This window comes from Protomyctophum parallelum (genome assembly GCF_964188405.1).
Source record: "Protomyctophum parallelum genome assembly, chromosome: 15".
Classification (NCBI taxonomy): domain Eukaryota; kingdom Metazoa; phylum Chordata; class Actinopteri; order Myctophiformes; family Myctophidae; genus Protomyctophum; species Protomyctophum parallelum.
Genome location: NC_139710.1, coordinates 16,519,819 through 16,591,907, shown reverse-complemented (window position 1 = coordinate 16,591,907; position 72,089 = coordinate 16,519,819). Strand labels below are relative to the sequence as shown.

Sequence of the window (72,089 nt, the reverse complement as noted above, 5' to 3'; positions counted from 1 at the left end):
GAAAGTTATATAAATGTGATAAACAAGAAAAAACTAAAAACTGTTAACAGTGACAAATATAATCTTTTCTCTTAAGTTCTATTTATTCAATCAGTGATGCTGTGGGCTTCTAGGCGTATTTATCTTGTATCTACTTGTATCTAGGTGTTTGTGTTTTGTTTGCTGTCTCTGTTTCAGAAAAAGAAAATAAAAATGGCATGTTGACACTGCCACACTTTTCTAATACAATTATAAATCACAAAGAAAGTAGTATTTTACTGTGTGTTTATGTCTGCATCTTAGCCAAATCATCCACCCTAGCTTCTCGGCTTCCCCTTATATCCCCAGGTGACTCTGCAGTATGTATGGGAGAAGGATTACCAGGTGTTGGTGTTCTACCACAACCCCATGGCTCTGGAGGTGCCCTTCCTGTGGCCGGGTCAGATGATGCCTTCTCCCTGGGCCAACACCACTGACCCAGAGAAGCTGGTGCAGTTTCTCCAGGCATCCCTCACTGACCGCAGGTCAGCGCCAACATTTTACTCTGTGAAATTATGTACAGTATGTTAGCATGCCAAACAGTGTTGGTAAGTAGCGAGTAACACGTTAAAAGTAAACCGTCGCTATAATATTATCACAGCGTTTTGAGTAATAACATTACAGGAATGTGTTCAAGGGTAGTCAGGTCATTGTATCAGATAAAGCACTGCAGTATGATAATAACATTCCTTAAAAAAAGCTTGTACCTGAAGTGCATTCACATGAAATCACATTTGTTTTTCGGTTAATGTTCCCCAAATATTTCCCAGAAAAAATGGCTAATCTAGAATTTAACTGATGTTTCCAGGACATTTGTTAGAATAACATTTCTTCATTTTATTTTTCCTTTTGTTTTGTTCTTACTTTACCTCTTGGGAATACAATTGTAACTGAGATCATGACAAAATATAAATGTTGAATATATCTCCTGCAGGAGGAAGGGGAACTTCTTTGTCTCTCAAGTGGTCCTAACACCCAAAGCCAGCACTGTGATGAAAGGAGTGGCAAGTGGACTGAGAGAAACCATCACAGAAAGGTAATGTAACACTTTGTTGACCCTTCGTCTCTCTAGGTCGTCCTCAGACAAGCCCTCCATCATCGCCTCCAGTCATCCCGGCTCTCCATACAGCTTGGCCAGTTCGTTGGTACTTTGCGCTCCTGCATCTTTCTTAAGTACATCCACTTATGTTGGTATGGGACGCTCTCGTGACCGATGCCTGTGTGTTGGTTCCCACAGCATCAATTTGTTGGCTGGCAGCTCTTGATGTATTTGGCAGTGTCTCAGTGGCCTGAAAATTAACTTTAAAGTTGTCTCCACGTTTTTGGTGTCCTGCAGTGGGTGGACATCAACCCATACTGTACTGTATGTTCAGGCCGCAACTCAGGCCTAACTTTATATATTAGGTGTTTGATGCCCACCGTCCACCCAATTTTAATTTACTATATATACACGTATCAGCGATGATATGATGATGATAAACACATTTGGAATTGTTTCGATTTTATAACAATATTTGGGTCCTGTTGGGTTGCACAACGTTTCCAGGTGTTTGATCCAGACGTCTTTTGAACAGCTAGCTGCTAGACTTCAAGGGGACTCCTATTATCGTCCTTCTCTTTCTCTCCATATCCCTCATTTTGAATTGAGCCAACAGCAGAGCCATCCATTTTATGTCCTTGTGAGGGCTGTGATCCCAGCCCCACAGTGAGATAAGACTCCTCTAACCCACACTCACATTTGCATTCTATTCTAACCTCTAGTATTGACATTTGCAATGATTATATTATAGTATAATGCATAATACACAATCAGTATTTGAAAATGGCAACATATGGGGCAGGGGGTGGAGTCAGCTGTGATGCAAAGGGCCAGACCAACATACTTGATTGAGAAGGGGGAAATTGGGAATTGTTTAGGGATTCCAGTTGGCTCTAATTGCTGTCCACCCCTTTGTGTATTTATTGGTTTGGTCCATCACTATATAAGTCTCCCTCATGTGTCATTTGAACAAGTCTGTTCATGAGTTCATTTCCTGTTTGGTTCAACATTATTTTCATTTAAGTTATGTTATGTTGACCTCAAGGGCCCTACCACTTAGTTGTTGAAACTTTTGTTAATTATTTGTTACTTTTGACATTAAAACAAACTTTGAGTTTGAAAACCTGTGTCCTCTTTAAGCTTTGACTGCTCGGTCCCTCACAGTCCTTCAAACATCACCATTCAGGCTATCTTGCTACGAATGATGGCAATCCAAACATGAAGACACATTCTTTGTGCTCAAAGTGTTTTTTTGGTCACGTGTAAATGGTAAATGTGCGGTTGCATGCCCGAATGTGTGTGCTGCTGTATTTGGTGTGTGTATATGGTGGGTGCTGTATATGGTGTGTCTGCGTTCATGTTGTACACATGCGCAAGTGTGCTTGTGTGTATTCACGCATGCATGTGACCCATAACAATTTCACAGTGATGTGTGTGAGTGTGCGCAGATTTTTAATATATCTACTTCAGCTATTTGAAAATAGCTAATCTGCAAGCTCACAACGCAATGTTGTGAATTTATGAATTGGACAAATTTAGAAATGTCTTCAAAATGTGTCTATGAGTAATTTGTACTTCATTTTGATGTGAATACTTTTGTACTTTTACTGAAGTAAAATATTTAATACAGGCCTTTTACATGTAACAGAGTATTTCTGCAATGTGATATTGCAACCTTAGTACTTCTTCCACCACTTTTCGTATCCTCCCAGGGCCTTGCCAGGCATGATGCAATGGATCAGAGCCCAGAGGCCTGGCGAGAGTGGCATCAACATCATCACGGCTGACTTTGTGGAGCTGGGAGAGTTCATCAGTGCAGTCATCACCCTCAACTACCACCTGGAGGATGATGATGATGCCACCTGAGGGGAGACGGGAGTGGGCGACTGAGAGCACAGTCAAACCCTGCGCCAGAGGCTGGGCCTGTGCTTTCATTCTTACAATTTGGTGTTCATTTCTGGAAGGGGGGAGTAGAGCCTCTCCTCTCTCTTTATTTAGGGCTATTGAGGAAAGACGAGAAAGAATGAGTGATTGAAGGAAAGTTGCGTTGGGGTAGAGAAGGAGGGGCAATGATGAAGATAAGCAGGAGGATTTGTGTTTCGTCCCGTTTGGGATCAAAAGGGCAATTAAGGTTTTTCAGTGACATTTCTTCCCCCTTTTCCTTGACCTTGCATTGGCTGTAAATAGAACAGCTTCACGATCAGTCAAATGCACTGTTTCTGGGCTTTACTGCTTCGGTATAGGGAAAGTTCCTTCGGAGCACATCAGCATACTGATGTAAAATGTACAGGTAGAGGTAGATGTTCTTGGTATTCTAGTGACAGTGATGGTTCTTTCAGCGGTTATTCTGTTTCAGTGGCATCAGCCAGCTCTAAATTAGTGGTCAGTCTGTGTATCTTGTTACGGCTTACATAAATGCTGGTGTTAGTAGCTACAGTAGACGTTGTTTTGTCTTACTTGGAAAACTTACTTGAACATACAATTGTCTTTAATGCGTCTCTCCATCCCTGGTCAGATCACTGCATGGAGGCATGCATGGTGCGAAGGTGTGTGGATGTGGCCTCCTGAAGCTTGAATGCATAATGTATTTACAGTAAGATATATCCCCAATACATAGCTAGGCAGGGCGGTTTTCCATTGCATGGTATTCATGAGTGATAAGCTAGTTGAAGCAACCTATCCAAGGCAGTCTCTTAAGGGAGTTTCTGCCAATAACAGCCTCGTCTGTAGTCAGCATACGGTCTACACATTGATCACACATGTCTGCACAGTGGGGACCATTGATAAAATTCCCGCTTCCAAAGCCACCACAGAGAGAGAGGTACAAATGCAGAGGCAAGGCTAGATGCAGTAGTGTCTGTCCACTCCTATAACACTCCAAGTGGCACTCCTGCAGATTCTGACAGACAATGAAAAACACATCAGTGTTGTACAGAAAACACTATGTTCAATATACAGTATCTATGTAACATTATGTACGTAGTTGCGTAATATATCATACTGGGGGTACAACAATGTGCCCACCAGACACATTTTCTCAAATGAATGCCTTGACCTCTGTTAGTGTGTGTTGTAATTAATGTACCATTATTAATATACATAAATTATCACGATGAGGCATTATGAGATCTATTATGGTCTTATGTTTTTCACAATATCAGGTGATGAAGGCAAGCCTATTGCTGCTGTTAGATGTGAAAAGTTAGTTTATAGACAAACAAAAAAACAACTATAACCTAGTGGGTTTGGACATGAACAGAATAGGCTGTGCAGGACATGAGATGAAAATGCTGGTCCAGACTCAAATGTGCCCTTGCACATGATAGAGGACTGTCTATTCATTTCATTCAATGAACACCTCAATTTAGACATCAGGCATTCAACTACAACTTGAATATTGGTAATTTGGTATCTATCGTCATGCTAGTAATATTCTCTCTGTATTACCCCTTAAATCTCCTTTTCTCTCCTACTGCAATATAGTCTGGGTCATTGCCTAGAAGACAAACCTCAAACACCTTTAAACATTACAGAAACAATTTGAGAGACAGCAAGATCCATTCACGGCAGAGACGTATAGGTCCCAACGTATTATCTTCCGTCGTGGCTTATTATTCAATAGGTCGCGGTTTAAATATGAATTCGTCCCGACGGTTTAATAATTCGCCCCAACGGTCGGGGCTATTTATGAATCCGTCTGCGTTCGCGACGTATTTTATAATAGGTCGCGGCGGTTTGATAATAATTCGCCTCGACGGTTTATTTTTCGTCGGCGTATTACAACTCGTCGTGCCGTATTAATTAGTACGTCGAAAGGGTGCATGCCTTTCCCCATGGAGAACCTGCAGGGCAGCAGGCCTTTTTACGCGCGCATCGTGCCCGGGGATCGGCGCACCACCGCGTGCGCCTCGCCGGTCCGGTTCCGTGGAGGGATGGCCCGACCCTTGTCCGTGAACCCCTGGGGGGGTGGGGGGGTCCCCGTGGACCCTTGGGGGACGTGCACGTGCACTGTCAATCAGCGCAACGCGTTGTGAGCTTGCAGATCGGCTATCGCGGACTCACGCTGCATTTTGCGTTGTTTCAAAGTCTTTATAGTTTTGACCAGATTTTAGTGTGCTTGCCTTGTGGCTTGTGTGTGTGCGGACACTGCGGAGGGGTTATTGTCACGTCACTATGGAGCATGCTGCCGCGCTGCTGAAGCAAGTCCAGTCTGGGTGAAATTCACATCGGAAAATTTATATAACGGCGCCTGAGCCCGCCCGGCCCTGGGCCCGTTGGGCAGTGACAAAGTCGGCCCGGGCCCGGCCCGTTTTGGTGGGCCGGGCCGGGCCGGGCCCCGACGGGCTTGCAGGTCTCTAAGTCCACACACACACACACACATGCGGTCCACGGGGACCCCCCCGGGGTTGATCTGCTCTTTTCGGTGCGCAAAAGAGGTGAGAGCTCGGGAACGCAGGCTCGCCTGGAGACGGCGGAGAGCTTCACGGAACCGGGCCGACGAGGCGCACGCGGTGGTGCCGGGCCCGGGTGCGTGGGCCGATCGCCGGGCACGATGCGCGCGGAAAGGCATGCCTTTCAATACCACCAAATACCAAAGGCAACCTATTACGTCGCAAACGGGTAGATATAGCCCCGACGAGTGCCGCGAAGAGTCCTCACGCCACGACGGATTCTTAACGCTGCGACGAATTATTATTAAGTCGTGGCGAATTATTATTTAAGCTGCGACGTATTAATCAATAGTTGCGACGCAAAATGATTAAGCCCCGACTTACGTTGTACGCCGTGCCCGTTACGCCATACGCCGTGAATGGATTTCGCCCCACCTGGAGAATTTACCATGTAGAATATGGTTATTTTCTGAACTTGTCAGTTCTGGTACCTTACTCGCAAATCTTGAAATTATTCTATGATGTCAATGCATTCCAATTATTATTATTTATTTATTTAGCTTATTTATTATTTAGATTATAGCGTATTTATTTTATTTTAACAGCTTAAAAGGGGCTTAGAATGCATCTTCTCCAACAGATTAATGAGTAACTAATTTGCAACTGAATGATTGTTGTACGTTTTTGTCATTATCTATATTTGATTATTTTATCCTTGTTTTTATTCACTGTAAAGTTTATCCTTATTTAGTTTACAATTTTCCATAGGACAAACTGATTCGTTCCCCAAAATGTTAGGGGAGTTCTCATACAAGCTCCTTTGGGTATCTTAACTAAAAATGTTAGGGGAGTTCTCATACAAGCTCCTTTGGGTATCTTAACTCTCCTGCACATTTCCAGTCACTCTTCGTAGTTCCTGTTTAATTGTAAACCTGTGTGCAAATAACAAACAAAAACACTACTACTGTAGTTGTCACTCAAACACATACAATAAGTGTTTGGATCTCAATGTCAATGTCTGGCTTGTCAGATGTTTCAGATGTTTCATGTTTGAATACAGTATATTGGCTGATTTATGTTGTCTTGTTTCACATAATTAATATAATATAACATGATGCTGTACGGTGATTATTTACTAAATGTATTTATTTTTGATTGTTTTGTAAATGTTTTCCAATATACATGATTTATACAAAATACAAACGTTAAGAAGCACAGGGCAATCAATTTGAACTGACATTTTGCGAGAGTATACAGTAATAACATATTTACAAACACCTACTTTATGAATAGCAAGGAATCTCTGCAGATAATGTATACAGTGAGGAACTTTCCTCACTGTATACATTTGTCTAGTTTATTCTTTCTACTTTCATCTCATTGAGTGAGCAACAATTGAAATTATTGAATTAAACATCCAGCTAATACCCATTATTTCAGTGTTGATTCTTCTGTTATTATATTTTTCATATTTTGAAAAGCTTGTACATACTGTAATTGCTAATAGGTTGCTGTTGATGAATTGTAAATATTCTGAGTCATTGACAATAATTGTGTCTTAAGTGTTACTGCTAGTACATTTAGTTTTTCATTTTTATTTGGTATTTCAGTAAGCTTGTGCATGAACCTTGAAATTAATAGGTGTACTTTGTGCCATGCATCCAAAGGTATGCATCTCTAAGCTTAAATTATTTTCATAAAATGTCAAGAGGAATTGTCCTTTGTTTCACCCTTTAAGAAAAATCCAGAAATTCTTTTTTTAATTGTACTGTTATCCTGTAAAGATTAAGAATGAAAAGAATTTGGGTTTGTATAATGGGGTCATAAGTTCAGTGTGTCTTCCCCCATCCGAAATGATTTTGTTACCTTTCATGGATTCACATTTCTGGTGTGGAAAAATAGTAATTTGTTGTAAAACTCAAACCTTTGTATGTTCTACTGAAATTGACTGTTCTAAGTGGGAAATGACCAATCTAATAAAGCTTCTATGCCTATAATGGTTTTGCTTCCTTGCTAGCTTGATTGAAATATTTAAAGCTACAATCCAATCCAATCCATGTCCACTCCTGGCAGAGGGGGGTATTTGCCAGCCTGGTGAAACCACTCCCCCTGCTGGTCCTGGACAACATTTGCATTCTGCAGGAGGAGGGAATTGGAGGGATTGGTGAACTAACTCAATACTGCCGTAATCTGGTGAAGTCAGGTTAGGTATTTGCAACATTGGACAAGTCTTTCTTTCTTACTTTCAATTTGAAGATAAGATGTAAAGCTTAAGCATTTAACCATCAGACATGCTGAGGTTCTATGATGTGCAGGTGCAGTAGTAGGTGATTTTCTTACATGCAAGTGTTATTAAAGAGCAGGAGAGACATATAGCTCGAACGCATTAGAGCTATATGGACCAGTGCTAGAGAGACAGGTAGGCCCATATTTACTGAACAAACACGATCAGAATATAGAGCTTTAACCTTTAAGACGTTTTGTTTTAACTAAGAAATGACACTTAACTTAAAAGGGCCACAGATGTGAGTGCATTACGCAAACTGTATGATGACATTGAGATACAAGTAAGAAGCCTAGATTCAATGGGAGTTGTATGGAAACGTATTGTGCCCAATTCTCATGAAAATGATACCGGAGGGAGGAAATCACATTAGGGTTCACTCGTCACACTGGCGGTGATGAGGCGCACATGAATCCACATGAAAGAAAATAAATGCATTGTGAGAAGGAAGACATGGCAGTGTATCCCAAGCCGTGCATATCCACGGATGCCTATTCCCACTATAGGCTGAGGAAGAAATGCCACTTGACAGTTTTCAAATCAGCCTCATGGTGGCGCTACAACAGGCCAAGTTGCGTCTCACAACACACACACACACACCACACCACACACAAATTAAAATGGGTTACTAACAAAGAGCAGTCCAAAGTTAGTTAATTTGAAGGGACAGTCTTCTGAGTCTTGATCAGTTCTCCTCAACATCACCCTGGCCTGTATGTTCAGGCACAAAATCAGAACTAGCAAGTCAGGAGTGATAAACAAATCACATGGATTTCAAATTACTTTGTGATAGTTGTGCCACCTGGTGTAGAGAATCTTTTTTTTTCAAATTCAGACTAGTACACTGAGAGTATTTGATGTACGGTCCAGCCGTCCAGGGTACGCTGTATTTCAGGAGGTAGGCCTACTTGTCTCTCTTCTACTGATCTACCATTTTCTTGGTTGGCAGTTAAGCTTCAGTCTACTTCACACATTGCAACAGACTTTTTGTGAAACAGTTGCCTCATTTTCTTTTAGCTTTTTGTATTTATATATTTTCAGTTGTTTTTCGATGTAGGCCTACTCTATTCACATTGTTTACTTTATATTCACTTAATTTATTTCCTAATCATAATAATAAGGAAACTAAAAACCTGAGGTGTTACCAAAGGCTGTTTTACAATTTGTACAAGTTGGTTTCAAAGTCTATAAATTCAATAGAATTGATGAAATTAACAGTCACTCCCTCATTTCATTGCAGCTTTTTGTAGATGCTTTTGTGTGTAATATTAAAAGCTGTTTATTTTGAAGTGAAATATCTCTGTGCACCTAGTTAGTCATCTCATGTCACGTCACGTCACGTGACGTCACGTCATGGTCTCGTCATGGTCTCGTTATGGTCATGTTCTCGTCATGGTCTCGTCATGGTCATGTTCTCGTTATGGTCATGTTCTCGTCATGGTCTCGTCATGGTCATGTTCTCGTCATGGTCTCGTCATGGTCATGTTCTCGTCATGGTCTCGTCATGGTCTCGCCATGGTCTCGTACACTACTGAGCCATGAGTTATGCCTGTTCAAAGTTTTCATTTTGAAACGATTGCTATAGCGCCTCCCCAATTGGAGTAAGACTGGTTTAACGCTATTTGGCATGACCCCGTACCATACTTTAAAGTTTCATAAACATGTGACTCTGCATGTATGTATTAGGGGCAGAAGAAGACATTTTCATTGGCTCATATGTAAAACATATGTATGCTTCATTTGTAAACTTAAAAACTTTTCATATTTGTCCAAAGTTCACATGTAGCAAGTTTTGTGCATTTTGATCAAAGATCCCAGGAAGAGATAGATTTAAACTGTTTTTCATATAACTGTAATTCAAAATGGTGGGAGATCTAAAGGTCAGAGGTCAAAAGGTCAAAAGTTGTTCGGCATGGAGAGACGTATATGCGTATCTAAGTTTTATTGCCGACGGTCAAACGGTTCATGAACTATGCCTGTTCAAAGTTTACATTTTCAATTGAGTGCTATAGCGCCATCCTAGGGCGTGGGCTTCGCGTCTTCACCGTTTGGCATAGCCCTAGTCTACCATATTACCAATTTTCGCGAAAACCAACTGCACGGTTAAGCCAGAACTACTTTTCTTTGGCAGAAGAAGAAGAAGAAGAAAAATCATTACAATAAGGTGGCAGCCTATAGTCTTGGCCACCGAGTTCCATGATCCCCTGCCCCTCAAATTCCCTCTGCACTTCCCTGATCTGGGTTATATCATTAAAGGTATATTCAGTGATTTCACTTAATTCAAAAATCACATCTTTTTTTGTTTTCTTATGATAATCCTCCCTACTATAGAGTGTGCTGACCATATAAGGAGTTCCTCCCTGTCCCCAGTTAACCCCTGGGGGTCAAAAGTTTCGTTTTTGGCTAGGTGGCCAACATTTGTACTAGGGGCCTCTTGATACAGTCAAATGCTTTAGGTCGGACCTATAACCCCATTTTTCATGAAGTAAAATTTGATTATTGAGTAGGTTTCAATCCAGACTAGGGCTAAATCCCAGGATTAGCACACTGGATTTAAGGAGGCACCCATAGTTCAACTGGGGACCTATTGATTTGCAGTCCAATGCTCTATACCACTAAGCTATACCCCCTCTGGAAAAGACCATTTGGACCGGACGAGACGACATACAGTAGCATGTCATTTATTGAATGGTTTTTATTACATTGGACGACATCTGTCTTTTTATTATTATTATTTATTATTTTCTTAAAGGACAATATAGTGTAGCATTGTTTGATACACTTGATACACAGTATTGGCAGGCAGTTGGCAGTAGTTCAGGAGGTAGAGCAACCAGAAGGTCCCCGGTTTGATCGCCACTTTTCTTCCATTTGTGTTGAAGTGTCCTCAAACAGGACCCTCAAAGTGCAAGTGAATTTGCTTGCACAAAGGACTTTAATACCGGTGGTTCTCTCTACGATGTTTGTAAATGCAGATGAATGCAACAGTTGAAGAAATAGCTCATCTTAGCGATAGTACTAAGATACCTTTGAGCTGACTCGGGACTTTAAGACTACAGTATATAGCTATAGCTAAAGCAGCTGTCTGTCACACAATCAGGCAGGTAGTCAATACTCGTGCAGTAACAGCAGTAGGCTACATTTAGACATGGTGTGGATAATGATTGCATATCCTGAGCATTGACACAGTAAAATTAGATTGCATAATTTCTCGTTTGTTAATGTCATGGGTCAAGCAGCCCAGATATGGAGGGAGTTATTGCAAAGGAAAGTCAATAATATGTCTTAGCTGTCTGGTCTATATCCAACACACATATTTGTTTTTTAAGTGCATGCACCCTCACACACTGACACATTTGCACACTTCATCTGCTGCACACACATACACACATGTCTCTATAGTCCAGTTTCAGAGAAGAAAAACTTCCCGAAAGCAATCAATATCTGTGAAAGACTGGAACTGACGTAGGCTATACGCAAATAAAAAGCCTGCACCAAGCACACTGAGAGCCACATAACTGCTCATTTCTCACAATGCAGGTAAAGATTCACTCTCTGATTTCAACACGTTTTTTTTATTTTTAGTAATAATTTACACTGATGTACACTGATGTGTATGTGTTAATAAGAAGGGTTAATAATATCATTGTTAACATATTTATTGTTAGATTAGAAAACATTTGAGCTTTTACAAAACGTGCAAAATGGTATGCGTAATGCCAGCTTCTGGAAACCCTCAGAGCCTATCATGCACTTGTTGACAGTTCTATTTACACTTACCTGGTCTAAAGTGGGAACAATGCCTTATTAAGCTTTATCAATCCTTTATTATGCACACGATAACAGTTAATTATGCTTTTTTCATAGTATGCAGTAGGCAGTATAGTTCTCAAACTTTTTTGTGTCAAGGACCGCCATTTGAAAATGTTTTGTGCCATGGACCTCCCAGAAAAGAATAAATTCTCTTCAAATAAGAAAATATGTGCTGATAACAGTTAAACTAACTCTCCTATCTAAGTTTCTACCAGTAGGCCTATATCTAAAAGGGATGAATTGGCTGCTCCTCCTAATGATGACACCCACAGGGTAAAGATGTTTCTGTTTTTAATACATTTAACAAGCACAAAAAAAAAGTATTTAACTGTATTCCTTTATGTCTAAGGTTTTGTATTGACTGCCAATGGGCGACTTGGGGAGGGTGGTCTGAGTGTAATCCGTGCGCCAGATCACAGGTTAAGATAACTAAATTGTTCATTAAATAATGAATTAAATTGGTACCTTCTGAAGTTTTTACCCAGCCAGCACTCCAACGTGGGTCCCATGTGGTTTAGAGGTGGGCTACCTATGTGGGAGCCAGGTGGAATAACCATATGGGACCCATATAGAAATGTCAGCGGGCACCAGATGGTTCCCATTTGGGCTTGCCCGTGTGGGCTTTAAGTGGGTTCTACCTGGGCCCTAGGTGGGCCCCACCTAGGCAATTTTATGTGGGACCCTAGTGGGTCCTAACTGGGCTTTTCCATGTGGGTTGTCAGTGGGTTCTACATGGGCCCTAAGTGGGCCCCAACTAGGCAATTTTATGTGGGACCCTAGTGGGTCCTAACTGGGCTTGCCCATGTGGGCTTTCAGTGGTTTCTACCTGGACCTGAGGTGGGCCCACCTTGGCAATTATGTGGGACCTGCCTTTTTCCCATATGGGATAGATGTGGGATCCAAGTGGGCTTGCAAACCCACTTAGGCTTGAAGTTGGTTCTGACTGGGCACTGGTTCCTTTGAAAAAAATGAAAAATGTTAGAAAATATATATTTGACAATGTTTATTTAAAACATGACAAAAAACAAAATAATAAAAAATAACAGTGAAAATAATAGATAAGATAATAATAGAAATAAAGAAAATGCACAAGGTTACTCTTATGGAAGGTAATAGCAGAAGTGTCAGTGCATGAGAAAAAGGCACACACATATTCACCAAATATACATCTATACAGTATAATACATTAAAAATAATCACTTTAAATCCAAAGAAATATTCCAATAATGCTCCACAGGGACTAAAATATGGTAAAAACAAAAATCATGTAGACCACGTGGGATCCTGATAATTTGCCCAGTTCAAGCCCATTCCCACTTGGTACCCATGTATCCAACATTGAAACCACATGGGACCCACGTTGGCGTGCTGGCTGGGTATTGTCGTTTTGGTCTTGCAATGAAATAAAGGATGTGCACTAGTGCTGATGAACTGTTATATACTTTAAATTGCTTGTGTCTGCAGGGCAATTATATAATAACTATAATAATAATGTGTAAAATTATACTGTTGAAGCCAGTGGGGTTTCTTTTGTTTTAGATGCATTGTTGCTTGTGTGTAACACATTGCAGACTAGAAGCCGTGTCATGGAGGTCTATGCTCAGTTTCGGGGCCTCGGCTGCAGTGGTGCGCCCACCCAGAGCAGACTGTGTGAAACCACACAATACTGCCCTCTAGAGCAAGGATGTGGAGAAAGGTTCGCTTGCAGATCAGGTCAGAAATCAAGAATGCATAGTTTTCTCATTTCTACCATTTAATAACACCTGAATATCTTTGGTCTCCATCTCTGTTGTAGTGACTAATGACTCAGCCTCTCTCTCTCTCTCTCTCTCTCTCTCTCTCTCTGTGACATAAATAATGACCTACAGGGATGTGTATTGATAGTTCTCTGGTCTGTAACGGTGATCAAGACTGTGAGGAAGACAATCTGGATGAACATAACTGTCAAGATACACAACAATATAAATGTGGAAATGGAAAATTAGGCCTTCCACCCAACATTGAACTCACAGGAAAGGGGTAGGTTCTCACGTATACAGTATAATATAAATCAATCATCAACCAATCACAATGCATGGCACTGTGGTACCTGTTTATCTGTGGTAAATGCAAGCTCAGGTCTTCTCCCTATAACAACACATGCACTCACGCACGCACGCACACACACACACTCTCAGCTAAGAGGAAAACATTGAAGACTCCTGCTTTAGACCATTTACTGTACACTCAACATTTGACATGCACCTGGGATGAAGTTGTTTGTCTGTTTTGTCTAGGTATGACATTGTCTCAGGGAAGGCAATGCAGGTCGTAATTAACACTAAGAGTTTCGGTGGGCAATGTCGCATCACCTCCAACAACTACAGACTGCCCCTGAGTACTATCAACGTTAACTTCATGGTTGGTTTCCTTGAAACACTTGCTGATTCTGATTGCTGATTCTGGATATAGATGTTTTTATTTTATTGTTATCCTCATAGGATAGAGCAGTAGAACAGTAGTCTAAAGACAAAGCAGGAGTAACAGTAGTCTATAGACAAAGCAGGAGTAGGAAAATAATTTAAAACATGTCCAACCCAACACAGAATGCCATCAATTAAGGAACCAGAACAACAAATAGATAGCCAAGAGCAGCAAGCCTGGATTAATTTGTTAGGGATTTGAGATCAATATGTATTACCACAAAGACAGGCTTTGGAACTGCTGAAAATGACAAAGGGGTAATTATGCACCATTGTGACTATGCTTTTTAAATCTATCAATATTGGTATGGTATGGGTTTGTGAATTGCCGTTGAGTTGTCTGTTTCAAACCAGCAAGGGCCAACCATCCCCTTATCATGACGGTTGGCAGGGCTTGATTTCTATGAGACAAAACAGAGGGAACCCCATGCATCCATATTCTGGGGGGAACATTGGCCCAAAAATAGCAGATCCACAAAATGAGCTTGTAGATCTGCTATTTTTAATCTGTAATCTGTTCAACTCAGGTTGAAGTTAAGAATGGCTTCAGTGAGGATTCCTACGAAAGCAAATGGCATTATGCTAAGGACATTGAAAACAGAGAGACAGTGACAGGCACCACGGAAGGATTCACAAACTATGACTACCATGAGAAGTTGGACACGACTAAGGTACAATGTATCAAAATGCAGTAGCCTACTAAACAATTTACTAATTTGATTAATTAAATAAAACAAATGCATTTTCTATTGTTGACCAAAATTGTCATTGTCTGTGCAGGAAACAAAGCTGTTGGTTTTAGAGAATGATGTAGAGGTCGCCCAATTCAAAAATACTGATCCCAAGTACCTCCCAATATCGGAGGCGTTCTGGAAGATGCTGGCCAAGCTGCCAAATGTGTATGACTACGTTGCCTACCGAGAGGTCCTGAAGAGGTTTGGAACACACTACCTGTCTGAAGGCAGCCTCGGAGGCTCATTCAGGGCCATGCTCGGCATTGATAAGGAGAGCTATACACACAGTGGTGAGAAATTATCATTTATCAATTATCATTATCAGGCAGTTTCTTGGGAAGTGTAAAACTGAGCTTTGTTGGGTATTTCTGGCAGCAGTGACAAATCTGTTTCCTTTCTTTGTTGGCCCTTGTTTTTCAGTTGAGACAAGGAATCACTTTAAGGAATGTACAACAACAACCATATGGATTTTGTTCTTCCCCCGTAGAACAAAGACATGTGATGAGGGTGATAAGTCAACTGTTCAACCACAAAGTAAAGAGACAATCATTGATCATAATGTATGTGACTATGTATAATTAATTTGTACCATGGAAACAAGAACTCATGAAACAATTTGCTAGATTGGTCGAGGGATAACATCTACACGCCTCAAGTGGAAGTGAAGGGAGGGAGCGATTCACACATCGCAGCCTTACAGGCCATGACCCTCGATGATACTACCAGCAAGACCTGGCAACTGTACTCAGACTGGGCTGCGTCTATTCAGGACTTTCCACAGGTTATAAAGCATAAGGTGAGAGGAGAACAAAATGAGCTGATGCGAATGATTGGAGAAGACAAATATAATGATATTTGATCTCACTTTGGTCAGGTGCCAGGGTTATTAATTAGTTAACTAAAACTAACAAAATAACTAAAACTAGAATTAGTGTGTGTGTGTGTGTGTGTGTGTGTGTGTGTGTGTGTGTGTGTGTGTGTGGGGGGGGGGGGGGGGGGGGGGGGGGGGTGTTAGTTTGCAAAACTAACTAAAATCCTAGAGACATTTTATTTAGTTTTAGTCTTTGACAACATATGTTAAAAATCTATACTGAGCTTGTAGATGCTGCACCGCCCCTGACTAATCCATACAACAAAAAAACTAAAACTAACTCTGAAACAAATAAATAGTAAACAAAGAAATTTGAATTGAAAACACAAAGCCAAAACAAAATCACGAAAAATGCGAATAAGTATAATACCTTTCTTCGTTGTTGCTGCTGCCGTGCTTTAGCTACGGCCGCTGTTTGAGTTGGTGAAGGACGTGCAGTGTGCTGAGGTGAAGAAGTATTACCTGCGCAGGGCCGTGGAGCAGTACCAGGCTGAGTACGACTCCTGCCACTGTCTGCCCTGCAAGAACAACGGCCTGGCTGTCATGGACATAGATGTGTGTAAATGTGTCTGTACGAAAGGCAGGACAGGTGATGACTGTACGCAGGGGACTGACCTGCAGGGTCAGCACGGTGGGTATTCGTCTGTTCTTTCTTGATGGAACTGTCAACTGAAGCTATTTTCTTTGCAATTTGTTAAATATGTAAGGCTTGGCAGATCAATTCTCACATCGCCCAGCACCTCCACTGTAATGTGTGATGTAAGATAATTTGAAGTCTTTGGACAGTTAATACTCATATACTCATGTACTCCATAAAACATCCTTGTGAGTACTAAAGATGCATAACTGTAGACTAGTCGGAGAGGAACTGATGATGCAACTATCAGCCTGTTTAACACCCTGTCAAAGCATCTCCAAGTCCCCTCCCACTTTGCCAGGGTCCTTTTTATTGATTTTACCTCTGCTTTCAACAGCATGCAGAGACTCATTGACATAGGGGTAAATGGAGGTATTATCCATCTTGTCAGACCGTCCTCAACAGGTCCGTGTTAATGAATGATACTCTGTCCGACATCACTGTGCTTAAAATGAACACCGGTGCTCCGAAGGGGACTATCTTATCCCCCTTACTCTTATATACAAAATTAATTCCATAGTTAGACCAGGATTATGTTTCATTTGTTCAAATATGCGGATGATATGGCCCTGGTTGCCTTACTGAAGAAGGGGGACACAGCGGGGGAGGAAGCATACAGTACATGTGTCATCTCTTCAGAACTGGTGCGATAATAGCTCCTTAGGGATCAATGTGACAAAAACAAAAGAACTTGTCATTCATGAAAAGGAACCTGTGCAGTCCATTACAATTGGTGGACAAATAGTGGAGGTAGTAGACACTTTTAAATACTTCGGCACATATATTGACAGCAAATTCTCAATGAAAATACTGACCAGATCTTTCAAACTTTTTCAAACGCCTCCACCTACTATACGCAAGCTCAACTCCTTTAGAGTGAGCAAGCATATCATGGAAACAGTCTATAAGAACCTGATAGGGGGAATCTTGACTTTTAACATGGCAATGTGGTTTGGCAATCTTAAAGGTATATTCAGTGATTTCACTTAATTCAAATATCACTTATTTTTTTGTTTTGTTGTGATAATCCTCCCTACTATAGAGTGTGCTGGCCATATAAGGAGTTCCTCCCTGTCCCCAGTTAACCCCTGGGGGTCAAAAAACCTTAGGTTTCGTTTTTGACTCTCTATCCTGATTGGACGAAAGGCTGGGTCCCACAGCCAAAAACGAAACCTAAGGTTTTTTGAGTGAAATCACTGAATATACCTTTAATGTAAAAGGAAGAAGCAAGCTGCAGCGAATAATGAACCTAGCCTCAAAAATCATTGGGAAGACAATTAAGTTGTATCTACATTAAAGGAAGTACTTCGGAAAAAAGCTGTCAAGATAGCAAATGACCCTTCTCATCCACTCTGCAGGTCGTTCGAACTACTAGACGGTACAAAGTACCAAAAGCTAACTGTAACATTTTTTTAAATTCCTTCATCCCAAATGCCATTAATTAAAGGTATATTCAGTGATTTCACTCAAAAAACCTTAGGTTTCGTTTTTGGCTGTGGGACCCAGCCTTTCGTCCAATCAGGATAGAGAGTCAAAAACGAAACCTAAGGTTTTTTGACCCCCAGGGGTTAACTGGGGACAGGGAGGAACTCCTTATATGGCCAGCACACTCTATAGTAGGGAGGATTATCACAAGAAAACAAAAAAATAAGTGATATTTGAATTAAGTGAAATCACTGAATATACCTTTAAGGCACGAAATTATACCATGTCTCGCTAGATTTGTTGTTTTTCAATGTATTTGCCATTGTTTTTATTTTGCCATGGAAAACATAATTGTGTAAGTGTTGTTGCTGTTGTTGTAACCGTTTGTTTTTTACTGTTGTTGAGACCGAAGACAAATTTCCACACGTGGACAATAAATTAAACTACCGGTAACTAACTAACTAACTAACTGACTAGAGCAGGGGTCTTTTCAATGTTTTTCAGCCCAAGGACCCCTTAGCTGAGAGAGACAGATGAAGCAGGGACCCCCCCACTATACATTTTGATTTTGTATAAAATGGTGTTGCAAATTGTTTGATAGATCAGGATATAAGTGTTTACTGTAAAAGAAAAATCCTATCACACAATGATTTGTCGGTCCCCCTGTAGTAACTCTGAGGACCCCCTAGGGGTCTCGGACCCCCTGTTGAAGACCCCTGTTCTAGAGCATGTTTTGCGCATAACTGCTTTAATCACTGTTGGTGGAATTATTAATTATTCACTTTTATTGTGTGTCCTTAATATTCTTCCTCCCTGTACCTGTTTTTGCTCACACAGGCGTGATCGATGGTAGCTGGGCCTGTTGGTCGAGCTGGACCGCTTGTTCTGGGGGTCACAAGTCACGAACACGATCCTGCTCTAATCCAGCTCCCCAGACTGGAGGGCAACACTGTATCGGAGAACCCAGAGAGACATCTAACTGTGAAGATCAAGAGCATTTACAGTATTTAAAGTGAGAGTAAACTGTATGATTTACTTTGATTAACCACTTAAACCCTTGTACATGACTGTATATTACTGTATATTTGACTGGAGTCCCCCAGAGGTCTATACTCGGCCCCCTCATTTTTCTCCTCTAGACATAGGTATAGCATACATCTTAACCGAAAACAGCCAATCTACAAGATCACACCGCAATGTGTTGCAATCAGTGTTGATTTCATCAACTAATATACAAACAAATGTTTGTCGACTACCTTTTTTCACTGACGAAAACTAAATGGAACTAAATAAAAACCAATAGACTAAAACTAAGACTAAACATATTGACAATTTCGTCAACAAATAAAAACTAGACTGAAATGTTAGGAAGGGACTAGTGGACAAGAGATCCAGTATGTCATTTTACACTTGGTTGCATGCTGAAAATAGCAGATCTACAAGCTCACGCGTTGTGAGCTTGTAGATCTGCTATTTTCAGCAAGTGTAAAATCAATTACCACAGCATCAATTATTCAAGGCCCGCCAAAATACATTTTAGTCAACTAAATCAACTGTAGATTTAGTCAACTATTAAATCTTATGATATTTAGTCGACTAAAACTAGACTAACGCTATAACATTCCAGGTGACTAAAATGTGACTAAAGTTCAAGAGACTGTGACTAAAACTAAAATAAAAAGAATCTGCCAAAAATCAACACTGGTTGCAAACTTGCAATGCATTGTGAGCTTATAGATCTGTTATTTTCACTAATGTTGCATGTGATTAAACTGTATTAAACATAATGTATTTGGGTATTTGGCTATGTATTGCAACCAAATACTGAGAGTTCTTTTTTTCACTTTTTTATCTGTCTGTTTTGTGATGCGTACAGGATAATGGAGCCTCAGTGCTTTGACCTGTCTTTCGAAAAAGAAAGTTGCGGAGCGCCACCTGCTCTCATCAATGGATACATTCTGGTACGGTTTATTTTGGTCCTTTGTATTATCTGTTTTGTATGTGTCTATGGAGTTAACATTACTTATAATAGACCTCAGGTGTGATTATAATATTTAAAAAATCCCTGTGTGGGCACATAAAAACATAATTTTATCACTTTCTGTACACTTTCTTTTTTTAAATCTCCATATAAAAAAAAATAGCACTCCATATTTAACCATGCTTCATTGTATTGATAAGTGAAACCTATATGGTGTTTGTGTCTATCTCAGGATCCTAAGGATGTGTACCTGTTGGGCAATAGAGTTGAATACACTTGCAATGATCAGTACCACCTGACTGGCACCAGCATCTTAGAGTGCACAGCTGACCAAACATGGTCTGGGAGACCTGGGATTTGCACAAGTAGGTGCAGAATTCAGCTACAGAATTAAATAGCTATTTAATAATTTAACAACGAGCATTAATGAAGACACGAATGGGCTTGCATAGTTAAACTGATGCTTCATTTCCCCCAGTGTCAAAGTGCAGGATTGGGTCCATCAATGATGGTATCGCGGTCACTCCACAGATGTCGAGCTATGACATAGGGATGAGGATCACCCTGTCTTGCCCAGAAGGCAGACACATTCGAGGGGAGAGGGAGATGATCTGTGACCCCAGCCTGAACTTTTCGCCGGATCCAGCAAATACTGAATGTAGCGAGGGTACGTCTCATGTAGAGGTACACATATCCTTCCCTTGTCTGTTCACCATCACAAGAGGGAAAGACTACAACATCAGACTTCTGATTCTAATGCGTAATTCATAATTTAGCTGTCATATTGGATAGCAATAGTGTAATTTGATTATCGTGTATTCATATTTATTTTGTTTGTAAGGATGTACTGTGCCATAACACATTAATGAGACATAAGAAATTGATTTCAAAGGATTATAACCTTGATTTCTCTCTCTTCCTTAGTCATTGAACAAGATCAACAACACAGCAATACTACATTGCAATGTAAAGCATGGGAGAAATCCGTCAGGGGCAAATGTATTTGTAAGTTGCCTTATGAGTGTAGGTATGTTTATTGAACAGCTTACTTATCAATCTATATTATGTGTTTCTAACTTTCTAGTTATGTAGCTTTCACATGATTGATGATGATGATGATGATGATGATGATGATGATGATGACAGGTCATCCTTGGAGCTGTGTGCCAGGAGAGATTCTGAGAGAGGAGCTACAGCTGTACTGAGTGTGTGCAAGATGCATGCCCTGCAGTGTATTGGCAAGGCCTACCTGGTTGCAGAGAACAGCGCCTGTCAGTGGCGAGAGCGTGCCAGTGCACTGTGCACCAGTTGTTCCCTGTGGGAGACCTGTGATGGTATGATGAACACCAGAGGTTATATGAAGTGCTTAGGCCATTTTAGAGCATAACAGAAAATAATAAAATGAGCCAGAGCACTGAGAGCACTCAGCAAGCAACATGACCATACAAAGTATATTATTTAGCCAAAATACTACACAAACACAATGCATGACAATGCAACGAAGGAAATGTAACACAGCACAAGGCAACGCTAGATAAAAATAAAATAACTCTTCAGAAACTGCAGAATCTGAATAAACTTTAGGCTATTAACTCTGATGTAAAAGTGTAGCCTAAAACAAAAATGATTTTATTTCCCATAAAAATAGAAAGGGATGAAGATATCACCATACAGTTTTTAGTGTATGAACATTCTCATCTCTCATCTCTCCATCCCACCCTTACAGATCAAACCGGCCTCTGCCGCTGTAAGGACACTGCTGAGTGCTCTTTGTCCCCTGGGTTGAGTGTGTGCGTCCGTGTCGGGAATGAGGCGACCGTAGGCAACCAGACCATGAGCGAGTGTGAAGCAGGGCTGCAGAGATGCAAGGGAGAACAGGTGACCGTTGTGAGCATCCTGTCCTGTGAAGAATGAGAATGAAGATTACCCCCACCAACCCCTGCACCTCCACAACTACCACCCTCCTAATTCTAACCCCTTTGTTTTACATATTTAGCCATACAATAAATATTATCAGGAGTGCATGTTTCACTGTTGTTGACCACCCTATACTAACTGTGGCATAATAAATGGGTTGCCTATGTAAAAAGCATGTACAGTCAAAGCCTTGTCATATGAAACAGTATCAAACTGTATCAAAACTGCAGTGTTGTGTCAATTTCCTTTGTGGAACATTGTGTTTTGACTGTCTTTTTGAATGGAATTATTCAGAGGTGTTCCATAAAAAAACATTACTTTCACTGGTTGTACTACGGAGTGTGCATAAGTTTAAAGGTTCACTTTATTATTTTGTCATTTGTCATAAGCTGTTAATAAGGTTATGCACTGCAACACTGTAAGGTAGTGGAAGGTATAGGCCTATACTGTACTTTATGTATATGTCAGCAATGTAGGTGGGGAATGGTCAGGTCCGGGAGTTGAAAAAGGTATTTTTATTTATTTATTTGTAAATGTATATCTCCCATCCCATGTGATGAAGTTAGAAAGAATAAGAGGGTATATTTCAATGCATGCCCTTCACCTTGCAAACTAGACATGGCACCGTCTGCCAACAAAACTCCCCGCTGACATTCTATTCCTGCATCGTGTGCGGATACATGTGAGTGTGTGTATTTATTTAGCCTGTCTGTGAGTGTGTGTTACGCATTCACTCCTTGCATTGCTTTTTACACAACAGCAGATTATCCAAAAGGTGTGAATATTATATTTGATATTGGCATTCAGGCTCTGTTACATACTTCACATCACTTTCAGCTTAATGTCACAATTAGAAATGATCCATTTACTGTCTAGTATAAGAGCAGTGAGTTATATTCAGGGCTAATATAGCTAACTAAGACTGACTAACAAACAAAAAATGGAAAAGAGGCTTTACAAAAAGACAACTGAAACGGTATGCAGTGTGTGTTTACGAAACTACAGTAACTAAAACAAATTATAATAAACAAAATCCTAATAAAAAGGTGACAACCTTGGGGCAAAGAAACACATAACCTGCACTGATCTCATGTGTTTGCAATATTAGCATAGGGTGAGCTTAAATAAGCTGCCAAATTGGTCAGCTGCTTGAACACAGTAACCAACATAGTGTGAATAATTTATTTGTGACTTACAGCAGGAGGCCCACCTACCTACCTACCTACTTACCTACTTACCTACCTGTACCAATAACCTACCTACCAACCTACCTACCCCTACCTACCTAGCTTTAGGTCCTAGCTACATGTACCCGTCTCCTACTACAGACCACTTATTAACAAATATATATTTCAGGTAGACATAATAGCATAATGTATTCTCTAATTGCAAACAACGGTGGACTTTTTAATAAACATTCAGTCATGCAAATGTTGTAATTTGATTTTACAAATTGTAATTTCAGTTCAGGAGATCCTCTGTTCAACTTCATACCATATAGGGTATAGGCTATGTAGCCTACATACATTCTACTCCTACTGTACACATTTGATAGTTGATAGAAACATGTGTTGTGGAAAGCTTTGCAGCTTTGTTTGGACATACTTAACTGACAGGAATGCAGGCCTGCAGGGAGATAACCAGCAATACTCTCTGGGGACCTCTCTCTCACTCACGCACGCACGCACGCACGCAGACAGACAGACAGACAGACAGACAGACAGACAGACCCAGTGCACTTTTTCCACTTCTCTCTAAATCCCTGTCAGAGAGAAATGTTGCCTTAGCAAGGGGACAATGCACAGCTTAAATTGACAACGATGACGTTAAGCAAGCAGTGTTATAACAAAAAGTATTTATTTTGTTGTGTTTTTCGAGGGGGACAGCAGGTGTTTAAAAGCGTAGTAGTTTCCAGACATATTTGAGATGATTACTTATGGTATTATTTGTTACATATTGAAACCAGTAACCTTCTGTGGATCTAATCAGTTCAGCAATGCATTCTACTTCCACATTCCTGTACCCAAGTGAGAACAGTTTTCTTTCTTTTTTTAAACTTGCCATTATGAACCTTTGTCTCCATCTAGTGGATAAAGCGGTGGATTACCTGCAGTTTAAATGCATATTATCAATGATTAAAATAACAAAGAAAAACAGAAATTGCTTCAGAAAAGAGACTGGCCATACTTTTCAATAACAAAAGTATTTTATTAACAATGTAAAATGACTTATAGCTTTTATCAGCTTTGACTACAATATCTTCACCATGCCCTAAACATTAATCACAATCAGTAATAAGCAAGACCCATGCTGCCTACCGTCTGTCAGCACTGATTGCACCAGACAAAGGGAGGCTCTCCCTGCTTATATGGCAACTGAACAGATTCTTTGCCAACTAACCCAAAATCTGAAAGTAATTCATATAGCGCATTGCGTAAAGAGTATGTGTATATACAAGTTCTAACATCTCCATTTATATAGATAGATATCGTGTGCAAAGACGTTTTTTATTTATTTTTTGAGTATTGTATCGTATATTCCTCTTTGAAGCAGGAAAGTAAAAGTTGGGTACAGGTATTTGGTTCATGGAAGACTAAATTAATTTAAGTACATTAAGAAGAGAAACGGCAAGAAACGGAAAACATAGACATTAATACACAACAAACGTATTCTGCACAGTTCTGCCAACTCGTGTGGACAGACAAAGTTGTAACTCTGTCATTGCAAGTGCCACCCATAGTATTTGGATGGGGTCTATTAATAAGTTATTACACTTTTTCTGACACAAACAAACAATTATCTTTGCCTTGTTTTACATGAATCCTCAACTCATTCACTCAGCAATCATGTTTTGTGGAAGTAATCGAACATTGACAGTATTTCAAATGACCTCTCATTCCCGCTTTACATTGGACAAGCAAGGTATCTGACTTCATTTACCAAAAAGGGAAAAATCTGTTGCAAAATATTTTAAAATATATGTCCGTGACTATTTTTTTTCATTACATTGCAATTACAATTCTTCTTTGTATTACAAAATAAAATTATAAAATGGGCAGCTTTAAAAAATAAAAAAAAAAAAAAAAAAGAGAGAGAGAGAGAGAGAGAGAGAGAGAGAGAGAGAGAGAGAGAGAGACAATTCCTTTGAAAATGGCAGTAATCGATTGGTGGGAGACACAAGTGGTGAAGAACAGTGGGTAATGGTGTGTTGGTTTCCGCCTCCCACCGAAGGAAGGCGGGGCCCCTTAGCTGGTTACCAGGCAACAGAGCCCAAAGAACCGCCTCTTCCTCTGTCGGACCAGCGGGTAGGGGGTCAGGTTCAGTAAGCTGCTGTCATCTGGACAGGAGCACAGACAGGGTAGCCAAATCAGCCATTCCTGTTGCTTAACTACAGACACACTCTGAAATCCTTTGTGTTGATTTATCCATTTACGGGTCCATTTGGTTACATTTGTACACTCGCAGAGTTGAATTAACCCTCCAAACTTTACAGTGTATAGATAGAAGGCGTTCAAAAAGTGCCACGTGTACTGTATGGATTGCATCCAAAAGGAATGAATTCCATCATTCATTGGTTCAATATTTAGGTAAAACCCACAAACACTTCCACTTTCACTTAAAACAAGTTCAAATAATATTGCATAGCTGGCCGACCTACAGGCTTGTAGCTATGTTTGCTACTTTCGTTTCTGCCCGACAGCATCTAAATAGTCCTACAGGTATGGATCACATCAGAAATAACATCACATCTCAAAAACGTCCTACATGTAACATGCAAAAACGTCCTACCTTGGTTCTTCAGTGGTAAAGGCATCGTCTCCCTGAGTTTACTGAGAAGGTTCTTCATTTCTCTCATATCCCTGGTCAAAGACAGATCATATTTTTTCACTTTACTTAATTACCACACAACATCACACTCCCTCTCACGCACAAACAGTATGCAGTGTATCTGCACTACCAGAAAAGTTAAGCAAACAATAAACCAACCGTAAAATTAGCTTCAAACTAGTTACAAACTGTGGAATATCTAATCAATGTACAGAGCACTGCATGCATGCACAGTACCTGCACAGTCACTCAAACACCCTACACAAACACAGACATGCACACAAATGTGTACATGCATGCATGTGTTTGTAATTTATTTATTTGACAGGGACAATAGAGAAAAAACGGGGGGTACGTGTTAGTCCGACATCCCGTTAGTCCGACTATGTGGCCAGTTAATACTCACCCGTGGCTTCCGCGTGCGGTTAGGGTTTGGGGACAGGGTTCGTATGGGGCTCTATGGTCGGATTATTGGTAGTCGGATTTATGGGTGTCGGATTATTGGGACGTCGGACTAACGCTACACACCGTAAAGTCAACATGAGGGTTTGAAATTGAAGTCATGGCTAACTTGTGACCCCAGTCCCTGGACATCCCTGGCATACAGTACATGTGCATGGCATGAATTCATTTCACATGCATGCATGCAAATACTTATTATGCACATGCACACACATGTGCATGCTGTGTAAGTTCACCTCCCTACCCACCTTTCTATGTTGTCTATGTCAGTGGCCACCTGCCAGCAGAGCTGAGGACAGTCGGTGGGGGTAGAGGATGTGTCCTCCAGGATGGGGATCTCTGAGCTCTCTTCTGTCTTACTGTCAATCCTGGGAGGCCCGCACGATTCCTTACCTGGACCACAAATGAAAAACCACAATGGTTCAAACTCACAAATTATCCAAGTTTGTTGAGCGACAGGGTTGTGCTACGAAGTATAATGTCCGTAGGTAATCCACAGAGAGAATGGGTGAATGACATGCAGTAAATGGTCCAGCATGTTGAGAATCAAGCCTTATTCATGAAACATTATGAAACATTATTTATGAACAATTGAGACCTTTTGTAAAGTAATCACTTCTGGAAAATAACAGAAGACATATCACAGGTTGTTTTCTAATCACTTACTTTTCGATGTGCACAGAGTGCACAGTATATAATTTTATCTGAGGATCTAAACAGCAGCAGGTATCGTTTCTGCCTCCGAAGTATCGCGAGATTTGGCTGCCAGACAGGAAACCGTGGGAAGTCTCGCAAAACTTGGTGCGTTCAGAAAGGTACTTTGTGCTCTTTAGATACCATACCTCTATAAATATTACACAGTGTACACATCGAATAGCAACACAGCAAACAATAATGTGTTACATGTCTTCTGATATTTTCCAGAAGTGATTACTTTACAAACGGTCTCAATTGTTCATAAATAATGTTTGTTATGAGCTGGTCCAGCCGGCTCCATTCACTGCCATGTATTCATTGGACTTCCGGTGTGAGTTTGGCTCCCATGAAAGTGTCCATGAAAGTGTCATGGTGCAGCCCAGTCACGTGACCATTTCTGTTCCTTCTCAGAGCTTCCTTGGTGTCAGTATCCTGGTCAAACAGATTCTATATAAAGAGGCGACACTCCTCAAATACTTGGAGTCAATATTAGTATAATCACAATTTAGATTGTTCTAATATATAGGGTAATGTTATTGTATTTTATCAGTTTCACATTATGGCTTTTATGTGCTATTATGTAGGCCTGCAGTATAATAGGCCTGGCTTGTGTAGGCTATTATGTAGGCCTATACAGTATAATAGGCCTATCATTTTGCTCATGACCCATTGGAAAGCACTCTGGTTTAACTGTTGTTTATAAATGTACATGAATACAGATGACTTGATGTTCTGACTGTCTGGAAGTGGCTAGGTGCATGGTGCCATCGTCAATTCATCAATTACTATAAACCCATAGACATCATATGGCTCTTACACTCTTACTAGAAACAAGAATGACTCACGTCATAACTGCCAGGTGCGGCAAGCTCACTATGGGTTTTATCTCCCATTGATGATCTACCAGTAGATCACAAAGGTTGTGCAGGTAGATCACATGACATGCCCTTAAAGAATATTTAATTAAAAAGGAAGAAAAAATATTATACAACGTATATATTTTTAGCATATGCCACTTAACTTAAGGTGGCTTGATTTATTTACATTAAAAGGGCATGTGAGCTCAAACCCACAGTTCAACATTTGAGTTTTAAGATGTTGATATTGATTTTGTATTCATATTTAGGGCCCCAAATCACACCTTAGAAAGCATGAGTGTCTATTTCAAACAGAAAGTGTTCTTTGACTTTCAGCAATGGTACAATTATTTTTTCAGTGGGTAGATCTTGTTGAACTCGTCATTTTGAAAGTAGATCTCACGTCATAAATGTGTGGGCACCCCTGAGGATACGGCTTCATGTTGCAGCGTTCAGACTATGGGTTTTATCTCCCATTGGCGTAGAGGCGCTAGAGGCAGCCAATTATAAAAAGGTGTCCACTAGGTCCGACTCCTCACTAGTCTCAACATCGACAGTATAGCCAGGTTGCACCTGGCTAAAAAAGAATCCTTTAAGAAGTGTTCTGCCCCTTCTTATGTTTGAACCCCCCATAATACCCTGTGCCACCCATACTCCCCATGCATCTTCCAAGCATCTCCTACGTGAAACCCGCCCATACAGGCAACCCCCACCCCCTATACTGCCAAGCCATTCCTACCTTTCCTGTGAAGCTGCAGGGAGCCCAGAAGACAGACCGACTTGAGCATTTCAGTGATGTACATCTCCAGGCAGCACTGCAGCTGGATGAAGAGCCTGCAGATCTCCGGGTGGATCTCCCCATCCTCTGGCCTGCAGTGAAACAGACACTGATAACGTATGGAATATCATGAACCAAGAACAAATATGTTTGACTTTAAAGATATAGGTTATAGGTTAGTATCCAGACCTCAAGACAGAGACATTGCCTGCAGTGCAGATGACATATTGTTGACTCTGTATTTAATGGTGTATTTATTTAGGTTTGATTATGTCTGCAACCATAATTGGCAAAAAATAACATCATGAATAGGTCCAGTGCAGATATCAATGAACCATGTACACACTGTCACGGGGCAACCTGTGCCCTATATATATATGCACACACACTAAGAGGGAAGTGAGGTATGGTAGTAGTACATGATTTTTACCTGTTACATTCAATTATAAAAATGACAGACTTCAGGGGTTCAAACATTCTGTTTATTTAAACACTGTTTATTGGAACCAAGCTGAAATGTGTGTTATTTTTGTCACCTGTCTTCTTCTGCAGTACTGGCACTCCTCAGAGCAGGGCCAGTCCATTTGGTTAAGAAGGGATGGAACGTGCCAAGTATTGTAGAAGAGAAGGGGTGTGTGTATGATGGGTTTAACAGTGTTCTGGTTGTTAAAGTATTTGTGATTATATGGGCGCCTAGAAATGTGATTAAATTATGCTGGACAACATTTATTTAATAGTTAGATTATTCCTGTGGTATGGGAAATGTCTGTAAAAGCTAATTGATGGTTAATTGGAATCTGTACTTGTGGTAGGACCCACTCCCTATAAAGGGAGGCTGCAAGGGACAGACAGTCAGTAGTACTTGGGCAGGCAAAACGTTAACAGCCAAGAGACAGAGCTGCCAGGGCCCTTAGTTAAGGGTTAGCCTTTAGTGCATTCACTGTATGGTGTGTTGTCTTTAGTTGTGCTTTAAGTTTCCTTTGTTTTTGTAAATCTATTTTCGACAGTCTTATTTATTGGAAAGGCCTTCATCTTTTAGAGAAATAAAGAATCAGAAAACTGGTAATCCTGAACTCGGCCAACTCTACACACACGGTTGATTGTCATCGTTGTTTTGAGAAATTAAATAGCAAAACAAGTCACTTGGCTGAGGTTAGAAGCCCAAAACTATTAATACTCTCTGCAATAATTGCATAAATACGCTTGAATGCACTCTCTCCCTTTTAGTATCAACTCATAAAAATATGGCATACCTTTTTACTATCAGCAAATTAGCAAATAATGAATATGTACATGTGAGAAGTTTATAATATGTGAAAACAAAACATACAAATCAAATTCAAATTTCAAAATGAAAAGAAAAAATGTTGGTTACTTGATTACTTCTGATTCTTTTTTTAAAGGTTCCCTGGCTAATAAGACAAATATTCTTTAAAACATTATACTTGCACTCTACAACTAAAATAAAATAAAAACACCTTAAATATTTAATTTCTTTCATAAATAAAGAATATTTCACTGAACTGCTCCTGTCGCAAGTTGATGATGTCATATATCCAAGGTGTCATATGTCCTTATGGAATGCATATGCTAATAAAAAACAACTTACTAAGGATTAGTGATGGGAGATTAATCGGCAAACACATCGGTATCGCCGATTTTAGTTGTTTTTAGATTAATCTGCATCGGTTTGATTAATCAATCAGACCGATTAATTAATCGGTCCAATTAATCGGTCTGTCTTTACAGATAAACAAGTAACAGCTTGAACAGATCTACAAGCTCACAATATTAAATATAAAGGTATTAAAGTTAAATCTGACTTGCCTAAGCCTACAGTGCAGACACCCTGTTACATGTATTTTTCAGAATGGACAAAATTATTATCATTTTTCAATACAGAATGAGATCATATCGACATAGGTAATATCGGTTATCGGCCATAACAGCAATTCATTATATCGGATATCGATATCGGCCAAAATGTCTCATCGGCACATCCCTACTAAGGATAATATGAGCATTCAAACAATAATAAATACTTTTTATTAGCACGAGCATTTCATATATTCTATAGGGCTGGACCACACATGGACATATGATATCATCAACTTGCGACAGAAGCAGCTCCTATTGAATGAAAGTTATAGTGGGCAAGTATAATGTTTGAAGTGATATTTGTCTCAGCCAGGGATCCTCGTAAGAAGCCGCTGTAGAACCCAACATTGAAAGGAAAAGCTAAAGCTGAGAAATTTTCACCTGTTGACATTTTTTCTCAGACAATAACACTGCATACACTACCACCGCAGACTGCAGTCTGTGCTTGGTCACAGTGCTTGACTGCTGTATCTAAAGTACAGTTGTCATCAATGCCATCCTGCTTATCAGCTTTCCTCTGGCACATTGGAGGCCCCGAATCACTCAACCATTCAGACACTGGCTGGCTTTATTTGATTAAAGGGGAATGATCTGTGCTGGCTAATTCAAGCTCTGCTGGAGACAGACATGGAAATGGCCAGGAGAAGAGGATTTAAGTATGCGTCGGTGATGATTGTGACAATGATGTTGATACTGTTAGTGGGTAACTGTAACATTCTTGCCAACTCCATTTCTATTACAGCAGCAGGAAGTTCAAATACAGCACTATAATGGATTGGACAGTACTTGCAGTCATTGGAGAGGACCTGATATAATTGCATCTAATTGTTTAATTATAGAGCACATTTCTGGAAAAGAGCAGTGAAGTGCAGAAAAGGCCTTTGTATTTCAGTAGTGCAACACCGAAGGAAGGCTATATACAAATAAACTGCCGTGATTCACTTAAGATTCTAACAGGAAGGCTATTTCGAGCCTTGTGATGAAAAAGAAACTGAGATGAGTTTGCTCCCGTTCCTGCCTGTATGATTCATGTCCATAAAAGACAAGAAGCATGCATGTTCCATGCATATTGCCTGGCTGCACGGCATGGGTGAGAACAGCTTGTCACATGGATGTGTGGCTCAGAAACTCCTCTGCATGGGATGCAAAGATTTCATCATGCGTGTAACAGACGCTGAAGGATACACATTCTAAAATCACTTAAAGAGGATTAATTATTTCATCTTTGAGGAGGTTTTAGTAAGGTACTGTCAGCTTGACACATCAAGCCTCTCATTAATTACCATACTGGAAGAAACACATATACACACAGGGTATATTGATAGTGAAATCTATCTCGCAGTGCAAGAGCAACATACTGTTTATATGCATGTATGTAATATGGTTTGTACTGATAGAATATGTTGACGTTCCAACGCACCATTAATGCCTCGGGTTTAGCAAAGTGACAAATATTGTAAACACTCTTACAGTAACTTCACGTCATCCATGAAGAGCTGGCTGAATAACAGCTGGACCTAACCATTTGTTATAGTTGAGGTAGTCTACCATTGCAGTTCTCTAGTTGTTCTTTGCTATAGTACAGTATGTTAAAATGTACATATTATTGATCATATTTGTATACGCATGTCTCCGCTACCCCCAAAGCACTTCGGCACTCACTTTACACACACATTTCTACTCAAAGGATCACAATGGAAATAAGCTCTTGAGCCTTTTTGTGTTTTATCCTTTTGATAGATAAATATAGGGTCACATATGCACATTCTGTCAAATAAAAACTCCATGCATCTCTGTTTTGCCTATATCTGAGTCTCTTTAAGTTTGTGGGTGCCAGGTCAATTGATACTGCAATAACTGCATTGCCTTTATTACCCTATTGGATGCACCCAAATCCCAAGATTTACTTTGCTCTTCTTAGTACCAGTGTAGAATAAGTGCAGACAACAAGCCACTGTAACCAAATACCACTGTATATCCTATATAGCAGCAAAGGATCCGTTTCTGATTCAGAAGTGCAATAAGTAAGCTTGACCATCTCATATTTCTGTATATTATCAAAGAGATGAATGCTGATCACCTGCAGTATGCTATAGTTTCCATTATTTAATAATGCAGTAGAGACCTATTTGTTACACCTAATGAGCAAATCCGAGTGTTGAATGAAGTTGGCCAATATCTCTCTAGTCTGAAATGTACTACAGCCTTGATTATGACTCAGAGGCGGAAATGTAACACTCGCATCTCCGCTTGGCCGTGACGGGGCGGTTATCACTTTCAGCACCATGGACAGTGCCAAGCAGTTTAGGCCTTTAAGTATGTTGATCCACTCACCCCGATATCACGGAAAGGCTCTGGTGTGCTGCTCTCGCCATTTCGCATCCTTTAGTTCGGGTCTTGAGCATTTCGGCCCGTAGTGCGGGACAATCAACCGTGATTTCGCCAATGGAGATGACCAACTCACGGTACAGGGCCACAAGCGTGTTGAACTCTTGAACAATCTGTGATTCAATGTGGAAAATGGTACCCAAAATCAATTAATTTACTTCAAATCAACACAAGAAGACGTTTACGAATGCAATAGGGAACTTTTGTTTAAGCAGTGCCTCCTGATATGATCCCAGAATCAATTGCAGTGGAGTAGAATCCTATATACACACACCGTCACGGCCTATATGTATATCAACATGGAAACGTGCACTGAGCGGTATAAGAAAATGCTGAGCAGTATCTATACAGTAGCACTACAACTACTGTTGTAAACTAGAGGCTATCTCATACTTTCATGTTGTTGATATGTCACTACAGGTATAGTATAGTATAGGCCAATAGACTAATAGAGCATAGACTACAGGATATTACCTGCACTATAATCAGTGATCCTATATAGGCTGCACCTATTTTCTCCCTGGCAGAATTATACAGTAGCCTAGGCCATAGGAAATCAAATACAAAAAATACATAATTCACGTCTTCTAATTCTTTCTTTCTTTCTTTCTTTCTTTCTTTCTTTCTTTCTTTCTTTCTTTCTTTCTTTCTTTCTTTCTTTCGGTTTTTTCCCCGACCGTTATGCTAAGTTTGGTTGTTTGCACAGCATTGGATCCATTGATTGGGACACAGATCTCGCTCATTTTGTGCAACTCCGGCATTGCATTCTGATGTCCTCGTATGGTAGCCTATGAACTCGGATGTGGCGTTCATCATCACTGCTGTATGAATGTGCAAGTGGCCAATAGGCTTCATATGGACCTTTCTGAAAACATCTGTCAAAATAGACACAGCCCTGCAATGCATGAAGTCTGCGATTCACACAGTTTGGATATCATTCCAAATTAGCAGCCGTTTTCAACACCCCAATGCAAATCACACGCTCATTATGCTTAAGGAGTTAGGGATCAATCTGGCTTCACTGCAACAAAAACGAAATGCAATGCAAAAAACAAATTACGTATAGCATTATGACTTGCATTATTTTTCGTCTTTTGGGACCACACATGCACGGGATAGTCGATCGCCCTGACTAGAACAAAGGAAGGGTGGGAGAATAACAGAGTATAGCCTATAGTGCTGATGGTCGGAGAAGCACCATGCAGGCATCGACGTGTCGCAAACCTACCATTCTGCAGTCGGCCACAGCGCGCTGGGCTTTGCGGGTACTTTCGGTGCTCTCTCTCCTCTCCGGGTCTCGGTAAGGTGGTTTGCCGATCTGGAAGATGTTCCCGGCGGATCTGGGGCGGTTCTTGCGCCCATTCGGTGCAGAACTCATGCATACACATACACTAATAAAACAGCTCTAATACAGAACGTTTTTCCCCCTCTCTCTCCCCTAAACTCCACCACCTCTGTCTGTCTTGTCGCCGTATGGTGCCCTATTCCCTCGTCGTCGTCCCCCTTTTTTTTCTTACACTCAATTCACCTTCGACAACTAACTACAGACTGAATGCAGTCTCTCTGATTATTGTTATTGCTCTATCTATTCCCTCACTTTGTCCTCCTGTGGTCGAAGAAACAAAAGCTTCTGCGCGCAGAAGTACCGGATGAGCGCCTGCAACTCCTCTCCGCATTGCCTCGACTCGACTGCGAGTCACCTTCAGTCTTCACACCCAGTCCAGGAGTCCAGCTAGCTGAGGTGTCTCTTCTGAAGTACAGTTACCTTTGTCGGAATGATATCACGGATATTCGCCAAATGCAACCATTTTTTATGATTGCGCTTTTCCATTAAGCACCAATAAGACGACTGATGATAACGGTCTGTTAAAGCACTGCGCCGTGCAGCCAATTTGCCTACGCAAACACTCAGCAAAAATAGGCTACCGTCGCCAATGTCACCGTTGATGAAATTAAATGTCGTTCATGTCTCTGCCAAAGGAAACCCAGAGTGATTGATTATAGGATGTGCCGATTTTGTTCCTGATGCCCGATTCTTTTTTTTTCTTTAGAGTGTTTCCAATCGAGTAGGCTAGGATCTAACCTTGGCGAGTCACAATGAGACGAGTAGTTGCTACAGGCCTGACGTGGCGCGGTAGCTGGCAACACTGCGCACCCATAGGACACGAATACTAATAGGTACGACCCCCGCCCATCCAGAGCCTACAAAACGCGAGGAATGCTGTAAGTTATTTCCCCACAATTTAAATGGGACAGAGTCTGTCTTAAATCGTCATACAGCAACTAGTTCCCCCCCCCCTTTTTTGTCATTTCAATATAGGCTACTTGGGGACAGGTTTAAAAGCCCTACTCCGTTGAGCGTCCTAAACTTCGATCATGTAGGGTGGCTTTTGTCTGATTGTCATCACAGTAGGCTAATGACATGCCCTATACATCAATTTCAAAGTCAATGTCCTTTCTTCTTGTAGGCCTATAGGCTATCTGAAAGACTGAATATAACACTATAATATATTATTCATGCATAACAAGAGCTTTTTTGTATGCCTAACTCCTGAGTGTTCTATAAAAAATTATCTGTTTTCTTGTTTTGCTACATGCTCTAAAAATAGAATCCAATGAATGTTTTCAGCTTGGGCAGCCATTCCTTGGGCACACTGCTAGGTAGATATTTTCAATAAAATAGGAGTCCATGGTGCCATATTGTGCATTATTATTTAATTATTGTACTTTTAAGGAAGTCCCAGAAAAAAAACATTTACAAAATGCTTCAGACACACATTTATGTCACCCATGCGTATGCACACACACACACACACACACACACACACACACACACACACACACACACACACACACACACACACACACACACACACACACACACACACACGAACAGGTGAGAGTCAACAATGAACAAGTGATATATATCGTCACATCAGTTATCCATGAATGGCCATAATGTCAAGCTCTTCTGTAGTTCACTTGCCATGATAACGGGTAAGCTATAGTATCATTGAAGTATCTGAATGCTCAATTCTCCCCAGGGAAAATTCCATTATAACTCTACTCAGTGTGTAGACAGAAAGGGCACAGTAGGCCTACCTTTCCACCATATGATTCTTATAGTCTATTCAGATCATCAAGTCTGACAACCTGCAAATCAGTTGGCAGTATGGGCCTCATCATGGTGTCCAGAAGACTTTCGGTGACCAGTGCATGATTTATTCATTCATTAATGATTAATGATGATTAATGATTTCTTGGATTTTTCCAGTGTCACGGTGCGGGGCAGAGAGGTGTAGGACCCAAGCGCAGACACTGTGAAGCGGAGCAGGATGGTTCAAATGCAAGGGAGTTTATTAACTCAAAAACAGGGAAACAGGAACAAAGACAGGAACACGAGACTAGGAATTAAACTAGGACTAGTAGGAGCAGTGAGCACATAGAAAATAGTTACTGGGAATATGGACAATACAGGCGCTAACTAAATACTGTGACTTACAAATAACGAATCAACAGAGAACTGAAGTGAAAACACAAGGGCATATAGACAAGGACTAACTAGACACAGGTGAACTGTTCACCGTGAACACAACTGACAAATCAACCTAGGGATTGGCTGGGAGACTCACAAGACACAGGTGGAGAAAACTAGACTAATCACAAGGTAGACAAGACAGGTACAGAACTGCAGGAAGGCACAAAACAATATTACAAAATAATGGTACACAAGTAAAAGGTGAAACTCAAACTGGAACTAAGGAAAACACAATACTTCACGGTAGAAGAGTGGAGGACAGAATACTCCACAGTTCTATTTCGCCATTTAAATAATAATAATAATAATAATAACTAGAAATGTCACAATTTTGAGTATGGTTGCTGGCTTACATAGGCCCCTCCCACTAATAGTGTCAGCCAATTACAATGTCACGTTTTGTTATTGACAAAAGGTCCATTCAAATTATATTTTGGACAGGTGTATTTAATACCTTTTCATACAAGGTTATTGATCCTATAAGCCACTGATTGTATTGTATATTGTGTGGTGTAGTCCTACAGGAGTCACCAATAACAACTCCAAGCCAACGCATTTACTATGAATGTAGACCTTTATTAATCCCACAGGGTAAATTCTGTGCCATTCACGAGATATCTTGTGTTTAGAGCTTTACCACAGTGTGCCAAACACGGGAAACACAATATTCTATTTTTATGTCTTTATAAACGATTGTAAAACATAGATTGGTTATGTAACCAACAACAGCCAATTAGCTGCTTCAAGCTTGGCCAATCACAGCGGAAGTTAGATTACTCCGGAATAGCCAATTAGCTACTATACAAACGTCAGGCAAAGCTCGGCCAATCACAGCGGAAGTTAGATTACTCCGGAATAGTTTGGGCAAACAGACTATAGTTATAAACGATTGTAAACATAGATTGGTTACGTAACCAACAACAGCCAATTACAGTAGCTGCTACAAACGTTATGCAAAGCTCGGCCAATCACGGCGGAAGCTCGATTACTCGATTACTCCGGAAGGAAAAAAAAAGTGTCACAATAACAATAAATAATAACTAGACATTTTGTGTGAAAGAGCAGCCTCTGACAGACTAATTGTATAATGTTCAACAATACACATTTATTGCATTTATGCTGTATTGTATGCTTGTATAACATATAGATTACTCAGTCTCACGGTGCACATTCTGCTATGACATGGAATCTAATATGCTTGTGTTTGCTGCACAGATGCTGTTATTGGGCAAGCTGCCTTGAAGTCTGTGTAGTGGGGTGTGGTGCCTGAAGTGCTGATAACAATGTAGACTAGAGCATCTTGGGTGGATTGCTATTGGGTGGAGTCTGTAGAGTAGACTATATAAAGGGGAATGGTTCAGTTTAGTGTGGGGTGGGCTGCCATGGGAAGAGGCACCTGTGCTGCTCAATTAGTCCGGCAGCCGGGGTTGTGGGGTGGGAAATTTGGTATATCGTTTTTATTTTATTGGCCTAAAATGTTGTCTATATTATACATACATTCATGAATCCACTTGCTGACCGGCTGTCGGTATTGAGCAATTGTTTTATAGGGGTTTATAATGTGACCATACCATATCCTATAGGCAAAAATGTCAACTTTCCTTATGCTTTAAGTATAGCATGTGACATGTCAAACTAGGGGTTTTTCATTATTCTGAATCTATTCCAAGCATTAGTTTTGCACAAAAACACACTCCTTGGGCTAAAAACGGCCATTGCAATCGTCACAAATGTGATGAGGTCAGCACATTTTGGGGAATTTGGGCACATTTGGGCAAGTGGCTATATGGCCGCTTTTAGCCCAAGGAGTGTTTTTTGTGAAAAACTAATGCTTGAAACCCAATGCTGACAGCCGGTCAGCAAGTGGATTCATGAATGTATGTATATAGACAATAGGCCAATAAAAAAGACTATATACCAAATTTCCCACTTTAAACAAAAGAAGCCTGTCGGCTGCCGGACTATATTAAATTATGTTGTTTGAGTTAGCTTGTTTGACTTAGCTTTAGTTGTCCTGTTGTTTTCCACTTATGTTACCCAGGCCTCGAACACATTAACCCCTTCCCCCACCCCCCTTTTTTCTTTCTTCACCTGCAAGCCTGCCTCCTGGTCCATTCCTGACATTTTAAGGTATTTTTTACTGACAAACAGCCGATACATAATCCCATTGGTAGCAATTCGCAATTCTGGGAAATTGCAAGTGTGGTTGCTAAGTACAGCATGATGATGATGATGATGTATGATTGTGACCGAAGGTCACATTTACTATGAAAACCTGCGTCTCCCGTCCGTCCGTCACACCTCCATATATGGTTGCCAATCCATCATGCCTCGTCACATCATGGAGACCCTTAGATCTCCATATATGGATCTGACATCGTGACATCACGTGACATCATGGAGACCCTTAACACCTCCATATATGGTCACGCCTCGTGACATCATGCCTCCATATATGTCCATCTCCATAATTATATGAAGATCACGACACTGACATCATCTAACCCTGGATAACCATACATGGAGAAGACTGGATCATCACCTAGATCTGCATATTAGGCCAGCAACTCTACATCTGACCTCAAACCTCAAACCCTTAGATCTCCATATATGGAGCTGACCTGTTCTGACATTCCATATGTTGATCTGACCTCATCAAACCCTGTACACTCAAGACACGCTTCATATATGGCCAGTACAGAATTGCGTTAGTGTCCTTGACAATTAACCCCTAACTGCTCCAGATGAGTAGGTTAGTGCCTACTCTGTACTGTCTGCAGTCGGTGTGGCGGCTTTTGTTAAAGGCGCTATATTATGCTCCAATTATTTAGCAAATTAATGTAAAATACACAAATATCCACCAGGAGGCAAGCCCTACCTCCCTCCATCTGTCTGTGTTGCAATGTTTTTGGGATATTTTCTATGCATGAAAAGGCATGAAGCAATGCATTGTCAGATAAAAATACCATAATAATCTAGGGCTGTCACGATTAAAGTTGACGATTCATTGCAATTATTTACTTTGTGTACATTTTATTTGTTTAAAAAACATGCTGACTGCACAACCAGTGTAAAACACATGTCAATTCCCTCCTGGGGTTATTACTCCACAAAGAAAACAAAATATTTTCTTTTCATATAAAAAAATAAGTTATGCCTCAATAAATGTATACAACACCCCGGCTTTGAGACATAAATACTTGCAAGTATTGCTATTGCCATTCTTTTACCAAGATTTTCACGTTTTGAGGCATAGGCTTCACTTTATGAAAACATTGATTTCCAATGAGAGGTCTAAATTACTTAGATCTACACAAGAAATATACAATATGATGATAAAAAAGGTTCACTTAACAGCATGGATCTACAAACATGATCCACAATTTCACACCAAAGAGGAACTAATGTGAAACATCGAATTAATTAGTCTAATGATGAATGAAAATCCAAAATATTAATACACGTTACTATTCCTTTGATCTTCTTAGACAGTTTAGTAAGATCTCTAAACATGTACAATTAAAAGCCAGAAGAAAAGAGTTACTGTATTCAGGACTCTCAGGAGCTCATCCACTGGAAATGAATTTGAAACAGAATCTTTTACACAACAAATGTACAAATTTGTTAGCTATATTCTGGTCAAGAAATAGCACTACTATGAAATTAACCAAATGCAGGGGAAAATGCAGATACATGCTATAAATCAGCCAGTCCATAGGCAATAGAGCATGCAGATGACGCTTAATTGTGTATGCACTCTGGAAGCCCTTTGGAAGCCCATGCATTTCTGTCACTGGGTTCTCAAAAAGTTACATTTTGGTAGGGATTCATGTGATTCATATATCACATTCATATATATTCATATCTCTTGAGTGTTGAGATATAAAGTCAGAATTGTGAGAAAATAAACAAATAGGCCTAAAATCTGGTAAATAAAAATAACTAGAAATGCGCTTCCATAATTATTATTATTATAGAGTGGAATCTGCAAGATTTTAGGAATAATATATGTATTTGTTATTATTCTTTGCAGTTTGACATGTGTAGTGAATGGAAATGTACTGGGAATCTGGTACTCAAGTAAAAATACAATTACTCCTATAAAATTACTCAAGTAAAATGAAACATTACCATTTGAGTACTACTCAAGTACGAGTAAATCTGGTTAATACATTTGTCAAGTACATTTTCTTACTTGAGTAATTTGTACGGGGGGGACATTACTGCATCAACCTGATGCAGATATTAGTTGGGGACGAATCAGGAACAAATATTTGACCTAAACCAGATCACACTAGTCAATTTGGAACAAAGAAATGGCTTTCTGCCATGTGGGAAGCCTGGTGACGTGAGATCAATTCTATTTACTACACACACTCAAGAGCCTCTGCCAAGTATCTTGTATTATTTTATGTGGTTAACTGTGGCTACAATTAAGGCATGCCGTATATGGCAAGCAGTTAGTGTGGTACTTGGAAATGAATAACTCTGTCCTACAGTTGAGCCAGAGCATAACCAATGAACATTTTACAGAGTATACAAATATAATTTGAATACCTCACTGAATTGGAGCTCTTCCACTGATTGGTTCTTACAATATTAAGCGGTGCATAAATTATTTGTAAAGTAATCCCTGAAACCACAATATATTAGCAGATCCGGACCTGCCGTGTTATACAACCCATGTTATTATGAGCATCATGTGTATAGGCTGGGAACAGAGAACATGGATTCCCAAATGTCCCCCTGCACATTTACCCATTTCAATGCTTTATTGATGTGAGACAACAAGCTGGTACCCTGTAGTTGTTCTACCAAGCTATCCAACCTGCCCAACAGTCATGCACTGTCTCCTTATCTTTTCCTCTCTCTGTCCATCTTTTTGTCTTGCTAGGACTGTTAAAAAGAAGAGAAGAAGAGATAGCACAGGAAGCAGAAGACGAAGAAGCCAATCACCCAGTTGACGGAGTAGATGTAGATGATCACCATGTCCATGTCGAACCGCCAACCACGGGGGGAATCCTCAAAGTCCATTGCGTCCAGACGGTAGCCTCCTCCATGGGGAAACTGCCGTCGGGCAATGGGACTAGCTTGTCTCTGGAAGCCTGGGAATGGGGACAGATTGAGCAACTGGCCACATTCATAGTATAGTGAACACAATTGTTAATTCTCAACTGTGTCAAGGGTGTCTGATTTAAAGGATTGATAAACTTGCCTCCGAAGATGCGAAAAAGTTTCCGGCAGCTTGGGAGAGGCCACTTTGCACAACTTGCTTTTTGGAAGTTCTGTTTCCGAGAGAGGTACTCCTTTGGGAAGAATGTCCTTGCCGTTTGATTCAGCTCTGTAAGAGAGAGGCACATGAACAATCAGAAGATGAGCTCAGACTTAAGTGAAGGCCTCTTATCCTACTCCTTCTCTCCAGAGTCTGTTTAGATTATGCTTGATTTTATGCAATGTATTCAAGCAATCTGAGAAAAAGCACCATCTGCAGCAACACATAGGCCAGCTTCTTTTCACTCTATAGCTATCTCCTTCTGACCTTGGCTTTGGTAATCAACACAAGAATCTTATCTAAAATCCTTGCCACCTAATCACCACAGAGAGCCCTTAATGTGTCTGCTCAGCCACTCTGCTTTTTTGTCCCTGTCCCTCTCAGTCTCTCATTCCTACTACTAGAAGTAGGCCAAAATGAATCACGTAACATCATTAGGTATTCATAGATATATCCAAATCAGACTTGGATTGCTGTATGACATGATATGTCCCTATCTAATCAGCAACGACAGATTGTGAATATCAAGCTAGATATAAGAAAGTAAGGAATTAAAAAGAAGTAAGTTAACCTTAGGCACAATGAAAATAGGTCACTGAATGCAAATTGTGGTCGACAGAATATGTCGAAGAAAATCTTTATATAACAAACTTCATAATTTGTCATGCTACAGTATTATTAATGAATACTTGATCAAACTGCTAAACTGTATCCAAATAAAGGTGTGGAATTGTATTACATTATGTCGGCCGGGTCTAGATGACTCATCTGGCCAGAGCTGAGCCAACTGTTTGCTTCTCTCCCTATGGGGCACTTGCAGCTGAGTCCTCTCCACAGCTTAGATTTCAGATTTCATCTTTTTGTCTTCATTATCACCAAATGCTCCCTGAAGACTAGTATAGAAGCTCATGTTTGCATGTTGTAATGCCATAATGGATTATTTACACCTGATGAGCCAAGTACTGTATGACAACATAATTTATGCCTGATTGTCTACAGTATTGTGATCAATATGCCATATATCCATTTGTATAAATGTACTGTTGTTTGATAGTCTGCAGTAATCATTGCGCTTCAGTTTTAATTACCCTTTTGGAAGAAGACATGCGTGATGGCGGTTCTGCAGAGGGGGCAGGGGGTGTTGGTAGGGCTGTTCTTGGCCAGTGTCCTTAGACAGGGTTCACAGAAGATGTGGTTGCAGGGATGGCACATGTACGGGCTGAAGTACACGTCCAGGCACACGGCGCAGATATAACCCTCTCTGTCCCCTGCACTTAGATCCTCATCGTCCTCACTGCTGCTGCTGGACGGGTTCCCTGTCGAACTCTTTGTGTAAAAGGAGAGATATTAAGGGGAGAGATATTAACTGCCCCAAGGACAAATGCATTTTCCCCCTTTAAGGTCCTCTGACCTGACCTCCCTTTGAAGTATTTTTATAATTACAAAAACCTTTCCTGCATAGAGCAATTTCAGAAGGAAATCTGTGTTATTTTGTTCTATCGCCATGTATTTCTTTTAATGACTGTCAATACTGTATTAAAAGTGCAGTAAGTGATATGTGATTGTTAAAATAAGTGTTAAATAGCTCTATATTCTGATAGTAAACACAAAGTGTTTATTCAGCTCTTTCATAAACAGAAAATATACATTTTCAGGTCGGGGCTCCAACTTCATCCAATTAGGAGAGAGAACTTATACAAAGACAAAAGACGGAAAGACGAAACAAATGAGCAGACAAAATTGGAATTGGATCACAAGCTGATAAATTATCGTTGATTTCTCTACTGACTCGATGGGATTTGTAATTTATGGATTATTAAAGAGCTAGAGGAATCAGGCCCCTGTTACTGAAAAATGCTTTCTAGCAATGATTAGTATCACAATATAGAACATTTTTTTTTAAACAAAAAACATTGTTTTAACCTGAAATATAAAACAGTGTATGAGTTTCTCTGCCTCTTGGCCAGTTCACACTTGAAAAAGAGACTTCATTGTGATTTCAGTGTAATGACCAGTTTTGTGCCCAAGGGGAGCTCCAAGGACCTCTCTGTCACATGACCACTGCCTCCCAAGGAGTGTTTTTTTTAAATGGAACACACACAACAGAGCTTTTTACACAATCCCCCCAAATGGCATTCATTGCATAAATAATGCTATAGAGACACAGTGGCTATTGGTAGAGCAGTCAACGGTTTAGAATGTTACATATTTTATACAGTAATAGTATACACACACGCAATATAAAGTCCAGTTACACCTCGGCACATCTGTGTGTATATGGAGGATGCGCATATAAATGGACAGGACAATTGTGACGCATTGTCAATGCAGTAACCGCGGAAGGGAGTGACCCCTCTTTCACATGGAACTATGTTTTTGTGCTGCTGCTGGTGTAGTGATACTGGACAAAATAAATAGTTCCATGATGTGACAGAGGGGTCAAAGTTGATTGAAAGTTGCTCTATATGGTAGAAATAGACAATACAAATGATGCTAGTTTTGTGGATTCATTCATTTATTTTTAATGAGTGGCCCCCAGACGCCCACCACATGACCGGAATTATAATATTCACCAAAACCAGACCAGAACTCTCACCATGGGACTCAGGCTATCAATTAATACCTTTGCAAGGACTATAATATTAATATAGTCCTTTCAAAGGTATTAATTGATTGCCATCAGGGTTCGTTCAGATTTTTGGACTTATAGTTGTATGAAATGCTTGCCATATTATGAACGAACCCTGATTATATTTGTTTGTTCCTGAAAAACCTTCTTGGATATTTTCTTTTCAGCTGGCCTGTTCTATGCAGTGTCGCTGTGGCACAAAGTTGCATAATAGACACAATTCCATCAGCCAGAAACAGTGTGCTTATTATGTAATCACTCACTGTATCTATCCAAATTATGGAAGAACATTAGTTTATCAAATCAATCATACGTGATCTGTAGAATGAGGAATACATACTAAAAGTCTTAACAATCAAAGCAGCTGAGGTTTTCTTTTCATCAACTTAAAATTAGAAACCACCGTTTCCAATTTAGCAGTCGTAATAATTATTGTCTACTGCAGATCTGCAGTAGACAATCAAGCTGGAATCTGTTCTTTTGTGTGGGTCGTTTTTGAAGGGCTATCTGCCCAAGCCTCATCGTGCAACTAATTCAAATGTAACCCCACTTTAAACCACACAGACAATTGCCATTGAGATGAGCTGGCCGCTGATAATCCTGTTGTGAGTCACTGTCTACAACATGAACACATGCGGATACAAACATGCATGTAATGCACATGCAGTCGTGTACAGACATACACAACAATAGACTGAAAACATAATGATAATATTAAAGCTTCATCTGTTTATTTTATTTCTCTAAATATTTGTCCCACGATTTTCGGTGTGTCAATTGTGATGATGATTAAACAATAGACAATTGACACTGGGTGAAACAAATGGGTTACAAAAATGTAATCCTGGGCTCTACACTACCTCTGCCAACCTGGGGAGAGCAACGGGATGACCTCATTCTTCCTTCACTGCATGAGGAGTCCAAGCCACTTCTTTTCACCTGACAGGGGGGAGTTTCCCCAGTTGGACGTAGAGCGTGGAAAGAACACGTTATTTTAACCAGTTCCTTTCCCCTCCATCAGGTGCCCTGGCTGGCCAGGTGGAGGCAGTATAGAGACCAGGATTACTGCATGTTTTTTGTGAGGGTACCTACCCTAGGGGACACGGGGAGAACATTCAAACTCCACACAGGAAGGCCCTTTCGCCAACCCCACCTAGGGTATGGGCACTGATGGCACGGAGCAGAGAACACACCACAGCACCCACAGCGTTCCCAGCGGGAATCGAACTCGGACCTTCTAGCTGTGAGACGATAGTGCTACCGACTACGCCATCGTACGTAATTTACTTTCTCCCCCACACACACGCACACAAATACCATAAAGACATATAGACATGGGCTGTATTTTGCGTGTCTTATGTACCAGGTCTTATTACTTAACTTAAGACCTGGAGGCGTGATCAATGCCATTTGGCTATTCTGAGTGAGTGGCCAAAGTGCATTGACCACGCCTCCAGGTCTTAAGTTAAGTAATAAGACCTGGTACTTAAGACAAGCAAAATACAGCCCATAGTCTGTAAACTAAGTAAAAAAATTGCTTTTTCTACCAGAACAGAGCTAGTTTCCCAATTCCATGTAGGAAAAGAGTTATTGAAGCAGTCTTTCTTTCTGTGTTGGACTATGGAGATGTCATCTATAGAAAAGCTGCTCCTTCTGTCCTCAAGCCCTTGGATGCAGTTTATCACTCTGCTCTGAGATTTATACCTGGTGAACCTTATAGAACTCATCACTGCATCCTATATGACAGAGTGGGCTGGCCTTCCTTGGCCGACAGGCGAAATAAACATTGGTATCTGTTTGTTTTTAAAGGAATTGATGGGACTTTACCATTGTATATTAAAGCTCTGCTGGGTTGGAATCCTGTAACAAATAGGACACGCTCCAGTCACTGGCTCACACTAAAGGTTCCAAATGTAAACACAGAACTGGGGAAAACAGCCTTTTGTTTTAGTGCCCCAAACACGTGGAATGACTTACAGCTTAAATTAAAGATCTGCTCTCCCATTACACACGGTCAATTTAAATCTTTGATTGCAGACTTACTGTTCTATTTCGTTGTTTTTGTTTATTGCTTTGAAAATGTTGTATTATGTTGTACGCAACACGCACGCACGCACGCACGCACGCACGCACGCACGCACGCACGCACGCACGCACGCACGCACGCACGCACGCACGCACGCACACACACACACACACACACACACACACACACACACACACACACACACACACACACACACACACACACACCGCCTATAATGCTACAAGCTCTATCACTGCATGTGACACCTTGAACAATGAACTTGTAAATAGCATATCATTGCTAAAAACCCCAAACCAAACAATTGTACACTCAGTGCTCATTTGCAACTCTGAGAATGTACAAATGTATAACCAAACAAACCGGACAAGGTCCCTTTGCAACCTCATGAGTTAACCATATTATTTTTTACAGTGCACCATGTTTGGCTGTTGTGTGGTCTCCTCCCAACCCTCCTCCATACGTGTCTCACCTGTCTGTTTTCTTGCAGTTGACTCTGTCTCCATCTCTCCCTCCTCCTCTGCCTCCTCCTCAGACACCGCATCCTGTTTCTCTCTCTTTTACTCGTCCTCCTATCGGCCAGCGCCAGAGCAGAAGGTGTCAGCATCAGCGGGGTCAGGGTCTCCGACACACCACTCATCCCTTCCTCCACTCCCTCCTCTTCTTCCTCGTCTCCTTCTTCCACTTCCACTACCCCTTCTTCCTGCACCTCCTCCTCCTCCTCCTCCTCCTCCTCCTCTTCCTCCTCTCCCAGCTCAGAGCCTGCTGGAGGCCGGAGGCGTGTCTGGGACCCACGGCTGCTCCGCGTGGACTGGCCCGCCCCCTCCCCCGCCCTCACCGCTACCCAGAATGCATCTGGCTCTGTGGGGGTGTGACGCGTACTGCGATCAGGCACCCTGGCAGCCATTCTTGCTGATGGTCTTTGTGATGTCGAAGTTGTGGCTCCGTTCCTGATGGAAGATCGATATAAGCCGGAGGATGTGGGGCCCACGGCTGGTCGGGGCGACTGGGAGCCAGTGCGGGTGCTGCTCGTCTGCCTAGGAGAAGTTTGATCTCTCTGCATTCTCTCCAATCCCTGTTCCATCCCTCTCTGTTGAACGTAGGAGTAGTTCTCACACATAGTCCTTCTCCCTTCGTCTCTGGGTCTCTCTTGGTCCATTTCAGTTCTCTCCGTATTCCTCTGCATTCGCCTTTCTCGTTCCATGTCATCGTCCCTAACTCCAACACTCTCCTCACTTGCATCGTCCCTGTCACTGTTCCGCCCTCTCAGACCAACATTCTCCCTCTCCCTGGTCTGGTCCACACTGTGAGCCTTTCTGTGGGCTTTCCTCCCCGGCAGGGCAGGCCTCACCAGGTGCTCCACCACAGTGGAACTTCCTTCTCCAGCCGGGTTTGTACTCCTCAGGTGTACCTCCAGATATGGAGACTCGGCCACCCCTGTGCGTTGTCTCTCACCGCTCCCTCCATTGGTGTCTCCATCTCCACCACCTCCGCCTCTGTCTGGACCATGTACACAAGTGGCTCCCACACGGGAGCTCATGATGACGCTTTTACCTGGTCCAGCCCCGACCAGCCAACATGGCCTTATCCTTCGCCTGGTTCCCACTCACTTACCCTGTTTGCCCCTCACTCTGCCTCTCTCTAACTTGCTCTTTGACCTTTCACTCTTGCCTTCTGTCGCTTTCTCTTCTCCTCCCCTCCCCCTCCCCCCTCTCTCTGGTTGTGTCTGCAGTAGTTCTGGATGGCCTAGGTCGGAGCTCTTGTTCTGAGGGCTGAGCGAGGAGCCTTCCAGCTCAACGTCGACCCCCCGGTCATTAACAGAGGTGAGCAGTGTAACTCTCAGTCCTGTGCCATGTCCTGCCCCAGTTAGCTCCCCTGGGACATTCCACACTGTTGACAAAGCCAAAGCCCCCCACTGAGCCCCACTACAATGGGTGCAATGGGTCCCGGGAGGCCTATGAAAAACACACTGCTGTGCCGCAACAATATAGACACTGAACACACAAAAAAAGGTGAAATAACCAGAGTCACCTATTTTTCTCCAACTAACATGGTGTCAGCTTTTTCTCTTTCTGGTTGATCAGCAGGGCTGTGAATCAGTGTATACTGATTCATACTGTGTGTGTGTGTGTGTGTGTGTGTGTGCGTGTGTGTGTGTGCGTGTGTGCGTGCGTGCGTGCGTGCGTGCGTGCGTGCGTTCGTTCGTGCGTGCGTGCGTGCGTGCGTGTGTGGGGTATTGACCTTGTTGTCACAGGTCAATAATGGAGGTGAAACCTCCAATAGCCCTCTATTCCTGGCTGAGCCGCACATTTTGATGTATATTGCTGCAGTTTTCTCAACCGTGCATGGACAAATTTACGTTGTTTTGGAAAATTGGAGCATGAAGTGTACAAAGATATTGGCATCAAAATATCCTTGGACTACCAAAGTAAACTAGAAAAGCAGTTGTTGCAGAAACTGCGTGGGCTCGCTGAAAACCCGCAATGTACTGTATATGATGAAAATATGATAGAAAATGTATTATAAATGTATTATAGCTGAAGATTTCTTTTTTCAATTCCAACAAAAATGAACCATTGGACCGGCGCTGTGATGATGGATTGTGCCATATTCAGTCAGTGCCATCCCAGGAAGCGGCAGAGGTTTGAATGTGTTGTTATAGCAACCACAGATAGCACCTCTGTGTGAACCTATAAAGATCTGACCCTTCCTCATGCAAAAACTACAAAAGAAATAAATGTAAAAAGTCAAATACAATCATAAATAACTGCATAATGCAGATTTCTAGCACAAAGTATGTGGAAGTAGATGCCAAAAAAGTGGCTGTAGAGAACTAATGTGTGCTCACTCGAGCGAGCCCAAAACCCAGATGTTCTAAATATCTACAAGCTCACAGCACATCACATTCTAGATCTTTCTTTTCAAAATCTTTTTATTTTGGTTTTATAACAGTATGGGTGTCAAGTCACAGGTTCATAGAAAAATAATAAAACATCAGATTTTAGTATCAGTGGCTGAGGTAAACAAACGTACTGTATAAATCACAGAGATCGTGTAGATCTGCTGTTTTCGAATAGCCAAAGTATTAGGTAGTTAATTGACTTTTTGTATTAATAAATAATAAATTGAGTTTCTCTGTGAAAGTATGAAGGAATGGGGAGGGTCCAAAGTTATTATACTGTTATGCTGTTGCATCGAGCTCACAATAAGTGATAAAAAAACAAAAATCACACCTGTGTGAACTGAGCGGTGCAAATAGTACTGTACTGTATTACTCGTACTGTACTGCTCGTACTGTACTGTACTACTCATACGGCACTGTACTGTACTGTAGAACTCATACTGTACTGTGTACGGGCGGCGGTGGCTCAGGCGGTGGCTCAGGGGTAGAGTGCCTGGATGGTAACCGTAAGGTTGCCAGTTCGAACCCGGGCTCCCCCAGAGTTACTGTCGAAGTGTCCTTGAGCAAGACACTGAACCCCTAATTGCTCCCGATGTGCTAGTTGGTGCCTTGCATGGTTTCCGCTGCCATCGGTGTATGAATGTGTGTGTGAATGGGTGAATGTAATGCACAATCTCTGTAAAGCGCCTTGGATAAAGGCGCTATATAAATGCACCATTTACCATTTACTGTACTGTTGTAACCTCTGTGCCCAGAGTCACATTGTTTCTATGTATTTTTTGTTTGCTATGCTTCATTTGCATGTATTTTATAATTTTCTACCAATCCGCTGCTCTATGAAATTTTCCTATTCATCTGCTGGACTATATGCTACAAGAAGCCAGGGATGCATGTGTTGCTACGGCAACAAGCCGTGATTGAGAGACCCCGCCCACAGCTCACCTGGCTGATGGAGTGATGGGCAATCACAATGTTTGGGCCACCTGGAGAGTTTCACTCTGTCAGTCCAGAGTGGAGGTGAACAGAGAGACAGACAGGCTACTGGAGAAGCAAGAGGAATATTTTCTTGCCATTCTTTCCTTTTTGGATTATTCTCTGAATATTGGATTCTACCATTGGATTTAGAGACCTTCTTTTAGTTCTGGAGTTTGGATTTCGATTGAGGACGGACTTTGCGGAACGGTATAAAGGGTGGTAAGAAGAGACTTACCACTACACAGCATTGACTGGGTTCCATTTCATTTATTTATAAGAGGAGACTTACCACTACACAGCATTGACTGGGTTCCATTTGATTTATTTTTTTAAGTTTAGTGTTGGACAGTGCCAGGACAATTGAGATTTACACCCATTCTTTTTGAGGCAGTTTTATTTTATTTTGATTTCATTAAGTGAACGTTTTGCTATTGAAAACTTTATTTAGTTTTGATTTAATAAATTACAGTTAAACTTATTTACTGATTTCTTTAGTTATTCTTATTCTGAACTGACCCACCACCATTTTTGCTATAATTGGTTCCTTAATTGTTATTGTTGCAACCGCTGTACTGTACTGTACTGTACTGTACTGTACTGTACTGTACTGTACTGTACTGTACTGTACAGATTTTACGGGGGCCAGTTTCGAATTGCAGCTGTCCGTAGGTGCCTTTTGAGAGCGGTTTTGAAGGAGTCAAGGTTCAAGGTTCTTTATTATTTGTCTCCTGAGGAAGAAATTTGTCCTAGACAAAGGGCCCGCATGCAAGCGTAGCCCTTATGTCCATGTCGCCGCAGTGCAGCGCCAAAAACAAGGGATTCACATGTCTTAATGACTGTTGGTAGGGCGTTCCACATTTTGGTGGCATAGGAGCGAAAATAATTTAGTCCCTTGTTTGTGCCGAATCTGGGTTGTACATGGTTTGTTGCACTCCCTCTGGTGTTGTGGGTGTGGACTTCCCATTGCAAGATGCTGTACTCTGTCGTCGACCCTAAGCCATCCCAGCCTGTCAAAGTGGGCAGGCGTGAAGTGGGTTCGTGGGGTGAGGCCAAGTAGGAGCCTGACCAGTTTGTTTTGGGAGGTCTGGAGCCTTGTTTTAAGGGCCTTTGAGGTGCTGTGGTACCAAGAGGTGCATGTATAGTCAAAGAAACCTTGTACGAGGGCTCCTGTTAAGGTCTTCAAGGTGTTTTTGTTGACCAGTGAGGAGATCCTGTAAAGGAATCTTGTTCTTTGATTGACTCTTTTTGATTACTATTAGTGTGTGTGGGCTCAACTTGTGCGTGCATCCCAACATGTTACTGACCAATATATAGTCAGTCTGCATTGGCCCAAAATGATCCATTTATAGTATCCTATATCGCCTATAGGTGCATACATGACGTGTGTATATGGTGTGTGTGTGTGTGTGTGTGTGTGTGTGTGTGTGTGTGAGTGATGTGCGGGTGTGGGATGTGTGGGATAGTGCATACAGGGGGTCTACTCTGTTGAATGAAGGTTAAGTTAATGATTAACTCACAGACCCTAGGGGTACATGCACACTCACGCACAACACATACACACATACAGATATTGCAGTTAAGCACATGCACATAATTTGGAAGGGACCTTTTGACTTTATATGTATATTGTTTGATGCTTGATTGATAATTGATGACTCCATTGTAGGGAGCAACTACCAGCTGTGAGTGTGTGGGGAACATGCCAACAGTGTGAGGGTTTGTTTAGAGTACTCTGCTTTATCATTGTTTATATAATGTGGATAATTGGTTGAATAATATGTGACACTTTAAGTGTGTATGTGAAATGTGATGTCTCTGGACATCCACTTCCACTCAGTCAACCTATGACTGTGGAGGTGGCAAGACCTAGGGCTCCATTTTCGTTCGATCTTTCTAAATACACTGTTTGGGGATTTAGCAGTGGGGAAGGGGTGTTCCCCCACTAAAGTTGGTATTTTGGTTACCTGTCTAAGGGCTCCATTGGCATCACCGTTAAACCCCTTATCATTCATTACCCATGCATAATTTTCATTTGACCAACAACAACAAACTGGTCAGGGCCGGCTACTACTTGGCCTCACTCCCTGAACCCACCGAACCCCTGCCCATTTTGATAGGCTGGAATGGCTTAGGGTTGACGACAGAGTACAGCATCGTGCAACAAGATTTGATACACCACCAATATATACATATGTGTATTATTTGTGTATACCTGTGACGGGTAACCTGTCCAAATACTTCCTTAATGTCAACGAAGTCCACAATCACAACACCAGAGGGAGTTCAACAAACCTGCATAAACACATGAAAAACTTGAAACAAAAATCATGGCACTCCGAGTCCCCCCCCACCCCTTTCTCCCCAGTACGTTTTTCCCCTTTTTACTTTCTTTCTTTATATGATTTCCTGATCTTCTTTTTAGAAGTGTAAAACAGTCCACTGAGCTTCTCCACAGTAGCTTATTATATGAGAAAAGAGTAGCGCCTATATGTTGCAGCCATGCGGTGACTGAGTGTCTGAGGGTTTATTTATTTGCAGTGATCTGCAGCCTGATATCTCCACATGCAGGGTCAGTCCTGTCCCGCTGAGAAAGGCTCACGCTGAAACGCGTCTGTGTATCCGTGCTGCCCATGCCTTGTAATAAAGCAGAAGATTTTGAAGTGAGTGCTGGTCATCTTGTTATTCTTATCGTATTTTATTTTAACCGTGGAACGCTAAAATACTATAGTTTGACGAGTGCTCGCAGTTAGGGTCCTATCCCTGTCAAGCTGCAAATGTGGAATCTGTCAAATATGTTGTGTTTTTTTTTTTAAATCTCCCTCTCTCACACACACGCACACGCGTGTGCGTGTGCTGCTAGTGTGCCGGCTCAAACTGACTGCTTGAAGTGTGCCAAATGCTCGCCAGGAGTCCATGCAGTACCCGCCATGTCCAGAAGATGGCAACAGGCGTCCGCTCTGGACTGGAGCGTGGTGCTGTCCTTGGTACTGAATCCACTTGCTTGTTTTAACATGTTGCTTCTTTCCCCCACATGATGAGACGCGACTTTAACGCTTTGTCCTTTATTTGACGTGCATGTCTCAAGTCGTAGCCTATTTAATTACTATTGTGTCCCGATTGCTGTTCAACGTTGTTTTAATTTAAAAGCGGCTTAATTGAGTGAAAATAATGAAAAAAAATATTTTAACGACAGTCGAGGAAATCTGACCAGTGTCTGAATGTTATTATTTAAGCAATGTTATTTGTACTTGGGCACAACACTATTAATTAAAAACTAAATGTAATCCACTAAAAAAAAAGTATATGAAAGGGGAACCTAAAAGTCTGGAGACGTGCAAAAGAAGGAAAAGCAGAGGAGAGCTCTCACCTCCCCATCGGTTGTCTGCAACAGAGGACCGAGTGCACATGTAGGAACAAAACTCCAGAGCGACCTCCTCGCTGTCTGACGTATCCCAAGCTACTTGTATAAATGAATTCACGGCGTCACCGTGCAGGCTCAGATGACTCGCAGTATCAGTGAGTCAACAGGCTATAACAGTCACAGCCCGGCCCCACACACACATAAAACACGTCTGCGTCATGCGTCCCAAGAGCGACAGTACCGAGTCGGAAACTCCGATGGACCCTGACAGTAAGCACAACAGTATACCGGTGGCGTGAGGGACTGACTATAGCTACCGCGCTCCCCCTGTTGCTTGTTCCCTCTGTCGTGGACAAGTGCGCCCTGAGCGCGCCGGGTGAGGGTGAATTATGGATTTCACGACAAGCACCAATGGCAGCAATGCGACCACCAGGTTTCCCGACGTCGTTGCCGACTGGGACGGGATTGACAACGGCACAGCGTCTGGGTCTCCCTCTCAGCCGGACCTGAGTTACCAGATTATCACCTCGCTATTCCTGGGGGCCCTAATCCTCTGCTCCGCATTTGGGAACTCGTGCGTCGTGGCTGCAATCTACCTGGAGAGATCGCTCCAGAATGTGGCCAACTACTTGATCGGTTCTCTGGCCATCACAGACCTCATGGTGTCGGTTCTGGTGCTGCCCATGGCGGCCCTCTATCAAGTTCTAAACAAATGGACCCTGGGGCAGGCGGTCTGCGATATATTCATCTCCCTGGACGTATTGTGTTGCACATCATCCATCCTGCATCTGTGCGCCATTGCCCTGGACAGGTTCTGGGCCATAACAGACCCCATTGACTATGTCAACAAGCGAACACCGAGGCGAGCTGCGCTTCTGATTAGTGTGACTTGGTTGGTCGGTTTCTCCATCTCAATTCCTCCTATGTTAGGCTGGAGGAGCGCCGAAGACAGGGCTGACCCTGACGCCTGCACAATAAGCCCGGACCCGGGCTACACAATCTATTCCACTTTCGGGGCTTTTTACATCCCCCTTATTCTCATGCTGGTCCTGTACGGGAGGATATTCAAGGCGGCTCGGTTCCGAATTCGAAAGACAGTGAAGAAACCAGAGAAAGCAAAAGTGTCAGACAAGTGCGTAACTTTGTCCCCGGTGGTATTTCACAAGAAACCCAACGGAGAAACCGCGGCTAGGACCAGCAGCATAGGACCCAAAACCAGCCCCCCGTGCGTAAACGGCGCGGTGAAGCTGCACGGAGCGCAGTGCGAGTCGTTGGAAATCATCGAAGTTGTTCACAACTCAAAGACTCATCTGCCTCTGCCCAACACGCCGCAGTCCTCGCAAGGGCATGAGCACATGAACGAAAAGAATGTTGATGTGAAGCGGAAAATAGCGCTCGCCAGGGAACGTAAAACGGTCAAGACGCTGGGGATCATCATGGGGACATTCATCTTCTGCTGGCTGCCGTTTTTCATTGTGGCGTTGGTACTGCCTTTCTGTGCGGAGAGCTGCTATATGCCCGAGTGGCTGCGCGCCGTCATAAACTGGCTGGGCTACTCCAACTCCCTCCTCAACCCTATCATTTATGCTTACTTCAACAAAGACTTTCAAAATGCTTTCAAGAAGATCATCAAATGCAGATTCCATTAAGCTGGCAAAAGTCCTGCCATTTGTGTTTGTGTTTACTTCATTTTAACAATTGATTTAAAGGACAGACGGAAATGTAACATTTGACTGCAGACTGTGTGAAATGCCAAAACAAATACTTTCAGGGACAGTCTCCTTTAATTGACTGAAGTCTGTTTAAAAAAGAAATCTGGCATCCTCAGCAACTGATGATAACAAGAGACAAGACAGTGACCTTTTTTTATACTGTGCAACCTCCTGTTTATTCAATGTGTAGCTAGCCTGTATGTATAGGCAACCATCATTGTGTTACCATGAGGTGTCATAGGTTACAGTGTGCTGAAATCTGAATCCATGCATTCCATCAGATGACCAGAGCAGTGTTTCTGTCCCATATCATGAGCTTTGTAGCACTGAAACAATAAAAGCAATGGAATTAAATCATTGATAAACAGCAGCCCTCCTTTATAAAAACACACTGAGCAAGGTCCAGTCCAGGGCATGAAAACATATCATGAGATGTATGTCCTGATCTAGTAAATAATATATTTCATACACCTAGCTACTTCCAATCTCAAATGATCTTGAGCCAATAAAAAAGAGCTGTATAATACATTTCTTTGACAGGCCATATTGATGTGAGATATTGAACAGTGTGAGTAGGTTATCAGTTATTGGTGAATTTGATCTCTATAGTGGATGTTATCCATCTTTTACAGTACCATCTCAATCTGAGAGCAAAACCAGATTATTAATTATCTATAAAATAGAGGCCATGAATTGCACTTATTTCATGAGTTATTTGTTGAGCTTTACCATGCCCCCCCCCCTTGTCCCTCAGTGTACTGTTTGTCTGTGATAAAAAATTACAGCAAGACACTGAAATAGTGAGAAACAGAGAAAGCAAGACAAAGACAAAGACGTTCCTTCCATTTATTATGGGCCTGTATCGTAGCATATGACCAAATTTGGCAGCAGACAGTAAGCTAGAACTAATTTGCCGCAAGGTTTATGCAATTAGTAAAGCAATCAGACTCACTTACAGTAGGAGTAAGAAAACAAACAAGGCATTTGCTCCAGTCCACATTTAGGCCAACCAATAAATATGATGAAAACAAATGAGGAAGGAGTGAGGAATAAAAATTCACTAGCCTACACAAGGGAAGATGAATGAACAAAATAAATGCCAGAACAGCACAACTAACCTTTGACTCTCCAATAATGAAGCAAGAGATATAGTCACAGTGCAGGGATTATGGTTCAAAGGCAACTCATCAAACAAAAGGACTGGTGGCGTTAAGACTAAACAGCGTGCTTGATGACATGACGAGTCGATGAGAATTTCTGTGACATTCAAGATACGCTTGTACTAAAAATCGAAGCTACATACTGTAATTCAACAAAGGCATAAAATAGGTGTGATAACTGCAAAAATCAACAACATTCTACCATAAAAGATAATGTGCTTACAGGGCTGTGTCTAAATAAAAAGTATTAAGTGTTATATGCACAAGCATCCATCCTAAATTAACAAAATAAAAGTTAACGCGGGCTAGGACACACGTAACTGTCCTATTTGATTCGTACATGAACTTCCAATTTAGAATACAACAAGATGCCACTCGTTTTTGGATTGAATATAAGCCTATATAGGCATTCCAGTCTTGCATAGCCGGACGATCAATAGGCAGAGATCTATGTTCTGATAAGTTCTGCCAGTGCTGTAGGTTCACACAGGGTTTAGTTAGTGAAGTAAACAAAGTAACGTACTGTAGTTAAGTACAATTTTGAGGTATTTGTAATTTACTTGAGTATTTATAGCCTCGGAGGCCACAGACGTTTTGTTAAAGTATTTACAATTTACAATACATCTGCTTCGCTTATCTCGGAATAGATCACATAAAAACATTTATCAAGAAACATGCGTAAGCTAAGAAAGTAACAGTGGAATATCTATATAATGAAGCTATACATATAAACTATACATCTATACTACTATGCTATACATATGTACTATGACGTGCTATGACTACATACAATGCAATTATAGTGCTGTCTACATAACATGCTATAAGTCTGTATGAAATGCTATCTAAGTCTACAGAAATGCTATCTAAGGGGGTGGGGTAAGTGCTATGGGCCATGATGGAGTCTGAAAAGGTGGGGTTTCAGACTACGGCGGAAGATTGTCCGTGTGTGTGTGTGTTCATTCATTCATGGGAAGAGGAAATGAAAGATGCTTTGATTGGCAGTTAAGGGGCTGGAAAAAAATACAGAACAAAAGAACATTTTACTTTTTTTTTGTTTGGTCACCTTCCAACTAACAGCAGGGCTCTTTCGCTCGCACGCATGCACGCATTAAAAGTCCATAGACTTGGCTGCCATATGATGTAATGTCCGAAAGCTAGAAGTTGGAGGGACTGGTTCCCCTCAAAAAAAAGGGAAAAAAAGAGAAAAACACACCATTATATAGTGCATATATGACTACATAAAATGTCTTACTATAAACTGCGACAACCCTGGGGTTGTCAGGGTTACTAACCTGGTTGTCATGGTAACTAATCTGGTGTCTGTCTTCAAGTGATTGGGGGTCGGGGGAATGTCATCAGTGGAGATCTGGCCCACCTGGATTTGCGTCTATATACTGCAAGAGGCTGCTGGGCCAGCTTCCATTCTCTCTCACCATGGAGCTCTCATGGGAACACTCCAGCCTGTTAGGGTTTTGTTGGTTAAACTATGCTATAGACACACAGACACACTCCATACGGTAACACTCTACTTAAAGAGCGTGTAAACAGGAAATGCCTTGTCTGGGCGTTTCCTGTTGAGAGCATTTTTTTGTAGGCAGCACACGCTAAGGTGAGTTTCAGTGACCACCTTAACCTCCACTGGTTGGTTCCCAATGGGAACTGGTTCAGTTCTTTTTGGTTTTTAGACCATGAGCCAGAGCTCCAAAATCAGTGGGCAAACTATACCCTATATTAAATTGTTTATAGGATCAATACAAGTAAATTAATACATGATAACCCTTCCACAGTAGTAGCTTTTTCATATTTTTTATTATTTTGCATATTTTCCTACATAATGCCTCATTTCATTTCCATATTTAAACATGTAAAATTTGTAATACAATTAATCATTGTACTCAATTGGGGTAGTTTAATGGTGATAACAATCTAATATAGGTATCGTTTTGCCCACTCAATTCATAATTAACGTTTCAATTTTGGAGCTCTGGCTCATGGACTAAAAACCAAAAAGAACTGAACCGTTTCCCACTGGGAACCAACCGGTGGAAAAGGTGCCTGAGTGATGTCATCAGAGTCACTGATGGCAGAAGACTGGTGTAGATATAGGGATTATGCCATGGTACACCAGTCTTCTGATTCTACACTATACGCTAGACTAGAGTGCACTGCCATCTTTTGGGCAGTGTGCCATGCTATACTATAGGCCTAGAGTGCTTTGCCATCTTCTGGCTAGAATAAGTAGTTCACACACACACACACACACACACACACACACACACACACACACACACACACACACACACACACACACACACACACACACACACACACACACACACACACACACACACACACACATTTTGATTTCTTTATTTGAATCCACAAATTACAATTCATTTTACAAGGAAACAAATATAATGGGGTTGACAGTTCATGTTCACTTAAGGATACACATGGCACCTCCTTCTCCACACAGACAAACTGCCTATAACAGCCGAAACAGAACAGTATTTGGTAAGTTGTTTGGCTTTGCTTTTTGTCATGCCAGCTATTCTTAGGCCACTCATGGTCAGTTTATGCACATGGCCCAGGCTTCCGAATATCAGTATGGCAAATCTACAGCGATACCCCAAGTTTGTTATACTTCCAAGTAATGGTTGATACTTAGAATATTTATCTTGGAATGCCTGGTCCATGTACAAATCAAAGACACAGCCCACCTCCAGAATCAGGACCTCCTTGTGACTGGTGTCAACAAAGACAACATCAGGTGTATTCGGGATGTTAGCAAAGACATTGCATGCACAGCTAAACCAATCTGGTAACACTCTTGAATGTTTATACATTGCTGCACTAGAAGGCACATACTTTCGAACTGCATCAGAACTAGGTCAACAATCCGGTCGTGGCGAGCAATATACAAGTTTTTGTATGCACTACATCCATTTGTTATGTGTGCGATGGATTCTAGGTGTTGTTCAGAATCATGATGGTTTATACAGAGTGGAGTGTGGGTGTCGGGATACCAGATTGACAGATTGTACTTGGTTGGTAATACTTGCAGTCTTGCTTTGATGGTGAATTTTAAAACATCCTCCCCAATAGCAGCTTTTTTGTACATCGAATGTGAAACAGAGTGATCAGCTGAATCAACACAGGCCAACTTTCCCTGCAGTCGAAGGCCACGCCAATGTTCTTTGGCTTCAGTCTGTTTCGTGCTAAGCAGAACCCTTCTTGCCGTTTCTTCCTGTAGTCTACTGTCCGCTCCCTGGTGGGTGAGAGTAGCCTTCACTACCACGCTGGAGTCTGTAATTAATCCATCAGAGATGGGCACATTTACGTTGTTTTTTGCCCATTTTAGCTGGACTCCTGTCCGATGGCAAAGGTCGCTGAGATCTGGCCAATCAGACCAGACCCCGAAGCCCTTGGCTTGTGAGTCCAGTTTCCCAGAGTCTTTCCTCCTAAAGCCTATAGGAAGTTATTCTGGTCTGCAGCAGCCAGGGGTACCTTCCTCCTGCGCGCGCGCGCGCGCGCGCGCGCACGCGCACGCGCACACACACACACACACACACACACACACACACACACACACACACACACACACACACACACACACACACACACACACACACACACACACACACACACACACCTGCCCTCTGCAGTAATCTAGTCTAAAGTGATGTCTCATTTCTCTCCAAAAGCCCTTGAATATGGTCATTATGGTAATCTCACACTTCATATCGCACACACCATACCAACTTTCATTAGCCCTCAAAAAAAGATTACAAATAAATAATAATAATTATTATTATTAATGTAATAAATGTAATAATACATCTTTGAGGGGCCCGCGGGATGCCAGTTGAATACCCCTGTACTATTGTATGTCGTCAAACCATGAAAAACGATATACTACAGTATGTCGTTTTTCATGATTTTTCATAATTTTCTTTAATCCTAGAAAATCATGAAAAACTACATACTATAGAATGTCGTCGAAAACCGTGATAAATAATACTAGAGACATACTATAGTATAATTTGGAACCAACTCCAGACAGTCCCTGGACTTCACTTTGAGAACCACTACAATAATACATGTATATGCAAAACACAATGAGCAGAAAATAAATTAAAATAATAAAAAAAGAAATAATAAAAGTGTAAATACAACACAGGGCACTGCAGGTTTTGTTGTTTAGGCCTACAGGTCGAAAAACAATCGCATAATAACATTCACATCAGCCAGGGTGCGGGCTTCTATCCCCATTTCACAATGCAATAGACCCCTGGGAGATGGATTGCTGTGCAACACCTACCATCAGCTCCCATACTTACCGCATGACTTCAAGCTGTGCTCCTCATGCGCTGAGTTGGACATTCCCAGGATCAAACCCGACTGAGCTACTGAACACCAACATACATACATATTTATTGTGGGCCTAAATGGGCCTATAATGCATTATAATTGCATTTATAATGCATTGTAATGTGCTTATAAGGCATTATAACATTCGTTATAAATGTGTAATTGTCACTGTAAGTGTTGACGTCCTCCAGTGGGGGCTGGGGGGTGAGCCCGTAAGATACAACAGCCCTACGGCCCCCAGTGGGGGCTGGGGGGTGAGCCCGTAAGATACAACAGCCCTACGGCCCCCAGTGGGGGCTGGGGGGTGAGCCCGTAAGATACAACAGCCCTACAGCCCCCAGTGGGGGCTGGGGGGTGAGCCCGTAAGATACAACAGCCCTACGTCCCCCAGTGGGGGCTGGGGGGTGAGCCCGTAAGATACAACAGCCCTACGTCCTCCAGTGGGGGCTGGGGGGTGAGCCCGTAAGATACAACAGCCCTACGTCCCCCAGTGGGGGCTGGGGGGTGAGCCCGTAAGATACAACAGCCCTACGTCCTCCAGTGGGGGCTGGGGGGTGAGCCCGTAAGATACAACAGCCCTACGGCCCCCAGTGGGGGCTGGGGGGTGAGCCCGTAAGATACAACAGCAGTGATAAGACAGAAATTTGCATCTCACATGCAGCATCAGTCAGGATTTTGTTGTTTTTTTGTTTTGTAGTTGTTCTAAAAGTGCCAAAGTTTTGTAGAGATAAATGAGTGTTTCTGTGCAGACAGATGGATTTTTGGAATATCAAACAGTGTGACTTTCATGACACACAATCACAACAGGAGGCCCTCCTGGGGTGGGGGGCATTTGTCTGGGAAAACGTGCAGTTGCCTGCATGATTCAGAGAGGTGTTATTCATATGGGTGTCTGTGTCTGCATGCGTGCATTTGGTCAGTCAACAAAGTCAAACAACGAGAGAGAGAGAGAGAGAGAGAGAGAGAGAGAGAGAGAGAGAGAGAGAGAGAATACGCCTGAGTGAGACTGGTTATCTGTGATACCATGTGATGTGAAAATGTACTGACTTAATTACTTGAGCATAATGGATAATCCCATATACAGAGTGATAAGCTGGAGGGAGACATCCTCAGAGTGAAAAGGGCTGTGAAGTGTGAATTTAAAGGATGTACAAGGACAGACATAGGCCTTGGGGCTTTTGTTGAAGAGTGTGAGCCTATGTGTCTTCCTACAGACAATTTCTTTTCACATATTAATACTATTCACATTTCTGTGAAAAGAAAATTTACAACTATATTGTCCCCACTCCTTTGGGTGTATTTTGTGTCACAGTACTATTGCACATACTGCAGTGTACATGAAAATTGTCATGTGCATTTATAACCCATGGAAAAGTGCCATTAATACAGTTAGGGGCTAGGAAGCATTTAGGGGTTAAAGCGTCTTAATTGCTCAGCAGCTCAGGGACACATGATATAGAGGCACTGGGGCGCTAAACGATGACCTTTTCTGTTGCACAGGTGGCCTCGCCTCTGCGTTTAAATAACACCACAGGGAGCTCCCCTCATCTCCCCAAAATGTGCCTCAAACATGCATTCTACTATGCTGCTGCTGCTGCTATTTAAATACAGTTGAGTGAACATCTTCGAACACATCCCCTGCCCCCCGCCCCCCACCCTGCAGCTGTACAGCTGCTACAGCTGTACAGCTGAATTTGTATGCACATTGTACAAATGCAAGTGTATGAATGTGCTTTTACATTTGCATGTTTCAGTTAATATGTGCATTTGCTGTTTATGATTGATTCTTGGGAGAGGTGCTGGTGTGTGTCTGTACTCTGTTATGCATATGGTTGGTAACTGTGTCCTGTGTCTTTTGGTCTATATGTGACAATGCATTTGTGTGCTTGTGTTTGTGTCAGTGATGTGCCTGTGTGTTTCTGTGTGTCTTTGCATGTGCGTGCGTGCATGTCTGACCATCCATGTAACTAATGTCAGTAGACAGCAGCAGTGCCGCCCCCATGGCCTGCATGGCCTCATGTATGATTTATACTTGGCTGCGTGCTGAGTCGCACATTGAACATAGCCGATCTACAAGCTCATAAGGAGCTGTGTCACAAGGCGTTGTGTGCTTGTAGATCTGTTATTTTAGCGCGCAACACCGGCATACAACTACGTATACATCAGGCTTTAGTCTATTCTATTAGTCTCTGTCACAGCCCAGCTCCAGCTCTGGTGTTGTAATGGATAAGAGGCCCCTGACTCTTCATCATCCACACACTAAACTGCACATATAGGCCAATTAGATAAACACATAGCCAGCCATATACTGTAGCAGCCTGATGTCTCGTACTCTGGCCATACGAGAATAGAATACGGAGACAATGCATAGAAATTGCCATCTATTTATGCAATGGTTATACTGAAACTGTACATTGTAAAATTGTAGTGGGTAGAGGAAGAGGGAGAGTTTATATACATGTACCAGTATATTATATAAACTTCCACACCATGACTAACACTTTATGCACTTAGTCACATAGTATATACCATAACCGGGGCTATTCAACGCAGTACCTGTTACATGCTCTTCATGAATCTGTCTGAAAGCCTGGCTTACATAACATATGGGCTCCATCTTATGCCATGCTTTATCCTCAAGTAATAAATATTTTCCGTGAATTATGCATTTAGGAGCTTCCACTATGAGTAAACGTCATCTTGCGGCCACACAACCCAATATTCATTTTGCAGACTCCTATATTTGCGGGTGGAGGTGTGTCTGTAGGCGTGCACTTTCCCTATATTTGCTATCTTATGCACACAGGTTTAGGACAACAGAAAGTGCCACCCATAATGCAAAATATGTTTGATAAAAGAATGCGCTCCTGACTCTGAGACGGTGAGACCTGAGTTGGAGCTGCCTCAATTGAGTCATGTTGCACAACATTCACAGCTCAGAGGTCTCATTCTGTCTTAATTCTCCACAAATCTCTGTGATTGGAATTTTACTATAATCAGCAGTGTCAATTCCTTGTGCTTATTGTGTTTAATTGTCTAGTAAAATAAGTTATTAGATTTGCACGAGTGAGGCTGTGTTGTAGCTACTGGACACAAAACAACCCGGCCTCTGTATCAAATATAAATACTTTAGGCTATATTTCAAGGCAGCAACGTGTGTCACTCTTCCAATGCCATGGGCCATGGAAGTGTAAATCACTGGACATAATAAATGGATAATGGATCTCTTAAAGGCAATGGCAGGTGGCACGGTGATTGGTTTAATCATTGTAACGCCCAAACCACACCTATGCATAATGTAAGGAGTAATGGAGGTGTTTTAGGGACTTAGGCTGTTGCACAAGATAACACATTTTACGGCGCCACACCTCTCACACAATACTAAATCCAAAAATTAAGGAAAAAGGGCCCCTGCCGCAAGATGGAGCCCTAGGGCTGTATTTTGCGTGTCTTAAGTACCAGGTCTTATTCGCTGGAGGCGTGATCAATGCTCTTTGGCCACTCAGAATAGCCAAATGGCATTGATCACGCTTCCAGGTCTTTAGTTTACTCAAGTTTGTCACGCCTCGCTCCTCTGCCTTTGTATTCGAGCATTGTCTTAGGTCCAAACTACTGGACTAATATTATGTGGCTTGACCTTAATGGTTATGTGGTTGTTTTATGTTCAGTATTTTGCCATGTCTTGTTCTGTTTGGTTTTCTGTTACCCGGTTGGTTTTGTGTATCTTATTTTGTAGTATGGTCCCTAGTGTTTCCTGTCTGCCTAGTTGCTGTTCCCTACCTTGTCTCACCTACCTTGTGATGTGTCAGTGTTTTCACCTGTGTCCTCTTTGTCCTGTTGTCCCTTGTCAGTTCGTCATTCCATGTCAGAGTGTCTACCGTGTCTAACGTGTTTTGACTGCCCCATTTTATGGGAAGTTTAAGTTATTGTTTAATAAACATCCTGAACTGTGAATCCTGCCTTTTGGTCGTACTGCTTTTGGGTCCTCTGAACTCACCCTGACTGTACAATCTGACCAGTTATGGACCCAGTGGACGACGTTGCAGAAGCTGGATTAAAGGAGGTACTGCACTACATGATGACTTGCTTGGAGTTAAGTGCACAGCCCTCCACCAGCCTCGAGCACGAGGCCTTGAAGGGGGCCCTCCGGCTGGCTTATTCCAGACCCAGCCTGGCGGAGGAGCTTGCAGGGTCAGTTAAAAATGTTTGGACTGCCTTGTCTGCTTGCGTCCAGTCTTCACGCCTTCAGTCTACTTTGCCACCAGCCAGCCTGTCTAATTCTGACCACCTCCATGCCAGCCCTCAGCCTGCTTTCAAGCCTGCACCCCTGCCCGCACCCCAGTCAATCAGGCTGGGGTTTGTGGGTCTCCAGGCTGTCTGTCCTAAACCTGCCCCAGGTCCGTATGTTGGGTCTCGTTTGGCCATAGTCAGGGGAAAACAGGCGAGGGGGCGTCATCGTCGTGGCTTCCGCCACCACCAACGCTCCCAACTGCCCAGCATCCAGGAGCCCCTGCTTCCCAGTGACGGTGAGCCTCCACTGTCGACCAGCGACGGCGAGGCTCTACTTCGGCCCAGCGTCGGAGGTGGCGACCCTCCACTGCGGCCCAACGATGGAAGTGGCGAGGCCCCACTGCTGCCCAGCCACGTTGAGGCTCCCCTGCTGCCCACCTGCGGTGACGGCGAATCTCCGCACTTGTTCAGCGACGGTGGGCCTCAACTGCAGCTCAGCGAGCAGCGTGCACAACCACCCGGGGAGCAGCGTGCACAACCGCCCGGCGAGCAGCGTGCACAACCGCCCTGCGAGCAGCATGCACACCTGCCCGGCGAGCAGCGTGCACAACCGCCCTGCGAGCAGCGTGCCGCTCTCCAGCTGTCCAGTAACAGTGGTGGCGGGCCTCCGCTGCTACTACCCAGCTATGCCGAGGAGTTTCTGTGCCCCCACCGACATGTTTCCTGGGTCGGTGGCCCCCACCGACATGTTTCCGGCATCGGTGGCCCCCACCGACATGTTTGTTCCTGCCTCGGCTGTCCCCGCCGACTTCCCACCTGAACCCTTTTCTGCCATCCCCAATGTACTGCCTTTGTCAGCTCTCCCTTCGGACACTCCTTGCGAACTTCAAGAACTGTCTGTTTTCACTGCCATTGTTGAGGAGGCCCTCTTGCTGCCGGACCCCGGGCCTGACCTCCAGCGGTCAGAACCTGGGCCTGCACTACAGCAGCAAGACCTCGAGCCTGCACTCCAGTCTCACTGTTCTCAGGTGCCCCAGTCCATGCATCCTCACTGTCTGTGTCCCCTCTCCAAATCTAGCTCTGTCCCCAGCCATGTCTGCAGCCCGGTCCCCAGCCCTGTCTGTAGCCCTGTCCCCAGCACTGTCCCCAGCCCTGTCTGTAGTCACGGCCCCACCCCTGTCTGTAATTCCGCCGCTTTTGTACCTCCATCAGTTCCCCAGTCCAACCCCACTGTTTTCCCTTTCACCAGCCCGTTAGTCCTTCTCCCTGTCTGTCTGTCCGCCTGTCTGTCTGTATGTGTGTCTGCTAGTGTGAATGCCTGTCTGTTTGTCCGTCTTTCGACCCCCCAGTCCTCCTGTCGCCATTCTGACCCCTTCACCCGCCTATTGTGTCAAACCTCATGTCTGTCTGTGCCTGCCTGACTGTCTGTCAGTTGATCTGTCTGTCTCTCGGTTTGTCCCATCTTCTGTCTGTGTGCTTGTCTATGTGCTTGTCTGTGTGTTTGCCTGCATGCCTTTCTGTGTGATTCTGTTTATATGATTGTGCGTTCTGCTGCCTGTCTGTTAGTGTTTTCTTGTTTCTCTGTCCGGTTATCAGCTGTACAGCTAGCTGCCTGCCTGTAATGTTTGTGATGTCTGTTTGTGTTCTGTCTGTCTGGTTTGTTTGCACTTGTCTGTTTTTGTCCCTTTCAATGTCTGTAGTGTGTTGTCTGTCCGTATGCTTCTGTCAGTTTTTTCCTGCTTGGGCCCCGTTCTATCTGTTCTGTGTTGCCCTGGCCTTTGCCCGGTTCAGTGTTTTCTGTACGGCCCTGTCCTGGCCAGTTAGTGGCACTTCCCTAGTAGAGTCCACACCTGCCCTGTTCTACTCGGCTGACTCTGTATTTTTGCTCTGCCCCTACCCGTTTTGTTTTTGTTTTCTAACCCTTTTTTCCTGCCTCTGGCTCCCTCCTCCGGGCCCACTCCACCCGCCCTGGGTGGGTGTCCTTGTAGGACGTCAGGAGCCGTCCCTGACAAAGTTAGGGAATAAGACCTGGTACTTAAGACACGCAAAATACAGCCCCTAGTCTCAAAACCATTGTCTCCCTATTCTCTATCTCTTGATTTCCAAACGGCAATAATCTAACCATCCAAATGGATAGATTCTGGCCAATTCAAGTCAAAGTAGCTGGTTGGGCGGCACGGTGGCACAGTTGGTAGTGCTGTCGCCTCACAGCTAGAAGGTCCTGGGCTCGATTCCCGCTCTGGACACTGTGGGTGCTGGCGGCGTGTTTCCTCCTCCATGTTCTCCCCGTGTCCCCTAGGGTAGGTACCCTCACAAAAAACATGCAGTAATCCTGGTCACTAAACTGCCTCCCCCTGGCCAGCCGGGGCGCCTGATGGAGGGGAAAGGAACTGGTTGGAATAACGTGTTCCTTCCACGCGCTACGTCCAACCAGGGAAACTCCCCCTGTCAGGTGTAAAGGAGCAACTTGGACACTCAGGCATGAAGGAAGCATGAGTTCAAGTCCGTTGCTCTCCCCTTGTCCCCCATATATGGGGACTAGGTTGGTGGAGGGTGTGTAGAGCCCAGGATCACATTAGATGATTGACACAGGGGTGAAAAATGGATTACAAAATCGTGGGATAAAAAATATATATTAAAAAAAAAAAGTAGCTGGTTGGAAGAGTGTGCATATCTCCGTCAGCTCGATTACTCATCTTCCCGGCTTTTTATTACCCTCGCCTCCATGATGGGAAAATTAACGCACAGGCTTGTCTGGGCTGAAATTCCACCCCACTGAGAGTGGTTGTGTTCCAAGGGCTATTAAGGGTTCCATGAGTTCCTCAACCCTAATAACTTAACTTTCACTGATTCAGCATTCCTTGAGTCCTAAAACCCTATATAGGCTTAGACAGCAAAACCACCTACAGTATAGGCTGAATGATTCAAACCCACTCAACCCAGGAGGGAATACTGGACTACTCGACCCGGTGCTTGCCCGTTTTTGGATTGAAAGTCTATTGCCTAACGAGGCATGCTACGAGCTGCTGGAATTCTTTTCTAGAGTCTACTTCATTATATCTAGATCTGCCTTCTGTCTGTCCAACTGTCTCCATACAAATGTATGCCGATGACACAGTTCTTTATATACATGCTAAAAACAAACAACTAGCAGCAGACAAATTAACTGCAGCCATGGTCCATCTGACTGGCTGAGGAACTCGTGCTTGCATCTGAATACAAAAAAAACTGTTGGTATGTTTTTTTCACGGAACTCCACAGAACCTGACACTGACATTCTTATTGAAGGTAGTATCAGAATTTAAATATCTTGGAATTACACTAGACTCAAACTTGACATTTAAAAAGCATGTTAAAAATGTAGCCAATAAAATCAAATTCAATTTATCCAATTTCAGACACATAAGACCATATCTAACAACAGATGCAGCCAAACTCTTCATGCATGCTATGATTCTTTCACACATAACCTACTGTTTCACAACCTGGTCACAGACAAATCAGACAACTTTAAAACCCATAGAATCACTTTACAAACAGACATTAAAAACACTGGATCAAAAGCCCAACCGTTACCACCATTGCCATATAGTTCAAAAGTACAATTTATTTAATTTTGACGGCTTTAAACACTTTGCAGATGCCTGCCTCATTTTTAAGATCTTAAATGGACTTGCACCTCCACCACTGAAACAGTTCATAGATCGAACGGACAGTGGTGACAGAACAACAAGGGCAACTACCAGAGGGGACTGTAATGTGCCAATCAGACGTAGTGTGTTTGGTAAAACAGTCTTCTCTGTTAGAGCCTCCCATCACTGGAACAGTCTCCCTACAGAATTAAGAGAGACCTCCAACTATCTGACCTTCAAATTCAACCTGAAAAGGTGGCTAAAAACAACTCAAATTTGTAATCACAAGTAACTAACCATCAGCACTATTTAGTATTTATCACTGGTGTCATTTCTCACTTCACTTGCCGTTGTTCTGTCCCCTGAACCATGTCGATCTGTTCCTGTACTGTATTGTGTTTTCGTATGGACGTGGTGTTGGGTGCTTGCACATATGCACACATGGCATCAACGCATGGTGTTGTGTGAAGGCACACTACACTTTGTCTTTCTTTTATCTGTATTGTATTGTGTTTTTGTATGGACGTAGTGTTGGGTGCTTGCACATATGCACACATGGCATCAACGCATGGTGTTGTGTGCAGGCACACTACACTTTGTCTTTCTTTTATCTGTATTGTATTGTGTTTTTGTATGGACGTAGTGTTGGGTGCTTGCACATATGCACACATGGCATCAACGCATGGTGTTGTGTGCAGGCACACTACACTTTGTCCTTTTTTATCATTCATTCATTTTTTAAGAGCCTGCCCAGGGACTACAGATTAAATTTAGCTTTGGCTAACTCTGGCCCATTTACATTGATGTGAAAACTGACATGTTGATTAATGAGCTTTGTCCCTGTCAAATAAATAAATAAATAACACGGCCAAGTCATGTAAAAGAAAAGGAAAAACCCCGCCCAGTAGGGGAGGGGTTGGGGAGGGAAAGCTGCATGGGGCAAGGCTTCCCTCCCCCATCCCTCCCATATGTCTGTCAGAAGACGTTGAGGGTTGATTTCACCCATCACCACCATGCACTCCCGGCAGCCATCTTGGATGCCATCTTGAAAATGGCACCTAACATCTTCCTAGATTATTGTCTCCACCAGGCATGGGGAGAGAAGGCATGGGGAGAGAGTATGTTTTGCACTCCGTCCGTCCGTGTGTGTGTGTGTCCGTCCGTCCGTCCGTTAGTATATGTTATTAGCATGTCCAATACTACCAGAAACAATTGAAACCCAATTTGTTTCCGGGTGTTTAAACCATATAGTGAAAAGTGAAATCCTTGCTAAATGTGGTCAACCATGTGCTTGATCTGTCCCGATTGGTTGGTGCCCAGATGCCCAGTGCTGCATATATGAAGAATATATGCAGAATTAAAAATTACACTTCAATACCTCATCATCAATGTTACATTTTGAACCGGCAAATGCAACATCCATAATACACCTTAACTATATGCATAAATACAACAAGTCACCTGTTTTTTTTGTAGCAGGGCAAAATACACCATATACACAATCTCCACGATCTGAGCCGATATAATAAATATATAGGCATGAACATAGGCTAGTACATATCCAAACATGTGCAAGTGTTGGATTGTACATCAAAGATGATCCTTTTGAAAGTTCTCAAGGGAACTTTCAAAGCCAATTTTAGTCTGGACTGTAGATCATTCCACGACCAAGGGCCAAAGAAGGCCAGACATTTTTTACCCCCCTCAGATTTGAATGCTGGTACTACACACCGCAGCCAAGCATTTGACCTGAGGTTTAGGCCGTTTTGGACCAGATCGAATTTAGATGAAACCCAGAATGGCTTTATAAATGAAAATATGCCAATGCTGAAGCCTGCGAGCTGCCAATGAGAACCAACCGACTGCAGCATACAACGTTCAGTGATGTGTTCTGAAAGGTGCATTTGTTATGAATCTCAATGCAGCATGGTATAGGGGATCCAATTTGGTCAAGGATGAGGAGCAGGCAAGCCTATAAATGGTATCACCATAATCCAATTGGGACAAAAAGAGACCAATGACATTTTTTTTACGAGCTGAACAAGCAAAACAGCCTTCAATCTGTAGAAGAAACCCAGAAGCCAAGGTATTTGTATCGTTTCACCCACTCAATGGGAGTTCCATCGAGAGTGGAGATACTCATTTGAGCTGAAATAGCTCGTGGAGTGAACAACATAGCTTTAGTTTTGGTGCCATTTAGCAATAGTTTGCTCTTTATTAATTTGTGCTGCAGGGAGACGAAATCAATGGACAGATTTGCAACAGCCACCTCAAGAGTCGGCGCACAGGTGTACAGAACCGTATCGTCTGCATACATGTGGTACCTAGAGTGCTTTGATTGACTACAGATGTTATTCACATACAAAAGCATGGGGGACCTAATATCGAATCCTGTGGGACACCTTTTTCCAAAGTTGCAGGATCAGACAAAATGTCGCCTATTTTGACACACTGTGTCCGACCCAGCAAGTAACATTTAAACCAGCCTATCGCATTTTGACCCATGCCTAAATTAGACAGAGCATCTTCTGCAAAAAATGACAAACCAAACCAGCATGATGAAAAAAATAAGTGTGAGAGAGTGAGTCGCTCATATGGAGAGGGTAGAAAGAGAGAGAGAGGAAATGAGCAGCCGTAGGAATTAAAAGATAAAGATAGAAATGTAAAATAAATAATGTGTGTACTCTCTCTTTCTATCTTCCTATCTGTAATTCAGAACATGTATTTGGGGCTGTAAGTCACCTCACAGCTAGATGAGGTGCCCTCACAAAAAAACACGCCATAATCTGGGCCTATATAGTGCCTCCTCTGGTCAACCTGATGGAGGTGAATGGAACTGCCCTTCCTGGGGAAACTCCCCCGTGTCAGGTGATAAGAAAGGGCCTGCTCACTCCTCATGCATTGAAGGAAGAGGGAGAGTAGCACCCAGGATTACAGTTTAGGCAATTGCCACATGGGTGAAACATGGGTTACAAAATCGTGGGATAAAGTAATAAGTAGTAAATAAGTAGTAAATAAATAAAAAAGTTTTTTTTTTCGCAATGAATATTGAATACAAAAAGAGAGCTGAAACTCAATAACGTAACCTCTAAGCTGTGAGGACCATGCAGAGCAGGGCCATCACAGGCACATACAGTACAATGCTCTGCGCTGATTCCCTGAGACAGCACAGCATCCTCTTGGGAGAAAGACACACTTATCTGAATCCTATAGCAGACAAGATGTGTGCAATATCTGAAAAGGCACATGGGATGCGTAACCCCTTCTAATCCCTTGTTATTCCATATGCAAACGTGCTCTCACACGCATATTCATGAAAGACAGCATGCAGGTGCACACTCAGTCACAGCAAATATGCACACAGCACACGCACAGCAAAAATGCACAGCCCCTGCTCGTCTTTTCATTTCTACCTCAACGGTGTCTCCCCATTGCTCTCCCTTCTTCCTGAGGTTTTCTATATATGGCTTATTGTCTCCGCCAGGCCGAAGGCATGCAGCTATTTTGCCCCCTGGCCCGATCCACGTGAAACTGTGGGTGTGCACAATCACTCCCTGGATGGATGCCAGAGCAGAATCTCTGCCCCCATTTTTCTGATCGGCTGTTATAGCGCCACCAGGAGGACGGTTTTTGCAAAACCATTTTTTTATATTACTCCTACATATTTTGTCCAAACATCACGCAAATCGGTACACATCATCTCTGGTCATGTGATCAAGCTGGATCTGTCTGATTTTTCATATCCATCCTGATTGCCGGAGATTGGCATCTCTATTTTGATGAGGAAATTGTACAACATGG

The 72,089-nt window shown here is 42.3% G+C and overlaps 5 protein-coding genes across 5 annotated transcripts in view; 3 read left to right on the top strand and 2 right to left on the bottom strand.

Moving 5' to 3' along the window:
* Positions 1-2,923, top strand: part of plcxd3 (phosphatidylinositol-specific phospholipase C, X domain containing 3) — a gene marked incomplete at its 3' end in the record, with an annotated part of 18,156 nt that extends 15,233 nt beyond the window's left edge. Inside the window, exons 4-6 of the mRNA XM_083783820.1 lie at positions 328-503; positions 953-1,054; positions 2,770-2,923. Coding sequence (XP_083639946.1) covers positions 328-503; positions 953-1,054; positions 2,770-2,923 — 432 coding nt within the window. The remainder of the gene's footprint in view (positions 1-327; positions 504-952; positions 1,055-2,769) is intronic.
* A 10,208-nt stretch (positions 2,924-13,131) lies between these two features.
* On the top strand, positions 13,132-21,569 carry c7a (complement component 7a; the record flags this gene model as incomplete). The annotated part of the gene is made up of 13 exons (XM_083783341.1): positions 13,132-13,258; positions 13,414-13,564; positions 13,822-13,945; positions 14,535-14,678; positions 14,788-15,031; positions 15,365-15,537; positions 16,015-16,243; positions 18,512-18,686; positions 19,551-19,635; positions 19,888-20,020; positions 20,134-20,322; positions 20,580-20,678; positions 21,382-21,569. The coding sequence occupies 13 exons, from the start codon at positions 13,132-13,134 to the stop codon at positions 21,567-21,569; spliced, it is 2,061 nt and encodes a 686-aa protein (XP_083639467.1).
* A 3,248-nt stretch (positions 21,570-24,817) lies between these two features.
* On the bottom strand, positions 24,818-33,837 carry rgs7bpa (regulator of G protein signaling 7 binding protein a; the record flags this gene model as incomplete). The annotated part of the gene is made up of 6 exons (XM_083785032.1): positions 24,818-24,909; positions 25,362-25,432; positions 26,111-26,255; positions 28,155-28,285; positions 32,406-32,572; positions 33,688-33,837. The coding sequence occupies 6 exons, from the start codon at positions 33,835-33,837 to the stop codon at positions 24,818-24,820; spliced, it is 756 nt and encodes a 251-aa protein (XP_083641158.1).
* A 7,059-nt stretch (positions 33,838-40,896) lies between these two features.
* On the bottom strand, positions 40,897-46,582 carry rnf180a (ring finger protein 180a; the record flags this gene model as incomplete). The annotated part of the gene is made up of 4 exons (XM_083783340.1): positions 40,897-41,102; positions 41,213-41,338; positions 42,358-42,595; positions 46,415-46,582. 4 exons carry the CDS (start codon positions 46,580-46,582, stop codon positions 40,897-40,899), a joined length of 738 nt encoding a protein of 245 aa, XP_083639466.1.
* Positions 46,583-53,569: 6,987 nt separating this feature from the next.
* htr1aa (5-hydroxytryptamine (serotonin) receptor 1A a) lies at positions 53,570-54,829 on the top strand (the record flags this gene model as incomplete). The annotated part of the gene is made up of 1 exon (XM_083783874.1): positions 53,570-54,829. The coding sequence occupies one exon, from the start codon at positions 53,570-53,572 to the stop codon at positions 54,827-54,829; it is 1,260 nt and encodes a 419-aa protein (XP_083640000.1).
* Between the last annotated feature and the right edge of the window lie 17,260 nt (positions 54,830-72,089).